This window comes from Rutidosis leptorrhynchoides, chromosome 2, assembly GCF_046630445.1.
Source record: "Rutidosis leptorrhynchoides isolate AG116_Rl617_1_P2 chromosome 2, CSIRO_AGI_Rlap_v1, whole genome shotgun sequence".
Classification (NCBI taxonomy): Eukaryota; Viridiplantae; Streptophyta; class Magnoliopsida; order Asterales; family Asteraceae; genus Rutidosis; species Rutidosis leptorrhynchoides.
This window is the reverse complement of record NC_092334.1, coordinates 584,215,918-584,288,006: the sequence shown is the minus strand read 5'-3', so window position 1 is coordinate 584,288,006 and position 72,089 is coordinate 584,215,918. Positions and strand designations below refer to the sequence as shown.

At 34.0% G+C, this 72,089-nt stretch overlaps 1 protein-coding gene across 3 annotated transcripts; it reads left to right on the top strand.

Annotated features, from left to right (window-relative positions):
• The first annotated feature begins 29,029 nt into the window (after window positions 1-29,029).
• LOC139893268 (cellulose synthase-like protein G2) lies at window positions 29,030-69,967 on the top strand. 3 transcript variants are annotated; one of them, XM_071876420.1, is made up of 8 exons: window positions 29,030-29,654; window positions 52,418-52,507; window positions 67,137-67,256; window positions 67,524-67,736; window positions 67,872-67,974; window positions 68,250-68,428; window positions 68,523-68,881; window positions 69,317-69,967. In XM_071876420.1, exons 1-8 carry the CDS (start codon window positions 29,058-29,060, stop codon window positions 69,378-69,380), a joined length of 1,725 nt encoding a protein of 574 aa, XP_071732521.1. In that variant the 5' UTR covers window positions 29,030-29,057; the 3' UTR covers window positions 69,381-69,967. The 3 variants fall into 3 exon arrangements, with proteins under 3 accessions (XP_071732521.1, XP_071732522.1, XP_071732523.1); XM_071876421.1 differs by lacking the exon at window positions 52,418-52,507; XM_071876422.1 differs by lacking the exon at window positions 67,137-67,256.
• Window positions 69,968-72,089: the final 2,122 nt, after the last annotated feature.

Genomic DNA, 72,089 nt, shown 5'->3' with positions numbered 1-72,089 from the left:
TAGGATCGCAAAACAACCTTTACGAAGATATTTTTCAACTTTAAGGCACGAGACGAGGTTGAGTCCGGTGCAACTCTTATCGCCATAGACAATCAAGGGTTCACCATTCTCGATAGGAATTTGAATTGCTTTAAGATCACAAAGGATGTAAGATTTTGTTTTGGCTAACCAATCCATACCAATTATTACATTGCTGTTCCCTAGTTCTATGGGTATCAAGTCAATTTCAAGCTCTTTACCCAATAAGTTTAACGTACACCCCCGATAAAATTTGTCGGCACTCAATAGTTTCCCGTTGGCCACTTCAATGGTGTAAGTAGTATCTAGTGGGAGTGGTGGTGTGCAAAAAGAATGATTCAAGGTCTTGGATACAAAGCTCTTATCGGCACCCGAATTGAATAAGCAAGAAACATAAGAGTTGTTGAGAAGAAATGTACCCGTGACTAGTTCATTGTCATCTCGGGCCTCCTCAGTGTTAATGTTGAAAGCTCGGCCGCATGCATTGGGGTTAGATTTCTTCTTTGGGCATGCAATACTAAAATGACCCGGTTGGCCACATTCGTAACAAACACCCGATTTTGGTGCATTGGGCCCCTTTTGAGCGACGGGAGCGGTATTTCTACACTCGTTGGCCACATGGCCACTTCTTTGACATTTGTTGCAAAATGGCTTGCCACATTCACCCAAATGATGTTTGTGGCACTTGTTGCAATAAGGTAGATTTCCGGCATAACCTTTCTTGCCGTCGGAAGTGTAAGACTTCTTGGTGAAGTTGTTGTTGTTGTAGTTTCTTGATTGGGAGGCTTCCCACTTTCTTTTGTTGCCACCTGATTTATCCTCGGCCTTTGGTGCCGGCACTTCAATTTCATCCACCGTTTCTATCAATTGGCAGGCCATCTTTAAAGCCTCTTGTAGGTTAGCGGGTTTGGATGACATTACCCCGTGTTTAATGCTCTTAGGGAGGCCATCCATGTAAAGTTCAACTCTTAGGGACTCGGGAGTCACGAGGGCCGGACACATTAGGGCTAGCTCGGCAAACCGTTGATTATAAGCTTTAAGGTCATCTTGACCGCTTTTAAACTTTTTAGCTCATTTTCGAGCCTTCGAGTCTCTTCACGTGGGAAGTATTCGATGATCATCTTTTCTCTTAAGTCGGCCCAAGAGAGTGCGTGGGCTTCATCGGTACCCACCGATTGTACATATGTATTCCACCATGTGAGAGCGATACCGGCGAACATGTGGGTGGAATACTTGACTTTATCTTGGTCTCGGTAACCGGTTATGCTAAAAACGGCTTTCGTTTGCTCAAACCATCGGGTGAGAGCAACCGGTCCCCCGGTTCCATCGAAAGTGTGGGGTTTGCACCCCATGAAATTCTTGTAGGAGCATCCCTCGTTTGAATTACCGGCTCCATGGTTGTTGTTGTTGTGGTTGTTGTTATTGTTGTTGGAGGAGTGACCGGCCATGGCCGCATCTACGGCAGTGGCTATCATTCTTTCAAGAGCTTGTTCGGGAGTTTCGGGAGGAGTATTGCGTTGACCTCGGCGAGCCATTGTTCCTTCAAGACACAAGAATATCGTTGATAAGTATTCTCAATAATACTAATCGTGATATGGAATAAAGATAGAGAGAAAATTTTCCTTGACCCGCCCTCAATTCTTTATGTTATAATGTCGGAACGTCCATATGAGTCACCGTAATATAATCCCGGCAATTATATTACCCTAATTACATTCGACATTACCTCATAAGGTCAAGATGGCATCCTACTTCAAGTCTATATGCCGGTTGTAGTCTAGACTCACTAATGCACCCTATGACTCGGGGTTGACAACAATGAACTCTAAATCCCTACAACCAACGTTCTGATACCACATGTGACGACCCGAAAAAATCGTCATTGACGGTGCCATCAACTTAGGTCCCGTAACGTGGTCAAAATTCTTTAAAACAAAGTTGACGAAAATATGTCGCATTCATTTCAAATGTAAAGATATTTTAAAGTTTACAAAAGTAGTTTAACAACTAGTTACGTTACAACGTTTAAAGTACAAATGAAACCTATGCGACACAATTTAAAGTAAAGTCAAAAGACGCTCCATGTATGCATGTATACTCGACATCCAAGCAAGTATCAAAATAGTGTGCGGGAGCATGTATCACTTAGCATTCAAGGACCTGAGAAAAACATAGAAAATCTGTCAACGAAAACGTTGGTGAAATCATAGGTTTAGTAAGTATATTGTATTGAACCACAAGATTTAGTATAAGGTGATTATCCAAATCGTTTACATTCCAAAAGTTGTTGTTTGTATCACGATCACCCAATTATCAAGGCTTAACTGAATGGTACCTCTGAATCATAGTGTTAGAACCTACACTATACCCGAAAATATATTTCATCCGCTAATGGTAGCGAACCGTCCGAATGAGGGTTCAACAAACCCGTATGGACACACAACATAAGTTCTCGCTTATACCCTACAAGTGTAACTAATGATAATTGGACTTGAGGATTTTTGTTCTAACTCGCACGTAGAATGTTTGTTTTCGTACTTGTGTTCACTTTGTAAAATGAAACGTTTATGTTTTCTCATCCCAAGTATAAGTATAAAAGAGTAAAAGTTGGGACTATGATTTCACCTTGAGTGCACGAGTATGAAGGTACTTCATAATTTAAACGTGTGCAAGAACGAATGCTAGTCTTGACCTAAACAATAGGTTGTATCAATATTGGTAAAGTATGAAGTCGGTCAAAGTTGTTCAATTAGTCCTATAGCTCGTTACGACTCGATTAATATAGCATGTGAGTCAAATTGTCAAGTTTCATGCAAGATATAAGTATAAAAGCATGTTAGAACGATTGCATGCGTATTTGGTTAAGTTTGACTAAAAGTCAAACTTGGTCAAATTCAAAGTCAATGGGGTCGGGTCGGGTATCCGACAATTTTTCCGTGATGAGAAATCATATATAAGCATGTTGTCCAAGTTTCATGTTAATCGGAATTGCAGTTAAGCGGGGGTGAAAACGTGAAATCACAAAGTAAGTTTGATCAGCCCACTTTCAGCCCTTTTTCCCCTGTCTCCGCGATCGCGAGGCTTTATGCCTCTCTGGCTCCGCAATCGCGAGGGTATGATCTCCAGGAGCTGTTGTTGAACTTAACTAGTACACGAGTCAAACTTCAAACAAACATAACTAATGAACCGTAAACATTTAAAACATGTATCTTATATCGTTGGAAAGGTAATTTAACGAGGAATACAACTAAACACATTTCATCAAACTAAAAACATCATTTACAATAACCGAAATCTCGTCGAATGATCATTTAATGCTCACCATTTAATGTTTCAAGCTCATAAATGCAAGTGATGATTCGGGAACTTAACACACACATATAATACGCCGTTTCGTAGGTAATTATGTATACAATACTACTAAACACTTACAAACAATATTGCAAAGCATCTAATGCATTAAAATTCACATTTAAAGCCACCAAACCCTAACCAAAAATCATAAACTCATCAATCATGTTATCGAAGTCTTTCTAAGTCAACCTACATACCAAATTGAAGCTAGTGATGCTAGTAACACATTTAATACATGCTCTTTAACATCTAACAACATTTAATCAACCAAAACTCAAGATCAAACTAATCATTTTTCATGTTCAAGCTAGTTGCACAAAAATGTCAAGAACGAGCAAACAAATCACATATTCATGTTAGACTTGATATATAGACACTAATTAACACACTTTTAAGTTTAAAGATCAAGAACAAGAAATCTAGAATTTTTGAAAAGCTCACCCCAAGTAGTGAAATTGGTACCAAAATGAAGGTCTTGATTAGAAGATCACAAATATGTAGTTTATTTTGATGTTAGCTTGCTAGATTGGAAATGGATGATGAATCTTTGGTGTGTGAGTTGAGAGAAAAAGTGGAAGTATCAAAAAGGTGGAAGATGAAATGAATGGTGGAGGAGAGGGTTTGACAAGTTGACCTAGTCACTAGTTTGACCCTTTGGCAACTTTAGTCTCTCGAGTTTAAAAGCGGGTGCGTAAATTAACCGTGCGATAAATTTTAAAAACGCAAATTAACGGGTGATGTTATAATTTAATAACGGACTTTAAATAAATAAACGGAAAGTAAACGGAAAAAGACGGGTCATTACAGTATGTGTGACGCCCCGTACTAAATCATCATGTACGGACAATCAACAACAGGATCATTACAAGGTCAAACACTATATGCGTTTTCAAAACAAGTTTGCATTCAAGGTAAAAGCTGACGTCATAACCAACGCCAAATGTTTTACAACCAAAGTATGCTTCAATGAACAGAAGCAAATATAATAGTACGTGACCCCAATGGTCGTTACAAATCATAGTTTCAAAAGTATTAAAGTTATGAATGCAGATAAACAGTTCATGCGGTGATAACACTAGAGCAGCGGGTGTCTACAGCAAGACTAGTATACAGCGGAAGCAACCTTAAGCACCTGAGAAAAACATGCTTAAAAACGTCAACACAAAGGTTGGTGAGCTATAGTTTAAGTATAATAGTATGTAAGGTAGGCCACGAGATTTCAGTGCTACAAAGAGCGTTTCAAAACAGTATGATAAAGTATATGTTTAACCGTGGGCACTTGGTAACTAACTTAACGTTTATACCCCCTGAAAGTACACTTGGAAAGTGCGTATATTTACAAAGTATTAAACACTCGTTAAATGCTAGCGCTACTAGCCCGAGTGGGGGTGTCAAACCCTATGGATCCATATCTAAGATTCGTGTTCACCGGTTCAAAAACCAATGACTAAACGTTACCGAGCTAAAGGGAATGTTTATGCCGTTGTATAACCTACACATATATAAAGTTTAAGTACTCGTGCCTAGTATGTAAAACGTAAAATGCGCATGTATTCTCAGTTCCCAAAATAGTTAAAGTAAAAAGGGATGCTATAACTCACAATGATAAAGTAGCGGTAAAGTCGAGTCGGGAAATAAGCAAGTACGTAGGTCCGGAAAGTCCTCAACCTAAGTCAAATAGTACTAAGTCAGTAAATCGTCCGAATAGGTTTAAAAGTATGTAAATAAGGTCTTAAGGGTCATCATCATTCATCATCAAACAAAAGGTGTAAAGTAAATTTCGTTTATGAAAAGAGTTTAAAACAAAGGCTGACTTCGGTCAGTCATCACGGCCTCAATACCGACTGAAATAAGGTGAGACCAGTGGCCATGGCTCCATATATGAGTCCTCTAGCTGTGGTAAAAATTCCAGAAGAAAACTCATCTTCGTTTGACCGTGGCAACGGTCTAAGTGCGAGTAGGTCAGAATTTTCAGCACAACGTTAAAAGGACATAGTGACGATCGGAGGGCCATAAATCCTAAACCATAACTCGGATTAAGATGAGTCCTAAATGAAAAGTTATCCAATCGAATAGAGCTATCTGAAAATCATCTTTACAGTACCCCAGGTCGTACGGGTCAGACACAGAAACAGTAAAATAGTAGGTTCCTGGTGGGTTCTTGGGTTCGATGCTTATCACGGTTCTCATCCTTGATGCATATAGCTTCAAGTGTACAACTCGTTGATGTGTTTGCATCATCTTAACCAATGTTTCACCATCATAACACTTGTGCAAGTCCAAGACATGTAGCACAACTCATTTAAGTGTTGCAAGTGTTTTGATGAACCAAAGTTACATCAAAGTCTTAGATTTAACACATACATGAAATATAAAAGTAATATTAACCAAGTTTTGACTATTATGACACAAGTGTAGGTCTAAGACATGTAGCACAACTCTCTTAAGAGTTGTATGAAGTTTGATGAACCAAAGTTACATCAAAGTCTTAGATCCAACACATACATGAACTTTAAAACTAATATTAAGTTATAACTTGAAAATAAACTTATAAAATCAAGATCTTAAATTGTAGAACATAGTTCTTAGTTAGATCTTGAAGATCCTAGACCCAAAAGTCTAGATCTAACATAAGTGTACCAAGTTATAATTAAAGAAAGCTTACTTACATGTTCTTGAACTTTTAAAGTTAATTTTAGTTCAAGAAAGTATGAGATCAAGACTAACTTGTAATTCTTGACCATTTATGTAGTGACCCGAACTTTTCCATGTTTATATATATTAATTGAGATTGATATTTACATGATTAAATGTTTCCAACATGTTAAGCAATCAAACTTGTTAAGACTTGATTAATTAAAATATGTTTCATATAGACAATTGACCACCCAAGTTGACCGGTGATTCACGAACGTTAAAACTTGTAAAAACTATATGATGACATATATATGGATATATATATATATATATATATAGTTAACATGATACTATGATAAGTAAACATATCATTAAGTATATTAACAATGAACTACATATGTAAAAACAAGACTACTAACTTAATGATTTTTAAACGAGACATATATGTAACGATTATCGTTGTAAAGACATTTAATGTATATATATCATATTAAGAGATATTCATACATGATAATATCATGATAATATAATAATTTAAAATCTCATTTGATATTATAAACATTGGGTTAACAACATTTAACAAGATCGTTAACCTAAAGGTTTCAAAACAACACTTACATATAACGACTAACGATGACTTAACGACTCAGTTAAAATGTATATACATGTAGTGTTTTAATATGTATTTATACACTTTTGAAAGACTTCAATACACTTATCAAAATACTTCTACTTAACAAAAATTCTTACAATTACATCCTCGTTCAGTTTCATCAACAATTCTACTCGTATGCACCCGTATTCGTACTCGTACAATACACAGCTTTTATATGTATGTACTATTGGTATATACACTCCAATGATCAGCTCTTAGCAGCCCATGTGAGTCACCTAACACATGTGAGAACCATCATTTGGCAACTAGCATGAAATATCTCATAAAATTACAAAAATATGAGTAATCATTCATGACTTATTTACATGAAAACAAAATTACATATCCTTTATATCTAATCCATACACCAACGACCAAAAAAACCTACAAACACTTTCATTCTTCAATTTTCTTCATCTAATTGATCTCTCTCAAGTTCTATCTTCAAGTTCTAAGTGTTCTTCATATATTCTACAAGTTCTAGTTACATAAAATCAAGAATACTTTCAAGTTTGCTAGCTCACTTCCAATCTTGTAAGGTGATCATCCAACATCAAGAAATCTTTGTTTCTTATAGTAAGTTATCATTATAATACAAGTTAATAATCATATTCAAACTTTGTTTCAATTTCTATAACTATAACAATCTTATTTCAAGTGATGATCTTACTTGAACTTGTTTTCGTGTCATGATTCTGCTTCAAGAACTTCGAGCCATCCAAGGATCCGTTGAAGCTAGATCCATTTTTTTATTTTCCAGTAGGTTTATCCAAGGAACTTAAGGTAGTAATTATGTTCATAACATCATTCGATTCATACATATAAAGCTATCTTATTCGAAGGTTTAAACTTGTAATCACTAGAACATAGTTTAGTTAATTCTAAACTTGTTCGCAAACAAAAGTTAATCCTTCTAACTTGACTTTTAAAATCAACTAAACACATGTTCTATATCTATATGATATGCTAACTTAATGATTTAAAACCTGGAAACATGAAAAACACCGTAAAACCGGATTTACGCCGTCGTAGTAACACCGCGGGCTGTTTTGGGTTAGTTAATTAAAAACTATGATAAACTTTGATTTAAAATTTTTTATTTTGAGAAAATGATTTTTATTATGAACATGAAACTATATCCAAAAATTATGGTTAAACTCAAAGTGGAAGTATGTTTTCTAAAATGGTCATCTAGACGTCGTTCTTTCGACTGAAATGACTACCTTTACAAAAACGACTTGTAACTTATTTTTTCCGACTATAAACCTATACTTTTTCTGTTTAGATTCATAAAATAGAGTTCAATATGAAACCATAGCAATTTGATTCACTCAAAACGTATTTAAAATGAAGAAGTTATGGGTAAAACAATATTGGATAATTTTTCTCATTTTAGCTACGTGAAAATTGGTAACAAATCTATTCCAACCATAACTTAATCAACTTGTATTGTATATTATGTAATCTTGAGATACCATAGACACGTATACAATGTTTTGACCTATCATGTCGACACATCTATATATATTTCGGAACAACCATAGACACTCTATATGTGAATGTTGGAGTTAGCTATACAGGGTTGAGGTTGATTCCAAAATATATATAGTTTGAGTTGTAATCAATACTGAGATACGTATACACTGGGTCGTGGATTGATTCAAGATAATATTTATCGATTTATTTCTGTACATCTAACTGTGGACAGCTGACTTAATAAACTTAAAACATCAAAATAGATTAAAAGTGTTGTAAATATATTTTGAACATACTTTGATATATATGTATATATTGTTATAGGTTCGTGAATCAACCAGTGGCCAAGTCTTACTTCCCGACGAAGTAAAAATCTGTGAAAGTGAGTTATAGTCCCACTTTTAAAATCTAATATTTTTGGGATGAGAATACATGCAGGTTTTATAAATAATTTACAAAATAGACACAAGTACGTGAAACTACATTCTATGGTTGAATTATCGAAATCGAATATGCCCCTTTTTATTAAGTCTGGTAATCTAAGAATTAGGGAACAGACAACCTAATTGACGCGAATCCTAAAGATAGATCTATTGGGCCTAACAAACCCCATCCAAAGTACCGGATGCTTTAGTACTTCGAAATTTATATCATATCCGAAGGGTGTCCTGGAATGATGGGGATATTCTTATATATGCATCTTGTTAATGTCGATTACCAGGTGTTCACCATATGAATGATTTTTATCTCTATGTATGGGATGTGTATTGAAATATGAAATCTTGTGGTCTATTGTTATGATTTGATATATATAGGTTAAACCTATAACTCACCAACATTTTTGTTGACGTTTTAAGCATGTTTATTCTCAGGTGATTATTAAGAGCTTCCACTGTCGCATACTTAAATAAGGACGAGATTTGGAGTCCATGCTTGTATGATATTGTGTAAAAACTGCATTCAAGAAACTTATTTTGTTGTAACATATTTGTATTGTAAACCATTATGTAATGGTCGTGTGTAAACAGGATATTTCAGATTATCATTATTTGATAATCTACGTAAAGCTTTTTAAACCTTTATTAATGAAATAAAGGTTATGGTTTGTTTTAAAATGAATGCAGTCTTTGAAAAACGTCTCATATAGAGGTCAAAACCTCGCAACGAAATCAATTAATATGGAATGTTTTAAATCAATAAGAACGGGACATTTCAATTTAAACCAACAAACATGAAATTAAAGTACATAATATAAAGAAATAAACTAAGTAAACAAGTAATAAGTTCATGGGTTTCATACTTTAAAGATTCAAGCCTAAGTCTTGATCTTTAAGAAAGTAAACTTTTAAGATTACAAACATGATTCACAAGTATGATTTTTACAACCATGAACTTACAATCTTTAAAACTTTAAAGGTAGAACATAAACTAGTAAGTTTATGTTCTTGAGTGTTCTTGTAAATACAAGATAAAAGAAGAACAAACTAGTAAGTTTGATCCTTGATAACATGTAAGTAAATAACCACAACTAACAACTACAAATAATTAATAACAAAGAACAAAAGATGATGATGATATGTATGTATACATGTCACGGTTTTAATGAAGAAAAAGAGAAGAGAAGCTAAGCTTGTTACTTACAAACTTGAGAGAAAAAGAGAGTAAAAATGAAAGCAAGTAAATGTGTGTGTTTGAAATGAGAGAATGGAAATGAGAAGTAATACAAAAAGTGAAACAAACTCTCCCCTTGTAGCAATGAGAGTGGATGGTTTTTGGGAGAGGAGAGGGGGAGGGATTTGCTCACTAGTCACAAGCATGTAAAGCCTTCAAAAGTTGGTTATTAGATGTTAGTTCATGGGGATAAGGTGGTAACTAGATTCCATACAAGTTAAGCCATCTAGTTTAGTTCTAAATAATACTTACATGTGTTAGTGGGCTAATAAGTCCATTAAAGAAGTAGGGTGGGCTTCTAAAGTCCATTAACACTAATGAAGGCCCAAGTTCAAGTAACTAACAAGTAAATCTAATAAAAGCCCAAGTAATTAACTAGTAACCATAGTTAATTAAAATGACTAATAAATTAATCATGAATGTAAATAATACTCAAAAATATTATTCGTGTAAGTTTCGTGGGTCACAAAGACGTTTCGGGCATTTAAAGTCAAGTACGGGCAATCATGGTAACAAGTAAATGTATTAACATACATTCAATAAATCACAAGTATTAATAATAACAATTATTAATAAATAAATGTTGGAAAAAATCCAGGGTCGTTACATTACCCACCTGTTAAAGAAAATTTCGTCCCGAAATTTAAGCTGGGGTAGATGGAGGAGTTGGGAAAAGGCGAGGATACTTTTGCATCATTTGATCCTCTCGCTCCCAGGTAAACTCAGGTCCTCGTTTGGCATTCCATCGTACTCGGATGATTGGAATCTTGTTGCGTTTCAATGTCTTGACCTCACGGTCCATAATCTTAACTGGTTCTTCCACAAAGTGGAGTTTGTCGTCAATCTTAAGTTCCTCCAGTGGTATGATAAGTTCGGGTGCAGCAAGACACTTCTTCAAGTTTGACACATGGAAGGTAGGATGAACTGAGCTCAATTGTGCTGGTAAATCCAAACGGTAAGCAACGGGTCCAATATGTTCTAAGATTTCAAAAGGACCAATGTATCGTGGGTTTAACTTTCCATGTTTTCCAAAACGGATCACACCTTTCCAAGGTGCAACCTTCAACATTACATAGTCGCCCACGTTGAATTCAAAGTCTTTACGTTTACGGTCTGCATAACTCTTTTGACGATCGGGTCCAGTGATTTGTTTTTCGCCTACTTCAGCCCAACAAATAGGAGATCGGCACTTGCGGCCATACAACGCTTCAAAAGGTGCGGCATTAATGCTTGAGTGATAACTGTTGTTGTACGAGAATTCGGCTAGCGGCAAATGCCTTTCCCAGGCCTTTCCGAAATCAATGACACATGCACGTAACATGTCTTCCAAGGTCTGAATCATGCATTCACTTTGCCCGTCGGTCTGTGGGTGATAAGCAGTACTCATATCGAGACGAATTCCCATGGCTTCTTGCAAAGAACGCCAAAATCTTGAAGCAAAACAGGGATCGAGATCTGAGATGATCGATAAAGGTACACCATGACGAGATACAACCTCCTTGATGTATAATTGAGCAAGTCTCTCCATCGTATTCGTTTTCTTCATTGCTAGAAAGTGTGCAGATTTGGTAAGGCGGTCAACAATAACCCAAATAATATCGTATCCGCCCACCGTTTTTGGTAGCTTGGTGATGAAATCCATTGTTATCCGTTCCCACTTCCATTGTGGGATTTCTGGTTGTTGAAGTAATCCAGAAGGTCTCTGATGTTCGGCCTTAACTTTCGAACAAGTCAAACATTTCCCAACATAAGTTGCAACGTCTTTCTTAAGATTCGGCCACCAATACTGTTCTTTAAGATCGTGGTACATTTTTCCCGCTCTAGGATGAATCGAATATCTCGATTTGTGTGCTTCATCAAGTATAAGGTTCCGTAGATCTCCATAAAGAGGTACCCAAATTCTTCCGGCATAACATCGGAGTCCAGACTCCCTAACCTCGAATTGAGAGACAAGTATGTTCAAATGTTCATGAGATATATTCTCCTCTTTGAGAGCCTCATCTTGGGCTACTCTGATCTGATTGTTGAGATTCGAATGAATGGTGATGTTCAGAGCCCTAACACGAAGAGGTTCCATCCTCTCCTTTTGGCTCAAAGCGTCAGCTACAACATTGGCCTTGCCAGGATGATAACGGAGTTCACAATCGTAGTCGTTCAGCGTCTTAATCCATCGACGCTATCTCATATTCAGTTGCTTTTGATCGAAGATGTGTTGGAGGCTCTTGTGGTCGGTGAAGATAGTGCTCTTAGTTCCATACAAATAGTGTCTCCACAATTTGAGCGCAAAGACAATGGCTCCAAGTTCAAGATCATGAGTAGTGTAGTTCTGCTCGTGAAACTTCAGTTGGCGAGAAGCATAGGCAATAACCTTTGATCTTTGTATCAGTACACAACCAAAACCACTTTTCGAAGCATCGCAATAAAAAACGAAATTGTCACTGCCTTCTGGAAGAGATAAGATAGGTGCGGTGGTTAACTTCTTCTTCAAGGTTTGAAATGCTGATTCGTGTGCGGGTTCTCAAATGAACTTCTTCCCTTTGTGAGTCAGTGCGGTCAAAGGACGCGCAATTAGAGAGAATCCTTCAATAAACCTTCGGTAGTAACCGGCGAGACCTAGGAATTGGCGAATGTGAGTTGGAGTAGTGGGGGTCTCCCACTTGCTGATAGCTTCAATCTTGGCGGGGTCAACTTTGATACCCTGGTTGCTCACAACATGACCCAGAAATTGGACTTCTTTCAACCAAAATTCACACTTAGAGAATTTGGCGTAAAGTTGCTCTTGTCTCAAGAGTTCAAGTACTAGTTGGAGGTGTTGCTCATGCTCTTCTTCGCTCTTAGAGTAGATAAGGATATCATCTATGAAGATGATAACGAACTTATCCAAGTACGGCTTGCAGACACGATTCATGAGGTCCATGAACACGGCAAGTGCGTTGGTTAAACCGAATGGCATCACGAGAAACTCATAATGACCATAACGAGTTTTGAACGCAGTCTTCATCACATCACTTTCCTTCACCCTCAACTGGTGATAACCGGATCGCAAATCGATCTTTGAGTAAACGCTCGATCCTTGTAGTTGGTCAAAAAGATCGTCAATTCTGGGAAAAGGATACCGATTCTTGATTGTCAATTTGGTGAGTTCACGGTAGTCGATACACATACGGAAGGATCCATCCTTCTTCTTCACAAACAACACAGGTGCGCCCCAAGGCGAGAAACTTGGTTGGATAAATCCTCGATCAAGTAGTTCTTGTAGTTGGCTTGGTAATTCTTGCATCTCGGAAGGTGCGAGTCTACAAAGTGCGTGAGCTACAGGTGCTGCTCCTGGCACTAAATCAATCTGAAACTCTACTGCTCTCAGCGGCGATAATCCAGGCAATTCTTCAGGGATGACATCGGAGAATTTGTTCACAATTCGAACATCGTTCACGCTCTTCACCTCAGTCTCTACCGTTTTCACATGCACTAGGACAGCAAGACGTCCCTTCTTCATAATCTTTTGCGCTTTCACGCAACTAATGAGGTTCAGCTTCGAGGTACATCTCTCTCCGTAGATGATCAGTGGCTCACCCTCTCCGTGTGGCATACGAAGAGCTTTATCTCCACAAATAATATCGGCCCTTACTTTCTTCAGCCAATCCATACCAACGATCACGTCAAAACTTCCCAATTTGATGGGTATCAAATCAATTTCGAAATCTGCACCAGCTATGTTGATAATAGCTCCTCGACTAATATGGTCAACTTTCTCAAGTTTTCCATTGGCGACCTCGACAAGCATACTCTCTTTTAACGAGACTAATGACCAATTAATCTTATCGCAAAAATGTCTACATACATAACTTCTATCGGCACCAGTATCAAATAAGATAGAAGCTAATAGATTTTTGATAGTGAATATACCTGTCACCAAGTCGGGATTCTCGCGTGCATCCCTTACATTAACGTTGAAAGCTCTACCTCGCGGTGGTCCGCCATCTTTCCTTTCGTTGGGGCATGCATTTCTGAAATGGCCCGTCTATCCGCATTTGTAGCACTTCCTCGGTCCTGTGGGGTTTGGCTTCACATTCAAAGTAGTGACCTTGCAGTCTTTCCCAATATGCCCAGTCCGTTGGCACTTTTTGCAAACAACATTACAATATCCAGTATGGTGCTTGTAGCACCGCTTGCATTGTGGTAAGGTTCCCTTGTAGTTCGGGTTTGAGTTGGTGTCAGATTGGGGTTTCCACCATTGTTGTTTCCTCTGAAACCCTCATGTCGTTTCGCTGGGTTTTGATCATAGTTCCTTCCCCTGTTGTTTTTGTTGTTGTTGTTATCCCTTTTGCACTTCTCGCTACTACCCGCTTCAGACTTAGCCTTCTTCGGTTCATCGATGATAATTTGGTTCATTAAGGTATGCGCCATGCGCATTGCCTCCGGGACATTAGGTGGCTTGAACGAGGTGACGTTTCCCTTAATGCTCTTAGGAAGTCCCCAAAAGTACCTTTCCATTCATTTGAACTCCGTTGTAACCATAGTAGGACACATCAGGGCTAGTTCTAAAAATCTCCGGTTGTAGCTATCAAGGTCGTTCCCAACGGCCTTTAACTGCATAAATTCCATTTCCATCCTCTGGATTTCAGTCCTAGGGCAATATTCCTCAATCAGGGCCCCTTTGAACTCCTCCCATGGAGTAGCAAATGCCTCATCAATACCTTTCGCTTGAGCTAACATGTTCCACTACGTTAGTGCGCCATCAGATAGCGTGCACGAAGCAAACTTGGTTTTATTCTCCTCTGAACAGTTACTGACTCGGAACACAGATTCAAGTTTTTCAAACCATCTAGTGAGACCAACTGGCCCCTCGGTTCCGCTAAAGTAATGTGGTTTACAGCTTTGGAACTCTTTGTACGTACACCCATTACGAATGGGTTGAATAACTAGTGGCGGTGGCGGTGGAGCTTGGGGTTGCATTTCTGCAATGGCTGCGGCTACCCTTTCGGAAATCATCTCCTCGATTTGGGCGGTGGTAGGTGTTGATCATCCGTTGGCCATGATGTTCTAAACAAAAATTTTGACTCAAGTCAAAATCCAGTATGCAAATAGTAATAATACAGTATATATAACCAACACGGAATCAACACATCACGTGTTTATTAAGTAATGCAATCCAGGTATAAATATCACAGAATCATACAGTAACGTAAATAGAACATCGTGCAAGAATTAAATAACGCAAAGTTCCATTCATTAATAATAATAAGTTGCATACATCTGAATAAGTTCGTACAATACATAAGTGAAACATAAAACTACAACTAGATTACATAATGAAATCTAAATACAAAAGCCCTATGGTGAAGGTGGGTGTAGGATATCCAATACATGGGATATCTGGTCCTCGAGCTCAGTAACTCGGGCTCGGAGGATCCCTACCTCCCTTGTCAATTCCACGACAGTGGGAGATGGTGGGGCAGGCGGTACTGGCGGTGCAGGTGGTGCTGGTGGTGCAGATGGTGCCGGTGGTGCAGATGTAGACGGTCCAGCTCCAGAAATAGTCAGTACGTAATGGGGTGCCTTATGCACGAGTGGGTCGGCAGGGTACGGCACAAGCCGCTTACGGGCAGTAACCCTACGACGCCGTCCAAATGCGTCAGTGAATGCTCGTCCTCCGTTGATCCCCGGAATAATAGTACCGTCGAAGCGATACCGCTTCTTCGGCGGGGTGGAGGGTGGCTGTACAGGTGCGTCAGGGTCCTCCTCATCGGAGTCATCGTCACTCGAGTCGTCTGTGGATGAGTCATCGGATGAAGGATCAGCGGATGATGGGTCGTCCGAATCATGTGGTGGTGACTGCACGGGAGGCCCTCCTTGGGCGGCTATCATCTGTCGGTAACGGGCGGGTCCGATCAGAATGAGACGTCCATCAGGGGCGCGTCGGCACCAATAGCGATACCGGTTACGGAATGGACCTTCCCTGAATTTCGCGGGAATCACAATCTCACCATAGCGGGGCTGTGACACCGAGGGTCCTGGGGCAGATGGAGCTAGAATCTCCGGAGGGTCCTGGGTTCCGTTAGAAGTAACAACTGGGGCAGGCGCATGGCTGCTAGCTCCGGAAGATGAAGCGCCGGGGTCACTAGTAGGCAACGGGATCGGTGTGTCGGCAGCAACAGTATGTGGGGTGGCTGACGAGTCTGAACTGCCCAAAATGATAGCAGGTGGAATATCCGACATCTGAACAAGGAAAATAACTTTTCCATGTCAGTAAGTCATAAAGCAAGCACGTATTAGGCCAACAGTCTAAATCATGTGTAACAGTAAGTAGCATGGCAATAACGACAAGTATCATGCAATTGAAAGCAGATAATAGCATGCAGTAGTGAAATCATATAATAGCATACGGCATATAGCAGTAAAAGTAAGCAGCAGCATGCAGTAAGTTCAGCGGAAACAAGTAAGCTAGCAAGTTGTAGATTAGTCCTATTAGTGAATCCTACTCGGGTCGGTCTTGACTCACTAATGCAACCTAATTCCCTACAACCAATGCTCTAATACCAAATGTGATGCCCCGTACTAAATCATCATGTACGGACCATCAATAACAGGATCATTACAAGGTCAAACACTATATGCGTTTTCAAAACAAGTTTGCATTCAAGGTAAAAGCTGACGTCATAACCAACGCCAAATGTTTTACAACCAAAGTATGCTTCTATGAACAGAAGCAAATATAATAGTACGTGACCCCAATGGTCGTTACAAATCATAGTTTCAAAAGTATTAAAGTTATGAATGCAGATAAACAGTTCATGCGGTGATAACTCTATAGCAGCAGGTGTCTACAGCAAGACTAGTATAGAGCGGAAGCAACCTTAAGCACCTGAGAAAAACATGCTTAAAAACGTCAACACAAAGGTTGGTGAACTATAGTTTAAGTATAACAGTATGTAAGGTAGGCCACGAGATTTCAGTGCTACAAAGAGCGTTTCAAAACAGTATGATAAAGTATATGTTTAACCGTGGGTACTTGGTAACTAACTTAACGTTTATACCCCTTGAAAGTACACTTGGCAAGTGCGTATGTTTACGAAGTATTAAACACCCGTTAAATGCTAGCTCTACTAGCCCGAGTGGGGGTGTCAAACCCTATGGATCCATATCTAAGATTCGCGTTCACCGGTTCAAAAACCAATGACTAAACGTTACCGAGCTAAAGGGAATGTTTATGCCGTTGTATAACCCACACATATATAAAGTTTAAGTACTCATACCTAGTATGTAAAATATAAAATGCGCATGTATTCTCAGTTCCCAAAATAGTTAAAGTAAAAAGGGATGCTATAACTCACAATGATAAAGTAGCGGTAAAGTCGAGTCGGGAAATAAGCAAGTACGTAGGTCCAGAAAGTCCTCAACCTAAGTCAAATAGTACTAAGTCAGTAAATCGTCCGAATAGGTTTAAAAGTATGTAAATAAGGTCTTAAGAGTCATCATCATTCATCATCAAACAAAAGGTGTAAAGTAAATTTCGTTTATGAAAAGAGTTTAAAACAAAGGCTGACTTCGGTCAGTCACCACGGCCTCAATACCTACTGAAATAAGATGAGACCATTAGCCATGGCTCTATATATGAGTCCTCTAGCTGTGGTAAAAATTCCAGAATCAAACTCGTCTTCGTTTGACCGTGGCGACGGTCTAAGTGCGAGTAGGTCAGAATTTTCAGCACAACGTTAAAAGGACATAGTGACGATCGGAGGGCCATAAATCCTAAACCGTAACACGGATTAAGACGAGTCCTAAATGAAAATTTATTTACTCGAATAGAGATATCTGAAAATCATCTTTATAGTAGCCCAGGTCATACGGGTCAGACACAGAAACAGTAAAACATTATGTTCCTGGTGGCTTCTTGGGTTTGATGCTTATCACGGTTCTCATCCTTGATGCATATAGCTTCAAGTGTACAAATCGTTGATGTGTTTGCATCATCTTAACCAATGTTTCACCATCATAACACTTGTGCAAGTCCAAGACATGTAGCACAACTCATTTAAGTGTTGCAAGTGTTTTGATGAACCAAAGTTACATCAAAGTCTTAGATTTAACACATACATGAAATATAAAAGTAATATTAACCAAGTTTTGACTATTATGACACAAGTGTAGGTCTAAGACATGTAGCACAACTCTCTTAAGAGTTGTATGAAGTTTGATGAACCAAAGTTACATCAAAGTCTTAGATCCAACACATACATGAACTTTAAAACTAATATTAAGTTATAACTTGAAAATAAACTTATAAAATCAAGATCTTAAATTGTAGAACATAGTTCTTAGTTAGATCTTGAAGATCCTAGACCCAAAAGTCTAGATCTAACATAAGTGTACCAAGTTATAATTAAAGAAAGCTTACTTACATGTTCTTGAACTTTTAAAGTTAATTTTAGTTCAAGAAAGTATGAGATCAAGACTAACTTGTAATACTTGACCATTTAAACCAACAAACATGAAATTAAAGTATATAATATAAAGAAATAAACTAAGTAAACAAGTAATAAGTTCATGGGTTTCATACTTAAAAGATTCAAGCCTATGTCTTGATCTTTAAGAAAGTAAACTTTTAAGTTTACAAACATGATTCACAAGTATGATTTTTACAACCATGAACTTACAATCTTTAAAACTTTAAAGGTAGAACATAAACTAGTAAGTTTATGTTCTTGAGTGTTCTTGTAAATACAAGATAAAAGAAGAACAAATTAGTAAGTTTGATCCTTGATAACATGTAAGTAAATAACCATAACTAACAACTACAAATAATTAACAACAAAGAACAAAAGATGATGATGATATGTATGTATACATGTCACAGTATTAATGAAGAAAAAGAGAAGAGAAGCTAAGCTTGTTACTTACAAACTTGAGAGAAAAGCAAGTAAATGTGTGTGTTTGAAATGAGAGAATGGAAATGAGAAGTAATACAAAAAGTGAAACAAACTCTCCCTTTGTAGCAATGAGAGTGGACGGTTTTTGGGAGAGGAGAGGGGGAGGGATTTGCTCACTAGTCACAAGCATGTAAAGCCTTCAAAAGTTGGTTATTAGATGTTAGTTCATGGGGATAAGTTGGTAACTAGATTCCATACAAGTTAAGCCATCTAGTTTAGTTCTAAATAATACTTACATGTGTTAGTGGGCTAATAAGTCCATTAAAGAAGTAGGGTGGGCTTCTAAAGTCCATTAACACTAATGAAGGCCCAAGTTCAAGTAACTAACAAGTAAATCCAATAAAAGCCCAAGTAATTAACTAGTAACCATAGTTAATTAAAATGATTAATAAATTAATCATGAATGTAAATAATACTCAAAAATATTATTCGTGTAAGTTTCGTGTGTCACAAAGACGTTTCGGGTATTTAAAGTCAAGTACGGGAAATCATGGTAACAAGTAAATGTAATAACATACATTCAATAAATCACAAGTATTAATAATAACAATTATTAATAAATAAACGTTGGAAAAATCCAGGGTCGTTACAGTATGGTATGTTACAAGCGTTAGAAATCCCGAAATGGAAATGGGGGCACATTACCATGGATTTCATTACAAAGTTACCAAAGACGGAGAGAACCCAATTTGATACCAATTGGGTGATAGTTGATCGTTTGATGAAAAGTGCATTGTTTCTTCTCATTCGAGAGACGATATCATCGGAGACATTGTCAAAGTTTTTATCAAGGAGGTGATATCGAGACATGGGGTTCCTATATCTATTGTTTCGGATCGGGATATTCGTTTTACATCTCGATTTTGGAATAAGTTTCATGAGGATATGGGTACACAATTGAAAATGAGCACGGCGTATCATCCTCAAACGGACGGTCAAACAGAACGTACGAATCAAACTTTGGAGGATATGTTACGGGCGTGTGTCATTGATTTCGGTGGTAGTTGGGATGAGCACTTACCTTTGGTAGAATTCTCGTACAAGAATAGTTATCATACTAGTATCGGGATGCCACCATATGAGATGCTTTATGGGCGAAGGTGTCGAACTCCGATTTGTTGGGGTGAAGTGGGACAAAAGAAAATCGGGAGTACCGATTTGGTTTTAGAGACGAATAGTAAAATCGAGATGATTCGAGCTCGATTAAAGGCGGCGCAAGATAAACAAAAATCTTATGCCGATAAACGTAGGCAACCGATTGAGTTCCAAGAAGGTGACATGGTGATGCTTAAGGTTTCGCCATAGAAGGGTATTATTCGGTTTCGAAAGCGGGGAAAGTTAGCTCCTCGATTTATTGGTCCTTTCAAGATCTTGGATTGTGTTGGTGAGGCTGCTTATAGACTACAGTTACCCGAAGAGCTTGCGGGGATTCATAACACATTCCATGTTTCCCACCTCCGTAAGTGTCTTGCGGATGACTCGACGTGGGTACCGTTGGATGAGATTTCCTTGAACAACAAGTTAGAATATGTCGAGGAACCGATTGCCATTGTTGATGAAAAGGTTAAAATGTTGCGTAACAAAGAGGTTAGGGCTTTTAAAGTCCAATGGAGACATCAAAAGGGTTTCGAGTTTACGTGGGAGTCCGAAGAGTTCGTGTTGGTATTTCTTCCGGCTTGCCATGCGGCATGGATCGCGGGGACACAATCCGATTCAAGTGGAGGAGAGTTGTAACACCCTGAAATTCTATGCATCAGAAAGTGTCAGTAAAGGTACGCATTAGGAACCGCCACTAAAAGTCCACCTTATACTTATGCATTTTCAAAATTTAGAGCAAAATCAGAATCTGTCAACCCGAGTTCTTGAACTTAAAAATAGAAACTTGGTTACCAGTCGAGCCGCGCCGCGGGCCAAAATAGGCGCGCCGCGGCTAGCAGTTGTGCTGGTGTCTGAAGTTTTGAAAAACTTCTGTCTCCGATTTTGCCTTGGAGCTGCGATGCGGGTCATTTCGGTACGCCGCGGCTATTGCCCAGGACAGACCTTTTTTAGCTCGTTTTTAAAAGGTATGTTAAGGGGTATTTTGGTCATTTCACCTTGAGGACGGGTTTGAGGCCATAAAACTGATCAAATCTTATCCATAACTCATTTCACCTATATTTCAAACATTTCCATCTTTAGAGAGAGAGAGAGAGAGAGAGAGAGAGGTGAAACCCTAGAGGGAGAAAGCTTAGAATCAAGGAGGAAGAAGCTAAATCTCTTCATTTGGAGTTCGGATCTTATCAAATCCACTCCCTAGCTACGTTGTGGTGTTGAAGTAAGTTCCAAATCCATGTTTTATTGTTTGATTTGAGTCTTGGCTAGAGTTTGGGGTTAGTGATGTTTATAAAACCCATTTGTTAAGGAATTGAGGTATTATTTGGGTAAGACTTGTGTTTATAGACCCAAAGATAACCAACCTAGGGTTTGAGGTTGTAATTGGAGTTTATGGGTCTTAAATTGTTGGTTGAATCACTAGCACACTTAAGTGTTAGTGAAATGGGTGTCATAGGGTTCATGGGCGACCCAAATACAAGTCTTGACTTTAAAATGGGTCAAATGGGTAAGGGTTGACCTAGTGGGCAAGATGGGTATGAAAATACCCCATATTTGTATTTGTTGGTGTTATTGGACTTTAATCACTAGCTTTTGGTGACAAATGATAGTCTTGACTTTGAATGGGCGGTTTTTGTGCAAATGGGTCATTTAATGCAATAGAGACATTAAATGCACAAGAGTTAAGTGTTGGTGTCTAGTTCAACTAGTTTGTATGTTGATTGTGTATCTAATGTAATAGGTACTTTACTTTGAAGTTTGTGGAGCATATAATCATCACCTAGACGACAAGGTGAGTGGAATAATTATATGCGTATGTATATAGTTTATTTACTTATGGGGTATGGGTTTGAAGTTCGATGTGACGATACCATATCTTTGTGTGTGTTATTATTTGATGAGGATTTAAAGTTCGGTGTTGACGATACCTCATGTATGGATTTAAAGTTCGATGTTGACGATGTCATACCACTATTGTAGTGATTTGATGAGGGGTTAAAGTTCGATGTTGACGATACCTCATATGTGGGTTTTAAGTATGATGTTGACGATACCACATTAAATGGGGCGGATGGGATTTAAATTCGATGTTGACGATACCATTCGCGGGGCTAGCCTTGAATACTAACGGATGTTTTGAACATCGATGTTTTGTGTGCTGCTTATTATTTTGCAAAATATATTGTTTGGGTTATATGCTTTATTTGTGCTAGTTTGAGTATTCGAGATTTAGCGTTATACTTGTGATGGTATGCTAATTAAGTTGCTAGCGTGTATGCGGTAATTGTGTAAGTGATTGCAAGTAGGTAAATTATATATGTATGTGTATAATTATTGCATTCACTAAGTGTTTTGCTTACCCCTCTCGTTGTTTACTTTTTAGGTACAAGTGCGGAGAACGAGAAAGGGATTGCCGGGAATTAGATATTGCCATGATGATTGTGTAGGCATAGCTTTTGGAAGATGGCCTATTGTTTTGGGTAGTTTAGCCCCAAACCATGCTCATGTGTCGTTTGGTTTAAAACTATCATTTTAAGGTCGAACTTGTAACACATTTGATTAGGGAACTTCGTGCCTATTATGTAAACTTTAAACTTGTTGAACGTTTAGATGTTTTGTATGAATCGGTCGACATCATGTAACCATTTAAAGTGGCATTATAATGGTTTACTATTATAAAAAAAAACAAAAAAACAAAAAAAAAACTTTCGGGTATAAGTACGGGTTGGGTCGTTTCAGGAGGAAACCTTGAAACCGATCCAAGGGCACAGCCAAGTAAAATCCCCTCCCCTTTACCCCCCAAACGATATGGGAAAGGTGCCATGAGGGGATACTTCATGGCAGGGATGAAATTGTGTTTTTAATATGTAGCCAATGGGGGGTCGAACTCCTGACCTCCCCTAAAGGAGGCAGGCCACCAACTACTGGACCACATCACAACTTCTTTGATACTCTCTTATGTGTCCTAGAGACTCAAACAGACACACTAATGCAAATCCTAGTTCTCTACAACCATTAGCTCTGAAACCAAATGTAACACCCCGTCAGAACACACTAACGAAATATTAACTCCTAGTCCTACAGTTAACGGTCACGCCCTCTATATGAGATGTTTTTCGAAAAGCAATCGCATTTATTTCAAAAGCATTGTCATTAAGGTAAAATAATTCAAAAGATTTAACATAATGACAATAGTAAACAATCCACAATATTATTTGAAAAGAAATAGTTTTAAATGCGATCATAAATGTTCTTGACATAAACCATGCTGGACTCCACTCCAGTGTATGCCTCAACAAGCACATAGTCATCAAAGTATGCGGAAGCAAATTACCTTTAAGAATCTGAGATAAAACATGAAAATGATCAACAAAATTGTTGAGAGAATCTACATGTTTAATAAATTAGTTTATCTTTTCTTAGACCACGAGATTTCGTTCAAATCAGTAAAATCTATACATGTGTTATGAGCACTTGAATAAAAAGCTTTAGCCCGCGGATAGCTAAATGCGCTACACGACTTCCTTTACCCTATATAGCATACGCTGATCAAGCATACGGTTACGAAGTAATAAGCACCTTTTCGTTGAGTGAGGTTTGTCAGACCTACGGATCCGTTCTTATAGTTCGAGCCTTATAGTTCGGCTGTGGCCCTATGGGGATGGGTCACCGGGCTCTTTTTGCTTACTAGCTCGCGTTCAGTGATCCGTTTCGTGTGCCGTGAACCGTACCGTGTTCCCGGAACGTTAACCGATCGTTAAAACGCAATCCACTGAGTTTAATCTATTAAATAAATAATAAATTAATTAAGTTTTTATTAAAGTGAATAATTATTAAAAATCATTATTTTATCAAAAATCGAACGTTTTGCAGTCTCGTGAGACCTCTGTTGGAGCTTTCAAAACCGTATCGTTTTCGCTGTATTTCAAAACATGAAATAAGCTTTCTGGCTAATATAATCATATATTAAATATATTAGTTTATCATGAACTCAAGTATGCGTTTAATTCGATTAAATACACAAAACGAAAGTAAGCACAGTTAATTAACTTAACGGACAGTTAACAAAGCTTAACGGAAATAGTAGGGTTATTACAGTCTCATACACTTGGGCACAATGACACTATATAAGTAGATTTATTATATCCCCAGAATGATGATCTCTTTAAAGATCAATCAGCTTGTAAGCCTGATGAATCTCAATCGTTACGGGTTGACTTAACAGTTAGAGTTTTACAGGTTGACTTAACAGTTAGAGTTTTGTCACCTCATGGCATATCAACGACATCTGGACTTGATATTGTATCTTCCTAACCTACATCAATTTCTACTGACATCAATGCGATGTTAGGTACTATGGGAAGGCTTGGCTTTACCAAGAGCGAGAAACCCACAATCATTTAGACCGATAGTAATATCGCGTCAGGGGGCGCCCGGTTAGAATCCCATGAGACTATAATCATGGAAACCAATTGCCCGGTGAGGTTAATCCGATGACCTATCCATGGTAACAACTGAAGCATGTGGTGACAGTTTTGCCTTCGTAGTCTGCAACAATCATCTACCTTGGTGGATGATTCATGTACATGTTGTACGTTCAAACGGGTGTTGCGTATACATTAGAGCCTTTTGGGGCTAAAGCCAAAACACAAGAGCTACTTTGGGCCAAATCCAAGAAAGCTGGAAACTCGCACACAGTCATGTGGGACTTTAACCATGACCCTCCTTTCATTTATGCACCTTGCTCTAGATCACAAGAGTAACCGACTTCAACACATTCGAATGTAGTGTCGTTGTCCTGAGCGCGTGGACAAGCATGGATGACATACCCATTTTTAACCGTTCTTATTGGAGGTTCATTTGATGGTTGGCGCTTATCGTGACGTGAGTTGTTATTGATGTGATCGAGTCTCGATATGCCCATGTGTATGAGATTATATTTTGAGTAACAGTTTTCATTGGTACATACTGCAAAGTTGATATATGATGATATTTGATTACTCGTGATATAGTTGGTTTGATTTGGGAGATATTTGGTCAAAAGATATGTTTTTCGGGGACTGAATCAGCTAGAAGTAATACTATGCGCCGTACAAAATCATGGCACACCGTGCAGTATAACAGGAATTGAAGGCAGGAGAGAACCGTATAATTTAGTTTGACGTTTGCGCAAGAGAATCTTGGTGAACCGATCGAGTAATGTGCATGCTTTAGATAATTAATCGGGTCTTAATCACCAACCATCTAACACTGTGGGTAAAAGGTCTAGATGAGCATTCTTGTTTAATTTGACATCAAAAAAATCTTATTTGATTTCATTTGTTTTACTTTTTATAAATTTAAAAACCATAAAAATATTGTCTTTACTTTAGTCACCTTCGTGATTTGCCGACCAATAAACGGTAACCCCAATACTCGTTACTTGTTTGTGTTCTATTTGTTTAAGTAGCTTAATTACATTTAGTTGTAATCTTGATTTGCAACTTAATTAACTGTCCCATGGACAATACTTGGATTTACCAAATAATTATACTACTATATGATTAGTTACACTTATCTAGTTGCAGTTTATTGGCGTGCGGTGGGTGTAGTGACCCGAACTTTTCCATGTTTATATATATATTATGAAATTAATATTTACATGATTAAGTGTTTTCAACATGTTAAGCAATCAAACTTGTTAAGACTTGATTAATTGAAATAGGTTTCATATAGACAATTGACCACCCAAGTTGACCGGTGATTCACGAACGTTAAAAATTGTAAAAACTATATGATGACATATATATGGATATATATATATATATATAGTTAACATGATATTATGATAAGTAAACATATCATTAAGTATATTAACAATGAACTACATATGTAAAAACAAGACTACTAACTTAATGATTTTTTAAACGAGACATATATGTAACGATTATCGTTGTAACGACATTTAATGTATATATATCATATTAAGAGATATTCATACATCATAATATCATGATAATATAATAATTTAAAATCTCATTTGATATTATAAACATTGGGTTAACAACATTTAACAAGATCGTTAACCTAAAGGTTTCAAAACAACACTTACATGTAACGACTAACGATGACTTAACGACTCAGTTAAAATGTATATACATGTAGTGTTTTAATATGTATTTATACACTTTTGAAAGACTTCAAGACACTTATCAAAATACTTCTACTTAACAAAAATGCTTACAATTACATCCTCGTTCAGTTTCATCAACAATTCTACTCGTATGCACCCGTATTCGTACTCGTACAATACACTGCTTTTAGATGTATGTACTATTGGTATATACACTCCAATGATCAGCTCTTACAGCCCATGTGAGTCACCTAACACATGTAGGAACCATAATTTGACAACTAGCATGAAATATCTCATAAAATTACAAAAATATGAGTAATCATTCATGACTTATTTACATGAAAACAAAATTACATATCCTTTATATCTAATCCATACACCAACGACCAAAAACACCTACAAACACTTTCATTCTTCAATTTTCTTCATCTAATTGATCTCTCTCAAGTTCTATCTTCAAGTTCTAAGTGATCTTCATAAATTTCAAAAGTTCTAGTTTCATAAAATCAAGAATACTTCCAAGATTGCAAGTTTACTTCCAAGTTTTCTAAATCCATTCCAAGTAATCATCCAAGATCAAGAAACCTTTGTTACTTACAGTAGGTTATCTTTCTAATACAAGGTAATAATCATATTCAAACTTTAATTCAATTTCTATAACTATAACAATCTTATTTCGAGTGGAAATCTTATTTGAAATTGTTTTCGTGTCATGATTCTGCTTCAAGAACTTTCAAGCCATCCAAGGATCCTTTGAAGCTAGATCTATTTTTCTCATTTCCAGTAGGTTTATCCAAGGAACTTGAGGTAGTAATGATGTTCATAACATCATTCAATTCATACATATAAAGCTATCTTATTCGAAGGTTTAAACTTGTAATCACTAGAACATAGTTTAGTTAATTCTAAACTTGTTCGCAAATAAAAGTTAATCCTTCTAACTTGACTTTTAAAATCAACTAAACACATGTTCTATATCTATATGATATGCCAACTTAATGATTTAAAACCTGGAAACACGAAAAACACCGTAAAACCGGATTTACGCCGTCGTAGTAACACCGCGGGCTGTTTTGGGTTAGTTAATTAAAAACTATGATAAACTTTGATTTAAAAGTTGTTATTCTGGGAAAATGATTTTTATTATGAACATGAAACTATATCCAAAAATCATGGTTAAACTCAAAGTGGAAGTATGTTTTCTAAAATGGTCATCTAGACGTCGTTCTTTCGACTGAAATGACTACCTTTATAAAAATGACTTGTAACTTATTTTTCCGACTATAAACCTATACTTTTTCTGTTTAGATTCATAAAATAGAGTTCAATATGAAACTATAGCAATTTGATTCACTCAAAACGGATTTAAAATGAAAAAGTTATGGGTAAAACAAGATTGGATAATTTTTCTCATTTTAGCTACGTGAAAATTGGTGACAAATCTATTCCAACCATAACTTAATCAACTTGTAATATATATTATGTAATCTTGAGATACCATAGACACGTATACAATGTTTCGACCTATCATGTCGACACATCTATATATATTTCGGAACAACCATAGACACTCTATATGTGAATGTTGGAGTTAGCTATACAGGGTTGAGGTTGATTCCAAAATATATATAGTTTGAGTTGTGATTAATACTGAGATACGTATACACTGGATCGTGGATTGATTCAAGATAATATTTATCGATTTATTTCTATATATCTAACTGTGGACAACTAGTTGTAGGTTACTAACGAGGACAGCTGACTTAATAAACTTAAAACATCAAAATATATTAAAAGTGTTGTAAATATATTTTGAACATACTTTGATATATATGTATATATTGTTATAGGTTCGTGAATCAACCAGTGGCCAAGTCTTACTTCCCGACGAAGTAAAAATCTGTGAAAGTGAGTTATAGTCCCACTTTTAAAATCTAATATTTTTAGGATGAGAATACATGCAGGTTTTATAAATGATTTACAAAATAGACACAAGTACGTGAAACTACATTCTATGGTTGAATTATCGAAATCGAATATGCCCCTTTTTATTAAGTCTGGTAATCTAAGAATTAGGGAACAGACACCCTAATTGACGCGAATCCTAAAGATAGATATATTGGGCCTAACAAACCCCATCCAAAGTACCGGATGCTTTAGTACTTCGAAATTTATATCATATCCGAAGGGTGTCCCGGAATGATGGGGATATTCTTATATATGCATCTTGTTAATGTCGGTTACCAGGTGTTCACCATATGAATGATTTTTATCTCTATGTATGGGATGTGTATTGAAATACGAAATCTTGTGGTCTATTATTATGATTTGATAATATATAGGTTAAACCTATAACTCACCAACATTTTTGTTGACATTTTAAGCATGTTTATTCTCAGGTGATTATTAAGAGCTTCCGCTGTCGCATACTTAAATAAGGACGAGATTTGGAGTCCATGCTTGTATGATATTGTGTAAAAACTGCATTCAAGAAACTTATTTCGTTGTAACATATTTGTATTGTAAACCATTATGTAATGGTCGTGTGTAAACAGGATATTTTAGATTATCATTATTTGATAATCTACGTAAAGCTTTTTAAACCTTTATTTATGAAATAAAGGTTATGGTTTGTTTTAAAAATGAATGCAGTCTTTGAAAAACGTCTCATATAGAGGTCAAAACCTCGCAACGAAATCAATTAATATGGAGCGTTTTTAATCAATAAGAACGGGACATTTCAGTGGGGTGGTGCTGTCACATCTTTGCCGATCAACGCACGTTATATATCGATTAATTTTTATTTTTTTTATAAATCAATTAAATGAGTTAACTGATACGAGCATTATTTTTCTTGTTCAGACTTCTTGAAAAAAAAAAAAAAATACAATGATATTTACTTAGATGTACATAGTAAAACCATGAACGTAACCCGGTTTGCCTTGGACAATAAAATAACATAACATACATATAAAATTCAACCGATATTTCTTGTTTATTTGTGATGGATATTTTATGTGACATATGTGTACAATTATAAAGCAGCATGTAAAAACAGAAGTCCTCAGATAGTCAGATACTTTCACTCCGTAACATATACGTCTCTTAAATGAAATCTACCTCTCATCCTCTTCACCTCACCCATCTTCAACTACAAACCCTAATTATTAACAGACTATACACACTCTTTCACTCAATAGCTCTAACAACCCTCATTTACTACAGACTTTCTTCTATCTTTGCACTATTTCACACAACTCAACCATTCATTCCTCATATCTTAATATTCATAGCAGAATTCGTACTCTCTTTTATATGGCTTATGAGCCAGTCGTTCCTTTGGAGACCTGTCACAAGAACTGTGTTCCCGGACAGGTTGTCAAACGACGACCAACTTCCACCAATTGACGTGTTCATATGTACGGCGGATCCTCAAAAGGAACCGCCACTTGGGGTTATGAACACGGTTGTCTCCACCATGGCTTTGAATTATCCACCTGAAAAACTTTGTGTTTATCTTTCTGATGATGGGGGTTGTTTGGTGACTTTGGAAGCGATGCAAGAGGCTTGGAAATTTGCTAAGTTGTGGGTGCCCTTTTGTAAGAAGTATGATGTGAAGACGATTTGTCCTTCGGCTTATTTCGATGGACGAGAGGTTGATGATGATGAGGTTAATATGGATTGTGATGAGAAAGCTTGGATTAAGGTTTGAATTTGCTAATCTTTCTCTTTCATTTTGTGTCCTCACCATTTACATAAAACATTAAGATTTAGCGTATTATATTAATGTTTTCAGTAATGAATAAAAACTTAATAATTAATCAAGAATACATTAAATAGAGCTGATACTTGAATATATATAAATATATAAGCACATGATATGATATATTAGTTTATGTGGCATTGATTGAGTGCCTTTTATATACTTTAAGTAAAAAGGTAGATTGAATTTTAGATAAAAACTTGATCGGTATTAATTTAAGTGCAAATGGTTTAAAAAGATAACATAAGTTACTAAATTTGACAATCAAGATAACCCCCAAATCGTGTAAGTCCGAAAATGATTCCAATTTAATTTTTGCGCAAGAAAATGATTGCGTGTTTAAAAATTTTAAAATTGAGGTAATATCCAATGAAAAAAAAATCTAAATCGCGAATTACTTCAAATTGAAAGTTGAAACGGAAGCCTAGTGCTTCGATTAGCATTTGTTGTGAAGCAACTTGATCCAAAACATCACGAAAAACAACAAATCGAGATGAACAAGTCATTTGAACAAAACGACTTGTTTATCTCGATTCGTTGTTTTTCGTGATGTTTTTGATCAAGTTGCTTCACAACAAATGCTAATCGAAGCACTGGAATCTGTTCCAACTTTCAATTTGAAGTAATTCGCGATTTTAGATTATTATTTTTTCATTGGATATTACCTCAATTTTAAAATTTTTAAACACGCAATCGCAAAAATTAAATTGAAATCCTTTTCGGACATCTTTTTTTGAGGTTACCTTGATTGTCTTATGTTACCTTTCTGGGCCATTTGCCATTAATTTAATTGTCTCTATAAAAGAATTACTACGTATGTAGTTTAAAAAATATTATATTTACATTAAACTTTTTATTTACTTTATAATTTCACCTTTTACTTTTTAATTATCATTTTAACTTATATACTTACTATAGTTACATTAAATACATTAAAAAAAACTTTAACTTCTTATTGAAAAATATGTAAACGATAAATATAAATCAAAATATTTCATCAACTACAACGTATCAATATTTCGGTCTAGCGTTCCATGTCAGCGTTTCTCTCAAAGTCTCAAAATGGACTTCAGGTTTTCACAGTTTCAAGTTTTTTTTTTTTTTTTCAAACTCTTTTTTTGTGTTGATAATATATACTCCTCAAAACTGAAAATTAGCACCGAAATACTCATTTACTTTTTACCTGCAAAGTTTTCAAAGAACAATGCACTAAACACCGAATTTGATGCCTCGCCAATCCTATATATATTCCAAATAGGACTTAACGATGTCGGCATTCTGGTTTTTAATATACCACCACACTACCGCAGCATTACCGAATATTTTGTTAAAAGATAAAACATTTGAGATTCGAGATATTTTGTTAATTGTGACGCGTTATGTTATCACAAACATATACTCCGTACCAACTTAATTTAATGGGTGAATCAAGTTTTAAGTTTATATTTGAGAGGTGATTGAAGTCAAAATTTTCAATTGCTAATGGACATTAAAAATATTGAGTCATAAGTAAAGCACCTCTAGACTTTGTAATTGCAACGGACAAATCTGAATATTATAAATATTGCGTATGATCTCCTTGTACTTTTTGTAGTTTGGGTTGTTGGCTTGTTTGTCTCGTTATTGGCCCTTTTAGTTTGGGGATGGCTTTTGTCCCGGTTTAACTCGATATTAAATAGCGTACGTAGTTCTACTTACTAGTTTAGTGTTTGTTTTTTACTTTCAAGGCCTCATCGTTGGTTTGTTTGTATCAATTTTAAGTTTCTTTTATCATTCGATGAAGATTCCTAAATTTAATACTACAACATACAAAACCAAACAAACTTTAATAATAGAAAATTAAAACACAATGAAATAAAATATGTTTAATAACCGATAAAAGTTCTGCGGACTTATAATAGAATATTAAAAGTTGACATAATAATATAAACTATATAATTAAATAATATAGTACATTTTATAGATTAAAAGTTGAAAATGGGTATATAACTTATCATGTATTTTTGTAACGTAAATTTTAAGTCGAATAAGACCACTCCCAACGGTGATGGTTTACACCCGCTCTCACTCTATTTATCCTCTATTTATCCGAGGACGCCGATGGCATATATTGCCGCCTTCGGCCGCCCTTCAAAGCATCCACCCATTCCGCCCTGCAAATTTTCATCACCAAGCATAATTCAGGGCGACGTACTGCATCATTTTTTTTTATTATCTTTTTTAACGTATATATTATATCTTCAACCATATATATATATACATACATACATATATATATATATATATATATATATATATATATATATATATATATATATATATATATATATATATAACACAAAACACTTCAAACTTTCCAACTCAAAATCAAAACACACACTTCATAATCACTCAAAAATGTTGACATTTCCTCCCATAATTGTCTCATTCGATGTGTACTACGAAGGTTAATTTTCGAATGCTTTTACAAAGTACGGTTATACGCGTGCTTCGAAAGCTTCGTTCAAAGAAATCGACATTCGCGACGTTGGTTTACAGGACTTGTTTAGAAGAAAAAGTAAAAGTACCGTTTAAATACAATGACGTTCTGTATTTTGAAGATTATTCTCTTTCAGAGATCTCCGCTAAGTACCTACGTACCGACGAACAATGGTACGATATAAAAGATACCGTCCAATGGCGTTCAAATCGAATTTCTCTTTATTTACTTCCGGAAAATGAAGATGAACTTTATGAAAGTTCAGTACCTGCTTACGATACCGAAGGCTGTTTTTTATGGATTCCGATTAGAAAAATATTTTTAATATTTTATTGCCTTTTAGTTTAATTAAGTCGTACTTTAAAAAATATAACTGTACTTTTGTTTGTGTTTTGGGATAAAACTGTTGTTTAAAAAAATATTATATCATTTTAATAATTTAATAATCATAATAAAATACTAAAATGTGAGGAAATGTATCATGGTTGACAATGGTGTGTTATGAAAATATCATGGGAGAAAGTGGTTAGGAAGTGGAGAGAGAAAACTGATGTGTCGCTGAGGTGACTGATGTTAAAGCAGAGGGGTACGAAATAGTTATATTTTTATTGCGAAATACTATTAAATACGATACAATTTTACACAAGTTATTTATTTATTTATAAAGTGGATATACCTAAACCTTGCTACAACACTTATAGGCAGTGTACCTAATCGTACAGTAGTGTAGTTTTTAGTAAGTCCGGTTCGTCCACAGGGAGCTAGTCAAGTTTAACGCTATATTTTTAAACTATAGTTGTATATATATATATATATATATATATATATATATATATATATATATATATATATATATATATATATATATATATATATAAGTAGTATTATTATTATAAAAAGGGGGTTTTACTGTTTAATGACCGGTTTGTCGATTTTAAAACTTTAGTCGCAGTTAAAACCTAATGTAAAATATTAAAAATAAATATAGCTTAATTTAAAGCGTAAAATAAATAACGATAATTAAAGTGCGATAAATTAAAATGGATAAATAAAATGACAATAAATTAAAAGTGCGATAATTAAAAAGTACGATAATTAAAAATGCGATAAGATATAAAGGAATTATGCTTATTTAAACTTCCGTAATCATGATGTTTGACGTGTTGATTTTAATTTATTACCATGGATTAATTGTCCTTTGTCCTGGATTATTTAATATATCCATCTGATTTTTGTCCATAACAGTCCATCAGTCATAAATATAAAGTGCGAGTGTCCTCGTCAAATTATCCTTATACCCGAAGTCAAATATTCCAACTAATTGGGGACTTAAACTGTAACAAAGTTTTAATACTTTGTTAACAATTACGCCAAGTGTCCTTGTACATAATTCACCCATGTTTTAATGATTCCATTGACTATTAAACCATTCCCGTGTCCGGTTAAATGAACGATTATTAGTATTTATAAATATCCCGCCCATCGTGTCCGATTGAGTGTATATGGTTATTTATAGATACGTCAAATTGTAAATCTCTATATTAAATTAACGAACTATCATTCAGTTAAACTAATATAAAGCCCATTAATAGTCCATAGTCCAATTTCCACAAGGGTCGGTCTTTTGTCCAAACCCCAATTATGGTACAAAGCTCAATAACCCCGTCTTTAATATTTAGTCCAACATCATGATTACTTTGATTTAAATAAGCATAATAATAACTTAGCTACTAGACATTAATTTAAAAAGTTTGAACATAACTTACAATGAGTATTTTCTCGTTCAAGCTCGAGTTTAGATATCATTGAATTCCATGAGTTTGAATTCTCAATCTTTAAGGTCAATCTCAAGGATTGAGTAATATCAGTCTTAAAAGCTGATTTTTGATCTTTAAGGAGATTATCCTTTCTGGGGATCTGATTCATTAGTCTTATAAGCTAATTTGCACGGTGCCCCCCATTGTACGAGACAGATCCTCTCATGGTTAGGATAAGTCTGACTACTTGGCGACCCTGTTTGATGCTGAGGTCCGTGGATTTCCAGCTGATTTTTGAGAAAAATTTTCAAGATTTTTCGTAGACTCTACAACTGGTCTGGACGACAACTTCCTGACCTAAATCAAGAAGCGCGTGTCTTTTTCTCGGAAGACTTTACTTCCTTTTAAATCAAGTGGCACATTTCTTTCAAATATATTATAAGAAATCGGGTAAAACTGATAAAATTGTCCAAAACAAAAGTATCTTCAATTATTTGTACACAAATATGTGATATATGTTTTAAATAACTTGGTAAATTTTTCCCACACTTGGCTTTTATTTTCCTTTCTTTGCCTTTTTATTTTTCTCTATTTCATTTTAAATGAATTCAAGCATTTTAGGATGTTTCTCAATTTATGTCATTTCCGATGTAACAATAATTTCAGTGTTAACACCTAGAATTGAGTAGTCAGTATATAAGACTAGGGTTGTTCTTTATTATCAGAGAGCACTAGATTCTAATACAACTACTGCGTTACTAGTATTTTTAATAGTAACCAAGTGTTTAAATTAAAATTTTAAAAATTCGAAAGAATTTAACCCCTTCCCACACTTAAGATCTTGCAATACCCTCATTTGCAAGAAATCAGTAACAATTTAAATTATTAAGGGTGATTAGCGTAAAAAGATCATTAAGATTTTACCAAAGTTTCCAAACATATTGGATATTTTTTTTATATATATATAAAATCTTTAATAATAAAACAATTAATTAAATTTAAAATTTTGTTTTCCTTTTTATTTAGAACGAGGTTGTTTTGGTACGTTTACCTAGTCCGTCCCTTGACAAAATTTTAAAATTTGTCATTTTAAAGCGATTGTTTTAAAAGCAAAGATTTTTAGGTTTTTTTTAAAATGTTTTTGGCATACTTTAATTCAATAAGATTAAAAATAATGATAATAAAATTTCTCGTCCCGCCCTCTGGTAAAGCAATTTCGGTTCAATGACCTAGTCTTCAACTCACGACGAATTTTAAATATCAAATTTTTAACTTAATGAAATAAAGTAAATTTTTGTTTTTAAATTCACACCAAACTTAAATTTAAAATGCATAAAATTAAAAATTTTATACAAATATCATTAATATTTAAATATATTAGTTTTACAAACTTATATTAAAAATATTAATTTTTAAAATATTTACAAACTTAAATATATTGATTTAAAAGATTTAAAATATTAATTTAATATTTATATATTAATTTTAAAAACAAGGTAAAAATTAAAATTAAAAATCTTTTTGGTCTTTTATCCCACTTTAATCAATCAAATATTATCAAAAATATACGCCCCTCTTTTGGGTAAAGTAATTTCGGCTATTTTACCTAATTTTACTCCTGACGAATTTCTGAAATATTTTGGATTGATTGATTAAAGATATTTATACCTTAAGAATAAACGGTAAATTTAGCAGTGATGTAATAAATTTTTGTATGATATCAATAATTTCGGTTTCACATACCTAATTTTATTGAATATCAATTTAATACTTTATAGCGAACGATTCAGCATTTATTATCAAAAGGTTAAAAGCAATAAAATAAAATAAAAACTGTACATACTTACCTATGAGAAAGAATTCTCAGAGACCTTCTTTAGCCGACTCATAGGAAAGTCGTGTGATTTGGTTTTCCATAGCTACATAAGCGTAACCTCGATTTTTCAATAACTTTTCTTCTAAACATATGAACAGTCCTTCTCTGCATAGAGTAACAAATTTGGTATTTGAATATGTTTGATTGTTCGAACAATTACCTTCGTGTGACCATTTTCCGCATTTATGACATCTTTCAAAGTGTCGTGCTCTTCTTTTTGTTGCGGATTTTGATTTTCCTTTACCAAAATGTATCTTATGACGATCTTTCCTGAGTTCTTTCCTCACTTCATCCATTTTGCCTCTTATGAATCATACCAGTTCACTCGAAAAGATGTTATTATTACGTTTAGTAATCATAGCGTGTAGTAGTAGACCATGGTTCAGATCAAAGGAATTCTTCACCTCGTAAAACCTAAAAAAAATAAAAATTCAGAATGGAGGGAAAAGACTATTTCTCTAGGGTCTACTAGGGAAAGACCATTCGGATTCCATTCTCGAGAACTACACGAAAACAGAAAATCTAACTCTAATAGAAATACATATTACCCTTAAAAAGACTTGATTCTCCCCACACTTAGTTAGCTGTGGTGTTGAAATTGTGATTAACTTCATTTTCAACTTCCATTGGACCATGTATGTAATGTTTAACTCTGTGACCATTAACTTTAAATTCAATCCCATTTGAATTTATTAACTCTATTGTTCCGTATGGGAAAACTTTTTTGACTATGAATGGTCCAAACCATCTTGATTTCAATTTTCCAGGAAATAGCTTGAATCGTGAATTGAAAAGAAGGACTCTGTCTCCTTCTTTAAATTCTTTTGAACTTCTGATTCTTTTATCATGCCATTTTTTCGTTCTTTCTTTATAGATTAACGAATTTTCATATGCTTCATGTCTTAATTCTTCTAATTCGTTTAGTTGACTTAATCGTAAACGTCCGGCTTCATGCAAATCAAGATTACATGTCTTTAAAGTCCAAAATACTTTGTGCTCAATTTCTACTGGAATGTAACAACCCAAACCAACCCGCGACCCAACCACGTGAAAAAAAAAAAAAAAATTTGTTGTACAGTGAAGTGGCGCGGCGCGCCAGGATGGCAGCGCGGCGCGCCATTCAGGCCTGTCCGGAAAGTTTCAAATGCGAAAAAGATCGACTAGTTCCCGACATTTTTAGACGACACGCTTTTAACCACACATTTAAATATGTAAAACTATCACGATTCAAACATAAAAATGATGTTTTACAAGCGGGGCCCACATCGGCCGTTTTACGAGTTTAATTCACAATATGAGTTTCGACCATCAAAAGTTAGTACCAAACTACACTACGAGCATGGTGTTTGGGATTAAACTACCCAAGTCTCAGTCAATACTCCAAAAGCTAAATAGCCCAAAAGCATTCTCTAGCAACGACGGGATTTCTAATCCAAGATGATGCCCTTACCCTTGTCCACAACCGAACCTATAAAAAGGTAAACAACGAGAGGGTAAGCAAAGCTTAGTGAATGCAATAATTATACGAATACATATATAATTATACCTACTTGCATACACTTACACAATACCGCAAACATGCTAGCAAACACAATTAGCTTATCGTCAAAATTACAACTATCATTCTCCAATACCACGAGCTAGCATATCAACCGCATATAAATATAACTCGAATAATATAATATGCTTACAACACAAATAACCATGGTTAACCAATCGTACAAGGGAACGGCGCTCGCGAAAACGCCATCGGTGTTCATAACATCCGTTAGGGCACTTAACACCTCGCACCACTAACCCCTAGGGTGGCACCTTAACACCTCGGTACTTCACCCCGATTGGCATCTTAACACCTCGATGCTTCACTCATATTTTACGGAGTGGTGTCTTAACACCTCGACACTACACTCCTAGGTGGCATCTTAACACCTCGATGCTACACCCGAGTGGCATCTTAACACCTCGATGCTACACTCTTCACGTGAAACGTGGTGTCTTAACACCTCGACACTACACATTTCACGCTACAATAAATAGATACATTATATACCTACGCATATAGTTATTCCACTCACCTCAAAGCTTGTGAAAAGATACCCGAGCTTGCGAAACCTCAATGTAACGTACCTAATCACATTATACATATTATTAAACGCAACTCAAGTTGGTCAACCAATTCTTTCACCATTCTAAAGCCATTTTGACCCAAAGTGCAATTTCAACCCATTTTGCACCATTAACCCTAATAATGGGTTAACTTCACCAAAAACCCTAACTCTAGCCAATTATGGTCTTATTACATTCTTAAATCACAAGGTTAACTCAATTTCACACTAGCAAGACCACTTAGGTCATTAAAGACCCAATCGACCCATTTTAAGGTCATTACACCCATTTACATATATATAAGTGTGCTAGTACATTAACTAACCAATTTAGGCTTATAAACATAATTTAATACTTTGAAAACCCTAATTGGTCATCTTTGAATCTACATGACCCAAATTCACCCAAAACCCCCAAATTTACTAGCAAATGGGTTTTGTGTGCAACACTAACCCAACCCTAACCCTTAAACACAATTAAAGTAAGAAATTGGGTTTTATAACTTACCAACACAATCACCACGTAGCTAGCGACTAGATGAACGACTTTAGAACTCGCACCAAGACTCGATTCGACTTCCTTCTTCCTTTAATGGAGTTTTCTCACTCTAGAACCTCCTCTCTCTAAACTTGAATGGAAGATGATAAGGTGGTTGTGAATGGAGTGAATGAGGCTCCCAAACTGATCTAAGGCATTAAATTCGGGTCCCAAAGTAGTTTTATTAAAATGCCCTCAAAATATCTAATTAAAAGAAAAAGGGGAATCTGTCACAGACAGATGGCGCGGCGCGCCATATAGCCGCGCGGCGTGCGACACCCCCAGTTCAGAATTTTTCCCTGCTTTAAATATACACAACAAAACCCCGTCTCAAGTATCGCAAATTCACTTATGTACACTGTAATTATTCGGGTCTTACATGGAAGATGACATGCTTTTCCGTAAACGAGTTTAAAAGGTGTGGTTCCAATTGGAGTTTTGTAGGCTATTCTAAAAGCCCAGAGTGCATCCTCCAATTTCATGGACCATTCCTTTGGATTCAATCCTACGGTTTTCTCTAGAATACGTTTTAATGCTCGGTTGGTATTTTCAACTTGTCCACTTGTTTGTGGATGATAAGCGGTTGAAATTTTATGAGTCACTCCATATCTTTTGAGAACTTTCTCAAGTTGATTGTTACAAAAATGAGTACCCCGATCACTTATTAAAGCTTTCTGTGTTCCGAACCTAGCAAAAAGACATTTTAAGAAGTTGAATACAACTCGTGCATCGTTAGTCGGGAGAGCTTGTGCTTCCGCCCATTTAGATACATAATCAATGGCAACGAGAATGTAGAGATTATTATGAAATTTTGAAAATGGACCCATAAAGTCAATACCCCAAAAGTCAAATACTTCACATACTTGAATGACATTTTGTGGCATTTCATCACGTTGACTTATTTTTCCGGCCCTTTGACAAGCATCACAGGATTTACAAAGAAGGTGTGCGTCTTTGAAAATTGTAGGCCAATAGAACCCAGCATAGTAAACTTTTCTTGCTGTAAGTTGAGGCCCATAATGCCCTCCTGTTGGTCCTGTGTGACAGTGGTTTAAGATTTGACTAGATTCATCCCCGAATACACATCGGCGTATTATTCCATTGGGACAACTTTTAAACAAATGTGGATCTTCCCAAAAATAGTGTTTTATATCACTAAAGAATTTCTTTCATTTTTGGTACGACAACCCTTTTTCAATGAATCCACATACTAAGTAGTTTGCATAGTCTGCAAACCATGGAATTTCATTATAATCTATCTGCAATAGATATTCATCAGGAAAGTTATCTTGTATAGCCGATTCATTTAGAACTTCTAATTCGGGATTTTCAAGACGAGAAAGATGATTAGCGGTGAGATTTTCTGCTCCCTTTTTGTCTCGGATTTCAATATCGAATTCTTGTAAGAGTAAGATCCAACGTATTAATCGTGGTTTGGCATCTTGTTTTGAAAATAGGTATCTAAGAGCAGAATGGTCAGTATAGACAACCGTTTTAGCTAAAACTAAATATGAACGAAATTTGTCAAAAGCAAAAACAATAGCAAGGAGTTCTTTTTCAGTAGTTGTGTAATTCGTTTGTGCTCCTTGTAACGTCTTACTAGCATAATAAATAGGTTGAAATCGTTTTTCAATCATTTGTCCTAAAACGGCTCCCATTGCAAAATCACTTGCATCGCGCATAAGTTCAAACGGTAGATTCCAATTTGGAGTTATCATGATCGGCGCATTAGTGAGTTTTTCTTTAATAATATTAAAAGATTTGATGCATTCATCCGAAAAGATGAATGGAGCATCCTTTTCTAGGAGTTTATTCATAGGAGTGGCAATTTTAGAAATTTTTTTTATGAAACGTCGGTAAAAACCGGCATGCCCTAGAAAACTCCTAACTCCTCTAACATTGGTGGGATGTGGAAGTTTAGCAATTACATCTACTTTAGCTCTATCCACTTCAATTCCTTCCTTTGAAATTTTATGATCAAGAACGATGCCTTCTTTAACCATGAAATGGCATTTCTCCCAATTAAGAACTAGATTTGATTGTTCGCATCTAATAAGCATTCGTTCAAGATTAACTAGACATGATTCAAATGTATCACCGAAGACTGAAAAGTCATCCATGAAAACTGCCATGCATTCTTCTATCATGTCGTGAAAAATCGCCATCATGCACCTTTGAAAGGTTGCAGGGGCGTTGCAAAGTCCAAATGGCATGTGTTTGTAAGCAAAAGTACCATAAGGGCACGTGAACGTGGTTTTCTCTTGGTCCTCGGGTGCTACTGGAATTTGAAAATATCTGGAAAAACCGTCAAGAAAACAATAGTAATTGTTCCCAGCTAACCTTTCTAACATTTGATCAATGAAAGGTAAGGGAAAGTGATCTTTTCTGGTGGCGTCATTTAATTTTCTATAATCAATACAGACACGCCATCATGTTACAGTCCTAGTAGGAATAAGCTCATTTTTTTCATTTGTGATGACAGTCATGCCACCCTTCTTAGGTACGCATTGAACTGGGCTTACCCATGGACTATCAGAGATTGGATAAATTAAACTTGCATCTAGCAGTTTAATAATTTCTTTCTTAACAACAACTTGCATATTAGGATTTAGTCTTCGTTGGTGTTGCACATACGTTTTATGACCTTCTTCCATAAGGATTTTATGTGTGCAATACGAAGGACTTATGCCTTTAATATCATGAATCTTCCATGCAATAGCTGGTTTATGAGCTTTTAGCACAGCAATGAGTTGAGATTTTTCATTTTCAGTAAGAGAAGATGAAATTATTACAGGTAATTCAGATTCACCATGTAAATAAACGTATTCCAAATGGTTTAGAAGTGGCTTTAATTCTAATGTCGGTGGTTCTTCTATCGATGATTTGTATCGATATATGTCTTCCTCTTTTAGCATTTGAATTTCTTCTGTTGTTGGTTCGTATCCATTAGCCATAAGTGCAGCTAACATTTCAGCTTCATCAATTGGTTCAGTTCCTTCTCCTAAAGAACATTCTCCTGTTCCTTGTAATTCTGGAAATTCTTCTAACAATTCTGCATGTGAATCTATAGTTTGAATATAATAACATGTATCATCTGTAGATTGCGGTTGTTGCATGGCTCTATCAACAGAAAAGGTAACACTCTCGTCCTCTATACTTAGGGTCAGTTTCTTACCAAATACGTCTATTATTGCTTTAGCCGTGTTTAAGAATGGTCTTCCTAATATAAGAGGAACTCGAGAATCTTCTTCCATGTCCAGAATAACAAAATCTACTGGAAATACTAAAGTACCAACTTTAACTAGCATGTTCTCCATTATCCCTCTAGGATATTTTACTGATCGATCTGCTAGTTGTATGCTTATTCGTGTTGGTTTCAATTCTCCAAGGTCTAGTTTAACGTATAATGAATACGACATTAAATTTATACTAGCACCTAAGTCTGCCAATGCTTCTATTGAACTAAGACTACCCAGAAAACATGGAATTGTGAAACTTCCTGGATCTGAAAGTTTTTCTGGTATCTTATTCAACAACACTGCAGAACAATTAGCATTCATAGTAACAGCCGAGAGTTCTTCCATTTTCTTTCTATTTGTGATTAGATCTTTCAAGCATTTAGCATATCTAGGCATTCCTGAAATCACATCAATGAAAGGAAGATTTATATTTATTTGTTTAAACATATCCAAGAATTTGGATTGCTCGGCTTCAAGTCTTTCTTTTCTCATTTTACTTGGGTAAGGAAGTGGTGGTTGGTATGGTTTAACATAAGGCTTAGCCTTAACTGTGTTATCTTCATTAACCTTTTCAACTACCGGTTCTGTTTCCTTATCTTGCTCAGATTGTGGTTCTTGTGGAGTAGGAATAGCGTTATCAGAAATTACAGGTATTTCAGGTGGTTTAAGTGTAATACCACTTCTTGTGGTAATGGATTTAGCTGTTTCATTTCGGAGGTTAGCATTTGTATCGCTAGGTAGACTTCCCGGTTTTCTTTCACCTATCAACCTTGCTAGGTTGCTTACTTCTTGTTACAGATTTTGGAATGAAGCTTGTTAATTTTTAAATGCTTGAGCATTTTGTTCATTGGTTTGTTTCTGTGATGTGAAAAACTGCGTTTGAGATTCAACTAGCTTCGACATCATGTCTTCTAAATTTGGCTTTTTATCATCGGTTTGTGGTGATTTATTTTGAAAAATAGGTCTTTGCTGATTGTAAGTATTATTGGATACTTGTTGATTGCTAGGACCTTGTTGATTGTTGTATGGAACATTTCGATTATAATTCTGGTTTTGATTGTAGTTTGGTCTTGGTGGTTGTTAATTATTCTGATAATTATTTCCAGGCCTTTGATTTATATATGAAACATTCTCTCTTTGTTCCATTGTTTGTTCAATACTGAGACAATCTTTTGTCAAATGTGGTCCTCCACACTGCCCACAACTAATTCGTATAGCGTGAATATCTTTAGTCATCTTTTCCATTCGTCTTTCGACAGCATCTATCTTTGCGAAAATGGAATCAAAGTTATGGCTAGAATCGGCTCTAGCCGCTTTAGATGATCTAACGATATCTTTTTCTAGGTGCCACTCAAGTGAGTGGGAAGCAGTGTTATCAATAATTTTGTAAGCTTCAGTTGCGGTTTTCTTCATAATGGAACCACCAGCTGCTATATCGATGTCTTTTCGTGTAGTGATGTCGTATCCTTGGTAGAATATTTGTACTATTTGATAAGTGTCTAAACCATGTTGCGGACATCCTCTTAACAACTTTCCAAATCTTGTACACGCCTCATATAGAGTTTCATTTGGCTTTTGCGTGAACGTAACAATTTCTCCTTGAAGTCTTACGGCTTTAGATGCCGGAAAGAATTGTTTAAGAAATTTTTTAACTAAAACGTCCCATGTATCAATCGCCCCTTCAAGTAACGATTCTAACCAATCTTTGGCTTCTCCCTTTAAAGTCCAGGGAAATAACATGAGATAGATCTGTTCATCCTCAACTTCTCTGATTTTAAATAGAGTACAAATCCTATTAAAGGTACGAAGATGTTCGTTTGGATCTTCCTTCGACGCACCACTAAATTGGCATTGATTAGTTACCATGTGTAGGATTTGTCCTTTGATTTCATAATCCGGTGCATTAATGTCTGGTTGAGTAATTGTGTGACCTTGACCAGTGCGTTTAGCCCTCATTCAGTCTTCCATACTTAGAGGTTCCAGATTTTTCATGATTAAATTTGTTGAATCTGAATCACTAGAGGATTCTGATTTAATGGTTTCTTCCTCGACAATCTCTGGATGAGTGATTTGTGGTTCAGGAGGAATGATTAGTGGTTCAGGATATCTGAATTGTCCCTGAATATCCTCCGGATTCTCAATTGTGAGGTCGGATTCAAAAAATGGATTATCGGAACTTTGAATTGGAGTACTTGGTCGACTAGATGACGATTCTAAAGAAATATCAACGGCGACAATATTAGCTAGATGTATTGATCGAGTTACATGTGGTTAATATATGAAAGGTGGTGAACGTTTTGCTCGGTGCATTCACAGAATATCCTTTTAGTTATAAAAATAAAAATTATATAAGTTATAAAATTAATAGACTTTTCTGATTTTGCCCACGTTTCGAATAGCCAATAGATGCAGCAGGTAGCCAGGACCCTTTAAATCGGAAGCTCACAACTCGCCACTAACAAATCCAACTATTATTACGAACCAGAAAATTTTGGATGTCTATCAATTTAACCACATAAAATAATTTTTCGTCGAAGTTTTTGAGAAGAAATAGAAAATTCTATGTCCTAAAAACTAGAGTGTCGAGAAATAAGAAAGAAAAAGAGCGCATCGAAAAACGTCGAAAAATAAAAGGTCGAAAAATAAAAAGTTGAAAAATAAGTGTCGATAAATAATAAAATGCAATGTCGAAACTTAAAAGTCTAAAAACTAAATATTAAAAGTTGCATCTAAAGGTATTAAAGCTTAAAAGTAATTCTATATCCAAAACGGCAATAACTTAAAAAGTACTAAAATCTTAAAACGGCGTCGCAAAATTCTAAAGCACCTAAATCTTAGTCTAAAGAAAAAAGCACTTAAGGGATTTTACGGCAAAGCCTAAATGAAACAACCCGTCCTTATCTACCTGGATGAAGTCTTCATCATTTGGTCTCATTGCGAGGTACTGACCTAAATATGCCATGTACGACTCCAAGTAATATCTTTAAAATGAGCAAATGCACAGCGGAAGATTTCTTTCATACCTGAGAATAAACATGCTTAAAAGTGTCAACCAAAAGGTTGGTGAGGTCATAGGTTTATCATAACAATCATTTCAATATATTAATAGACCACAAGATTTCCGTTTATAAATATATGTACACTCGCAAGTGTATAAAAGTATTCTATAAGTTGTAGGCACCTGGTAACAAGCCTTAACGTTCATGTTTTACCCTCTGAAGTACACCAGACCAGGTGTGTTTAAAATAACCTCGAAGTACTAAAGCATCCCATAGTCAGGATGGGGTTTGTCAGGCCCAATAGATCTATCTTTAGGATTCGCGCCTACCGTACATAGACAAGTAGTTTAATGTTACCAAGCTAAGGGTATATTTCTGGTTTAAACCCACGTAGAATTAGTTTTAGTACTTGTGCCTATTTCGTAAAACATTTATAAAAACAGCGCATGTATTCTCAGTCCCAAAAATATATATAAAAGGGAGCAAATGAAACTCACCATACTGTATTTTGTAGTAAAAATACATATGACGTCATTTACCCAATGTAAGTTTGGCCTCGGATTCACGAACCTATATCATGTATATTTATTAACACATTATAATATAAATCAATTAAGTTTATATATTTTGTTATGTATCAAGATTAATGTTCTTATATAAAATTTTATTAATACTTACAATACATTATAATACTTACTTGATATTTAGTTATTGTTATATTAATAATTAATAATATTAGTTAAAACAAAATTTATGTAATATTTGTATACCTTATGTAAAAATATATTTTTATATATATACATATGTTGTTTTGTAAAATAGATAATTATGGTATTACTATATCAAGGATAATAATAATAATAATGATAGTAATAATAGAAATTTTAACAAAAATAATATTTTTACTAATAATGATAAAGTAAAAATAATAGTTTACCAAAAATAATTACTTTTTAATAATAATAATAATAACAATAATATTAATAATAATAATAACAACAACAACAACAACAACAACAATAATAATAATAATAATAATAATAATAATAATAATAATAATAATAATAATAATAATAATAATAACTACCTCTTCAAGAGAAAACTCCAAAATATAAAAATGCTCTTGCCTAGGCTCGAACCCACGACCTCTAGATTAATTCCCCATATGCTTAACCATCTGTCTACCTATGATGTTTCGGAATACTCGATTCCTTATAACTTCTTATTCTCTGCATATTTCTTCTTCATGTTAATAGAAAAAAACAAAAATATGTGGCAGCCATGAATCGAACCAAAGACCTCCCGGTTGTGCCAAAACTCCCCACACCACTCTACTATGATCTATTTCTCTGATTTACTTTCCATTCGAATTTATGTAACTCATTTCTAATTACGTTTCTTTCTCCTCATCATCTAATTGATTCTCGGCCCAACTGAATTCTCAAGTCCAATAACAGAAACGGCCCAAGCAAATTTAAAAGTAATCGACCCAAAAGTTGATTCATAGGATTCGGTTTCTTTTTCTTTATTGTGTTTCTAATACTCTAACCGATTAAAACAAATGAACAATAATATCATCATCATTTTTTTTTCTTTATTTATATTCGAACAGATGTTTTAGTAATAAGATTTTCGTGCAACCCAGGTTGGGACAACAACCATTTTCGAATAATACACAACAGATGGGTTTGGTTTATTAAGAAAATGTAACAGATATTGGAGTAATCTTGCTCGTGGGTTTTGAATTAAGATATAAAAGAAAATTCAACAGAAACATCGAGCAGTAGCTCGATGAAGGTGATGATTTTGTGTTCGTTGTGACTAGGAGACATAAAAAAAAACAGAAAAACAACTAAGCGTATAGCAGTAGTCTTATGGGGATGTTTGTAAAGAAACAAAAACGTTTTTAGTGCAGCAGCAGTTTAACGAAGTACAATATGGCTGAATATATTCACGATGGTTGAACGGTGGTGATGGGTTCTAAGGCGGTTTATGGTTGAGAAAGAGAGGAGAGAGAGAGAGAGAATGGTGTAGGTTGTGGTGACGGTTTAGGGTGATTAAGGGTGGTTATCGGGTTAAATTATTTAACGAAGATGGTTGTGTTTTGAAACGAACCAGAAACAGAAATAGTAATACGCACAAAAACTAGTTCGATGATGGTGGTTGGTTGTTGTACGTAATCAACGAAGGTGAATTTGTTTGTGGGTTTGTTGGTGATCGAGCAGGGAGGTAGTAACCCGGCAAGATTAGTCTACGATGGGTAGAAAACATACACCGCAGTAGGTTTTTGGCTTGAGACTATCAATTGTACAAAAGAATTGGAGTAGAGAAAGAAAAGAAGAAAGAAAATATATATATCAATGATATGGTCATGCATCATGGGTATATGTATATATATTACTACTAGTTAGAATGTAAAGAGAAAAACAAATACAGTGAAACTTTATGCATAATTGATTTCACAATATGCATGATAAGATCGAATAATTGAATCCAGCTGTCTCTTTTTGTAAGTCCTCTACCGACAGTTTTTCCCCGTTTGGCTATATCGTGTCCATTGCTAAACAGTTAACGTATAAAAGTGTTCCTAAAAATTCCAAATTTTTAGACTAAATATATTTAGTTATTTCACTCATTAATTGTTTGAAACCTGATCAAAAAGGTTCACTAATTATTTATTTTCTGTTTCAATTAACGTGTACGGAGTACTAAAACATAAACTAAAAGGGGTAAAAATATTTTTATCGAGCCCATAATCTCTTTAATCAATATGCGGACCAAGTTTTATTTAAGTCCTCATAGATACATATTAGGTTTATATTAAAATCAACGAAACATCAACCGGGTGTTCCAAACGTTTACAGTTTAGACTCGAAATCATTTTTATTTAATGTATACTTTAAATATATAAGAACATTCATAAATAACAAATTTTACTTCGTAAGTAAATATATTAGTTAAATATATTAAACATTTAAATTTAATATGTTAATATATATATACAAGTAATATTCATATATATATATACATATAATAATAGTTTTTATTACAACGTATTTTATTTTAATTATTTAGTTATAATAATAATTCGTATAATAGTTATTATTGTTTTAAGTTATATATACACATATACATACATTTATATATACACACATTTCCAAATAATGGTTCGTGAATCATCGGGATTAGTCAAAAGATAAATGAATATACATAATAAATAAATAAATTTTGAGACTCATCCTAATAGACTTTGCATATCGTGTCAAAATATTAAATCGTATCGAGAGTTTGATTCAAAATTGGTCGAAATTTTCCGGGTCGTGACACTAAAAATCTAGAGCTACTATGGCAAAATACTAAGTTTAAAACTAGTTACGAACGATAAATATATAAATTACGATTAAATGATTAAAAATATACAAAATATAAAAATAGGCTTAAAGTTATAAAAATACAATTTTACAAAAATATTATTTTTATATTATTATTTTATAAAAGTATTAATTTATATATTAATAAAACTAATTAAAACTTAATATTATAAATTAAATAATAAAACTAAAACTAATATTAAAAACTAATTAAATAATTAAACCCTAATTAGGGTTGATTAATAATAATAATTAATAATACTCTGTAATTAATGATGTACGATGTTGAAACCTGGTGTGTCAGAATAGGCTCCGCGAGTGCGGATTTTTCTGCCCAGGAGCTCCGCGAGTGCGGAGTATGCAGGCTCAGAAGAGATGCAGGCCAGAAATCGCAGGTTCAGTTTTAATTTAATTTTTTTTACGCTTTACTTTTTTTTTAAATTTATATAAAATATTTATATAAAATAAATTAAGAACTTATATTTTAAAAACTAAAATAGAAATAAAAATACTTTATAATTTTATATATTTTAAACAAACTCTTAAAAATATATATATTTTGTTTTTCTTTTTATATTTTTGTATTTTTAAAAAAATATTTTTACAAAATGAGAAATATTATATTTTTACAAAAATATCTTAAAAACTAATATATATATATATATATATATATATATATATATATATATATAGCGTTTCGCTTCGGCGTTTAAGAGAGTCCCCGGCAGCGGCGCCAAAAATACTTGATGTTAAAGCAGAGGGGTACGAAATAGTTATATTTTTATTGCGAAATACTATTAAATACTTTACAATTTTACACAAGTTATTTATTTATTTATAAAGTGGATATATCTAAACCTTGCTACAACACTTATAGGCAGTGTACCTAATCGTACAGTAGTGTAGTTTTTAGTAAGTCCGGTTCGTCCACAGGGAGCTAGCCAAGTTTAACGCTATATTTTTAAACTATAGTTGTATATATATATATATATATATATATATATATATATATATATATATATATATATATATATATATATAAGTAGTATTATTATTATAAAAAGGGGGTTTTACAGTTTAATGACCGGTTTGTCGATTTTAAAACTTTAGTCGCAGTTAAAACCTAATGTAAAATATTAAAAATAAATATAGCTTAATTTAAAGCGTAAAATAAATAACGATAATTAAAATGCGATAAATAAAATGACAATAAATTAAAAGTGCGATAATTAAAAAGTACGATAATTAAAAATGCGATAAGATATAAAATAAAGGAATTATGCTTATTTAAACTTCCGTAATCATGATGTTTGACGTGTTGATTTTAATTTATTACCATGGGTTAATTGTCCTTTGTCCTGGATTATTTGATATGTCCATCTGGTTTTTGTCCATAACAGTCCATCAGTCATAAATATAAAGTGCGAGTGTCCTCGTCAAATTATCCTTATACCCGAAGTCAAATATTCCAACTAATTGGGGACTTAAACTGTAACAAGGTTTTAATACTTTGTTAACAATTACGCCAAGTGTCCTTGTACATAATTTATCCATGTTTTAATGAGTCCATTGACTATTAAACCATTCCCGTGTCCGGTTAAATGAACGATTATTAGTATTTATAAATATCCCGCCCATCGTGTCCGATCGAGTGTATATGGTTATTTATAGATACGTCAAATTGTAAATCTCTATATTAAATTAACGAACTATCATTCATTTAAACTAATATAAAGCCCATTAATAGTCCATAGTCTAATTTCCACAAGTGTCGGTCTTTTGTTCAAACCCCAATTATGTTACAAAGCCTAATAACCCCGTCTTTAATATTTAGTCCAACATCATGATTACTTTGATTTAAATAAGCATAATAATAACTTAGCTACTAGACATTAATTTAAAAAGGTTGAACATAACTTACAATGAGTATTAATAGCGTAGCGTTACACGGACAGAATTTTGACTTACAAACTTAAAACATTCGCCACTATAACCTTATTATTATTAAACTTAAATTAAAATTAAAATTAAAATTATAAAATATAAATATAAATATATCGTAGATAGATAGATAGAAAAGGAGGTAATGAATCGATCAGAATGCGCGGCCTTTTATAGGCCCACGTTTCACTGTTGAGCTCCGCGAGTGCGGAAGTTTTCTTCATCAAAGCTCCGCGAGTGCGGAGGTCTGGAATCCAGCTCATAGATTAAATCCAAAACGTGGGCTGCGTATAATTATAATATATAATAATATATATAATTAATTATATATTATATTATATTCTTGTGCATAGTTGACTTGTAATTTTTGGTCCATTGCGTCGCGCGCTGAAAGTTGGTTCATGTCTCGGTTCCGGATTTTCGAACGCTTTTTAGTACGATTTAATATTATGTACTTTGTGTTTCACGGCTTGTACTATTGTAATTTTTAGACGTTTCTCATCAATAATTTGAACCACTTGGATTGTACTTTGTACTTTTTAGCTTTTTGGTCATTTGCGTCTTCAATAAGTTGAATATGTCTTTTGTCTTCACCTTTTATTATTTAAACGAATATAACTTGTAAATAGAACAATTGCAACTAAAAGCTTGTCTTTCTTGAGGGATAATGCTATGAAATATATGTTCGTTTTTAGCATTATCAGTGACAGTAAGAAAGTATGTTATGGTTGTGAGTGGTCTAACACGTGCAACCTTACTGCACATGTGGCTCCGCCTGTCACATGTAATATCACGAACTGTCACTTCAGGTCACATAGACTATAGATAATGATCACGATGTAGACATAGAGTGAATAAGAAGTTTTTATGGTTATGCCGCTGACATGGTAATGATAAGTGAAAAGGTTTGTAAGAGCAAATATGATGAATTTTTATTATTTTTGCCAAAGTGACTTGTCAATATTGGCACCATTAATAGTGAATTGCCAAAGCTTGGCTAATCTTAATTCGTCATGTATTTCGTCAATTTTAAGTATTTATTATCACAAATGCAATTGTTTTCGACACTTGTACATTTTTTTTTTAAGATTTGTAATGATTTAATTAATTTATTTATTTATAGTAGTTGAGGAATGGTGTGATGGCTGAGAGTGACATGTGATGAATTAGTGATGAGAAGTAAATAATTGAAAAATGGTGATGTGACGCTGATGTAACATATGTTAGTATAAAGAAGAGTGTCATGGTTGAGAATGATGAGCATTACCCGTAGCCACCCGTTAGTTATACGCAAAATGCCATAGGCACGGATTCATTATAAGTATTAGTTATAGGAGTCTTACCATGGATTTAACGAATGGTTATTGGAAAAAATACCCCTTTCACCAAATGTACAAACCTTTAATGCATATTTTACAACTTTTTTTGTGTTGATTAAATAAATATAAAAAGAAATTAATTAATGATGTGGCAAGTAAGAGGAAGATGTTTTAGCCATGATAGGTAGTGCTTAGTTATAAGATTTTATGGGTTAGTTATGGGATTTGAGTGCTGATGTGACAAGTTAAGAGGACGAATTATTTAGTCACGATAGGGAGTGGTTAAGGAAGGTTGTTGGAGAATGTTGTTGATTGTGGATGATGATGTGTCATTTAATTTTTTTATTTTTTATTAAAATAAAGGACTTAAATTTTATTTTAGATGTATCTTAAATAAAAGACATAATATTTAATCATTAAAATAAATAGAATAAAACAAGATCTTGTAAAATAAATTTATTTATTTATGTTGTATATTACAATTATTGTTTGAGAGAGTAAATTACAATTACAATAACATATATATTGAATTTGTAAATCACCATATACTTAGAGATAAAGTATTTTTTTTTTATAGAAATTCAAATAAGATTTGGTTTTCTTCCTTCGGTTTCACTCTAACCGTTTGTTTTCCTTTACAAATTATCAATAAAATTTCGATGCTTCTGTTATCCTTTTCAATTTATCACCCATCTAAATCATCACCCAACCAATTAAAAAGCCCCACATCACCAGCAAAAGACCCCCTCCTTGACGTTCCACATTAACATACGCCCCATCTAAATCCTACTCACAAACGCCCCATTACAGGCGTTTGTGATGCGATCAAAGCGTGGTTCAGGCTACAAACACTGCATTTTCCACGATCTTGCGAGATTGATTAGGATTTTCGTATGGTCTTCTACCACATACTATATATATATATATATATATATATATATATATATATATATATATATATATATATATATATATATATATATATATGTCTCTTTTGTTGTATATTCTTATTAATATATTTGTCTCTTTTGTTGTATTCCTATGAAGACGAATAAAGTTATTCATGAATGTTAATGGTGTAGGAAAATTGCGAATTATTTGCTCACAAAGTGACAATGATTTCAGAAAGCGAAAGTTGCAAGCCAAATAAAAATCATTCTGCCTTTATTGAGGTAATATCTCATCTTATTCAATTACTTTGACAAAGGAATTTTATTTTATTTTAATTTTTAATATATATATATATATATATATATATATATATATATATATATATATATATATATATATATATATATATATATATATATATATATAGGGGTAGGATCAATGGGGAAGTAACCAATCGGGGGGAAGCGGAGGGAGCAAAAAAAAAATAAAAATTTCGTTTTTTTTGGAGTTTTTTTTTTCCGGCATCAAGATCACACGAAAATATAAACATTTAGAAAAGACACTTCGTGATGAATGTTATTATTTAGGCGGAAAAACGATCGACAAAAATAACATTCAAGATAATATTGTTCGTGAACAATGTGAACGTTTTTTTTCATGTTCTATGAAGTAAAATTTCGCCCGATTTAGAGTTTAGGGTTTAGGGTTTAGAGTTTTGGGTTTGATGTTTTGGGTTTATTCCATAAACCCAAAACACCAAACCCTAAACCCTAAACTCTAAACCGTTCGTGTTAAAAACTCAATCTAAATCCTAAATCTAAACCCTAAATCTAAACCCTAAACCCTAAATTTTTAAACATTAATATCTAAACCCTATAAACCTTAATATCTAAACCCTAATATCTAAAACCTCAACATACGCTTGAAAAACACGATAATTGTTATATATTACTTCTTCGAGCGTTTTTTCGCCAAAATATAAACATTTATCACAAAGTGTCTTTATTAAATGTTCATATTTTCATCCAATCTATAATGTTCGTGAACAAAGTTTTTTCAAAAAATGGAAAAAAAAATAAGATTTTGCTTCCTCCCGCTTCCCCCCGAATGGTTACTTCCCTCTTGATCCTACCAATATATATATATATATATATATATATATATATATATATATATATATATATATATATATATATATATATATATATATATATATATATATAGTGGTAGGATCAAGAGGGAAGTAACCATTCGGGGAGAAGAGAAGCGGGGGGAAACAAAATCTTATTTTTTTTTCGTTTTTTGAAAAAACTTTGTTCACGAACATTATAGATTGGATGAAAATAAGAACATTTAGAAAAGACACTTCGTGATAAATGTTATTATTTTGGTGGGAAAACGCTCGAAAAAGTAATATATAACAATTATCGTATTTTTCGAGCGTATGTTGAGGTTTTAGACATTAGGGTTTAGATATTAGGGTTTAGATATTAGGGTTTATAGGGTTTAGATATTAGGGTTTAGAAATTTAGGGTTTAGGGTTTAGGGTTTAGAAATTTAGGATTTATTAATAACTTAATTAATTATTTTTATTTTATATACATTAGATACATAATTAGTATTTATTATAAAAATATTAATATAGAAGTGTTATATGTATTAAATATATATATTTATGTTTGTATTTCATTTGTTTATCAAAATAGTAGTTCTATTATACTAAGTTAATATTAGTAAAAATAATGTTATTAACATTAATAATATACATATGTTAATAATAACCTTATTAGTGATAATAACAATGATATTAATAATAATACTTGTAAAAATATTAATGTTACTGTTTATGATAGTTATTAATGATTTACTAATAATAATAATAATAATAATAATAATAATTAATATTAACAACATTATCAATAATAATAATAATAATAATAATAATAATAACAATAATAATAACAATAATAATAATAATAATAATAATAATAATAATAATAATAATAATAATAATAATAAAGTTACAACCTTTGAAGAGAAGATCAATAAAAAGAACACCCACGCCAGGACTCGAACCCTTGACCTCCCGCTAACACCACAACACCACAAACCATCCTTCTATCCTTACATTTCTAATTAAAATTGCATACCATATATATTTAACTAACTTCTTTCGGCCCAAGTAGAAAGGCAACCCAACAACAACATTAATATAACTCGGCCCATCTAGCAACTACTGGCCCAACATGTTATAATTTTCGGCCCAACAGTAAGCGAACACGGCCCAATTGTAGAGCCCCAAACATATTCTGTTGTTAATAATAAAAAAAATGCAATGGCCGGGGATTGAACCCGCGACCTCTAGATCTAAACAAACACCCCTAACCATGCAAGCTAACATGCATTTCTCTTTTTATCCGCTAACTGTATCGATTTAACCAGGTTTGTTTCGACCCAACTGAACACCCTTAAATTCTCGGCCCACTCCTTTGATCTAAAACAATCATAACCGTAACAGTTGAGCAACTTTATCATCTCTTTTCCTCAAGTGGGGTTTAAAATAATTGTAGTGGGATAGTTTGTGAGGGGATGTCGGCCAATATAATAAAGTATGCTCCTTTTACATATTTGATAAAGCACTACCATAAACTGTATTTTATTTATTTTGTTGTTGGGTTACTTGCTTGGTTCGACCAGAAGAGAGACAAGAGGTGAGCACCGAACAAAAGACATAATTGCAGCAAACTGTGATTTACAAAATGGGTTTCGATATGTATTTGTTTACAAGGTGGTGATAGGGTGAAGGTGGTGGTTGAAGGGTTGCAACGATGATTGTGGTTGAGAACATAAACATACCTATAGCAACGGTAGTAGTTTATAGTGAAGCGTACAGCATGTTTTCTTCTTAGGTGCAGGTGATCGTTTCCTGGTTGTTTTCGAAGATTAGCAGGTTTGATGGAGGTGCAGCGGTGGTGTTTATGGTGAAGATACACAACAGAACCAAAAAAGAAGAATCAAGTAAGTGGTGGGTTTGGTTTTTAAAGATGAAGTTTAAATGGGTGTGGTTGTTTATGGGTTGATTGAGTTAGGTGAATCAGTCCATATTACTCGAACCCGAAGGTTGTTTGATGATTGGAAAAAAAATATAGAAGTGGTAGTCATCGATCTTCCTTTATTACCACCTCAACATCATAAGCTGAATATTTTCTTTCTCATCATCGTTATCATATTTATAACAGTATAATCTTTATCTTGTTGGTAGCAGTCGAATATATAGAATGCAAGTGGTTGATTGGAGTTGTGATATGAATGATTGTGAGGATACATGTAACATTCGATTTATTTATGGCTAAATGGTGTCGACAGGGATAATTTAGCAGAATAAGAGACAAGCAATAAAAACAAAATATATAAAGTAGACTAAGACACACAACAGATTCGTATCAATTATCTGACATAAATTTTTTTTTGTTTATTGAATAGATCGACAGATTAGAACCAGGAGAAGAAAATTTGAAAAAATAAAGTAGATAAGGACTCCTACAGATTTTGCACAATTTTGACATATTACTAAATATTAATAATAATTATTAGTAAGTATATTAATAATAATATTAATAATAATAAATATTAATAATAATAATAATAATAATAATAATAGAACTAATAATAATACTAATAATAATATTATTGATGTTTTAAAGATACTAATAATAATAGTATTAATAATAATAATATATTAATAATAGTAATATCAAAATAATACCTAATAAATATAATAATAATGATAAGAGTAATAATAATAAGTCATTATAATAAATTTTAGTGAAACTGACAGTAATAATATTATTAATGATAATTATAATAATAATACTAGTTATATTATTATTGATAATAATATTAGTAATAATGATAATATTATAACAAATATATTTTTAACTTGTATTAATATTTCATATATATATATATATATATATATATATATATATATATATATATATATATATATATATATATATATATATATATATTATTTATCAATAATTGTTCGTGAATCGTCGAGAGCAGTCGAAGGTCAATTCAATATATGAAACAGTTTCAAAAATTTTGAGACTCAACATTATAGACTTTGCTTATCGTGTCGTATTAATATAAAGATTAAGTTTAAATTTGGACAGAAATTCCCGGATCATCACAGTACCTACCTGTTAAAGAAATTTCGTCCCGAAATTTGAGTAAGGTCGTCATGGCTAACAATAGATATGTTTTCCTGACGAATATGAGCTGATAAATAAAATTTTATCATTACAGAATAATACAGATAAAATAATTCGATTATTCGAAGAGCACGAATGAAACTATCATGAGAGAGGTCCCAACGGGCATCGTCCACCTTCGCCCAAAAACTTGCCCAAATTTTTAGCCGTTAGTAAAAAAAAATTCCAACGGCTATCCCAACGGTCACTTTTACACTATAAAGACACCAACCATATACTTCATTTTATACACTCAAACATATATTTCTTTTATATTTCCACCTTTCTCAAAATCAAAATCAAACACTCCCAAACTGCAAAATGTTAACACTTCCCCCAATGATTGTTTCATTCGATGTTCATTACGGAGGTGATTTCCGTAATCAAATGAAGGAATATAAGTGGGGCGACAGTATTTCGTTTGAAGATATCGACATTCGTGATGTTGGTTTACAAGACTTTCTATCCTTTCTGAAGGAAAAAGTTCCGTGTGAATTCACGTATGTGTTCTTTTATAAAGACGATTATGATGCGGATTGTAGGGCAAGTTTTCTGTGTACCGATGATCAATGGTACTTTATAAAAGATACCATTGAAGATCGCGGTAAACACATTTCTTTGTATGCGGTACTTGAAGATGAAGAGACGTTGGGTTATCGTTACCTCGATGAATCAGCTGAAGCAGCAGTTGAGGCATCAGGAGAAATACCGATGTCTCCAGAGTACCTCACGGATGGTGAAATGACTGGTGAACGCTACTTTGCAGATGACAATTGATGATGACGAGTAGTTTGATTGTAATCTTTTAATTTTTAATTGTCGTGATGTTTTTTAATTATTGTAATTTCAGTGTTGTTGTCGAGTTTTATATCTTCCTTTATGTTTCGGAGCTCTTCATCTTTTTAATCTCCTCTCGATCTCTAGTAAAACGAGTAATGGTCTAGAATTTGTAAGTATGGAGTTTCGAATGAATTTAATGTTATAATCAAGAAAGAACGTAATAGCACGATTTGATTCGTCAAATTACCAGAATCATTGAGAATAGAGCTATCAAGAATATACTTTCTTGATATGTTCAGAAGTTAATTAGAATGAAAGAGTTATGTAACATGACACATGATGGTGGTATGATCTACTGTGAACCATCATGTCCCATTAGAACTCAGCATGACTTACTGTAATATAATCACGTTGATCAAGTGTCATTATATTATACTAACTCATGCATCAGTTCCCAACATTACTTCAATAGCTTTCATATGTTAAGCTCGAAAGTTTACAGAATATAGAAACTAACAGTTTCTATATGATGTAACACTGATAGTGCGAAGAGATTAATGATTTCAGATAAGAATAGTTATAAAAATATCTTCAGAATATGGAGGATATTTATAATGAAAGATACGATAATATCTCAGAATATCTAAGATCAGAGGGTGATAGAAACTATTGTCTGCAAAGGTTTAGAGTAATGAGCAAGATATTCACTAAAGACCTTAGCAGACATTGAATTATTTGGATTCTTTGAAGTCAAACTTATTCTTTGTGATTTGTCCACGACTTTCTTCATAGTTTCGCATAATCTGCTTTTCGGTACTAAATTTTCTCTTGAATGTTTCCAATATAATGATACACAGGAAGCACGAAGAGGTGTATAATTTCAGACGAGAATATTTATGAAAATATCCGCAGAACTATCGAAGATATTGATGATGATATTTTGGAATTTCTAAGTTCAATGGTTGATGGAGAAAGATTTTACGCAAGTTTTTAACATGAGTACATAGCAAGATATTCGTTGAAGATTTCATCGGATCCAGAGTTACCTGGATTCTTTGAATATACGGTATGGTCCTTGTATTTGTCTTTGGTCTCCTTCGTGGTTAGCTCAATTCGTTTTCCAGTTCCAACTTTTTTGAGCTTTTCCAACATACTATTCTTTATCATCAAACTTTCGATGATTATGGTCGTTTACGGTTGTCTATGGTTTCTGCTGCTTCATTCAGCTTTTTCAACATTCAGAGTATTGATTTGTGACTGAGTGCTTTTCAGAATTTTAGAAGGAGAGATCATAATTCTAAGAGATAAATGTCATACATATAACTGTTGATGTAGATATGCTGTGAGTTTTCAAAGTACTGATTGCTGATTCCAGATAATTGGTATGACAGTTCTCGTTACAAGATGTGGATGAGTATATGATAGGGTTTCAATGAATAAATATAATGATTTGTCAGAGAGATTTAAGCCAACAAATAACGAGGTTGCTGGTACGTCTGCTGGTAATATGGTGGAATATAAAAGAATTCTCCGGTATCAAAAGGGTAATTGTATATATCAGGATTATAGTAAGGCTACTTCGAATGAAAAGTCGAAGTTGACTTGCTGGAGCTGTGACAAAATTGGCTACTTTAAAAGGGATCTCAAAGTTATTTTTGCTAATAAATGTCAAAGGATCTGACGCGGCTACGTGTTAAACTTTTACTCAGTTGCCGAGAGTTTCTCAGGTGCATAACTATATGCATAAATCTTTCCTTCCGTTAATGAAGTGCGGTTGATTCATCCTATCGATTGAAGTGTTTTCAAGAATCATGAAAGGTTTGAACGCATATTGGAATCGTCAAGATACAAATGAGGTTTAAGATGAAATCAAGTGGCAAACTTGAAGAATTGTTTAGTTTCATATGTTATAATCAATATTTTAATTCATTTTTAATTGTCCAATATTATTAGTCCACAGTCGATAGTCCACGGTTGACAGTCCAATAATTCATATATAATTTAATATATAATACTCGTATTAATTAATACGTATCGTGACCTGTATACATGTCTCAGACTCGATCACAACTCAAATTATATATATTATTATAGAATCAACCTCAACCTTGTATAGAGAACTCGTTCATTACTGCATATAGAGTGTCTATGGTTATTCCAAATAATATATATAAATGCGTCGATATGATATGTCAAAACCTTGTATACATGTCCCGATAGTTAAAGTGCGTAAAAATAAATAACAGAAATTTAAATGACGATTAATAAAGTGCGTAAAGTAAATAACAGAAGTTAAATGACGATAAATAAAATTGCGAGAATATAAATTGCGATAAATAAACTGCGATAAATAAATTGTGATAATTAAATGGTAATACAGAATTAACAGTTAGCTAGGAACAGTTAGCTAAGATTTTGTTAGCGTGGATTCTTAATAGAATTTCATATTGTTAATTAATCTGTTTCTAATCAATTTTTATTGTGTCCATTATTCCTTCGTTATGCCACTTGATGGATTCTGATAGATCAAAATCCAAATATGTAATTGGATGAATATGGTTATTCTGTGGTGAACGGATTTGTATATCGGTGGATGTAAGTAGGATAGTATATGACTTGTTGAAACAGATTAGAAAGACGTACAATGTAACTTATTAATGAGAAATTTAAATAGTCCTCGGGTATTACCTACCCGTTAAAATATTTTCACCATTAACAGTTTGTACAAGAGAATTTTTAATTACAATCTTTATGAAAACATATATACATATATATTTTCTTCAGATGTATTCATGGATTTAATGAGTTAATATGATATTAAACTCTTTTGCTTTTCGGTTGGAACTAGAATAAATAATCTCTAAAACTTTATAGATTACATATTCGCCATGTCGAACGAAGATAAATGAGGTAAAACGATACGTAGAACGAAGATCATACTCAAAGTACATATGATGATATTGAAGCATGGATTGTTGATGGTACTGGTGCTGTTATTGATTGTACTGTTGGTGCCGGTGATGTTGCTGAAGCTGGTACATTTTGCACCATATTCTACGAATTGATTATTCGAGCGCGAAGTTCGTTGACTTATTACTCCAGGATGATTGTCGGTCGGAACGAGCGGATGAATAAGGTTCAAAATTGTGGATAGAATATGATCTTGTCGAGTTACCCTGGAAATGGGACTGAAAATGGTATCTCGAACAGGTTCGCCGATAAACGCTTCAGGTTCATTGTCAAGAGGTGAATTCAGTTGGTGGAAGGGATTGCCTTCTGCGCGTTTCCATTAATTAAGTCAACTACGAACCCATCAGATGAATTGATAATGGCTGATTGGTTGATTCATGTGGGTGACGCTGTTTTTGTAGCTTAGGTGAACATCTATGTCTGAATAGCTGTCGGAATAACTATCGGGATAGCTATCGGAATCTGAGGGACTCGAACTGGTTGCAGGATTCATCTCGTACGATCAGATGAAGGTTTTTCGATAAAAAAATAGATTATAGGATGTAGATTGGTACCCTGCAATACATAATTTACATATGCATATATAATACTAAAATCCCATAAGTTACGAAGGAATCTATGGAAGTTGTCAGGCAAAATTACAGTAACAGATACGCTAAGATATGAAGTAGCAGATACGCTAAAATATGAATTTTGTCTATACACTATTCATGCAGTCAATGCAGTAAAACGTGTCTAGACTAAGAATGATAAGTAAGTGATTTTCTAAGAATGATAAGCAGGTAATTTTTGACACAAAATGATAAGCAAAACTTTTGATATGCAGACACGGTCGAAGTCCAGACTCAATAATGCATCCTAACGACTTATCAGTTAGACACACTAATGCAGACATGGTTCGCTAAGACCACCGCTCTGATACCAACTGTAGAGACCCGTCCTAATCCATCCAGACGAAGTCCATATCGATTATAAACGATTCAAAACAGTTGATTACATCGCGAGGTACTTGACCTCTATATGATACATTTTACAAACATTGCATTCGTTTTTGAAAAGACAATCTTTCATTACATCGAAAGTTGACGACAGGCATATCATTTCATAATATATCCAACTATAATTGACTTAATAATAGTCTTAATGAACTCATCGACTCGAATGCAACGTCTTTTGAAATATGCCATGAATGACTCCAAGTAATATTTCTAGAATGAGCAAATGCACAGCGGAAGATTTCTTTCGTACCTGAGAATAAACATGCTTTAAAGTGTCAACCAAAAGGTTGGTGAGTTCATTAGTTTAACATAAATAATCATTTCCATCATTTTAATAGACCACAAGATTTTCATTTCCAGTTCTCGTAAATAAACGTCCCATGCATAGAGACAAAATATCATTCATATGGATTGAACACCTGGTAACCGACATTCACAATATGTATATAAGAATATCCCCATCGTTCCGGGATTCTCCTTCGGACATGATATAAATTTCGAAGTACTAAAGCATCCGGTACTTTGGATGGAGCTTGTTGGGCCCGATAGATCTATCTTTAGAGTTCGCGTCAATTAGGGTGTCTGTTCCCTAATTCTTAGATTACCAGACTAAATAAAAAGGGGCATATTCGATTTTGATCATTCAACTATATAATGTAGTTTCGATTACTTGTGTCTATTTCATAAAACATTTATAAAAGCAGCGCATGTATTCTCAGTCCCAAAAATATATATTGCAAAAGCATTTAAAAAGGGATTAATGAAACTCACCTAATGTATTTTGTAGTAAAAATACATATTACGACATTAAACAATGCAGGGTTGGCCTCGGATTCACGAACCTATATCAGTTGTATATTTATTAACACGTATAATTGTAATCGAATAAATTTACATATTATTATAATTGTTATTTTTGTAATTTATATGATTTATTAATAACTTAATTAACTATTTTTATTTTATATACATTAGATACATAATTAGTATTTATTATAAAAATATTAATATAGAAGTGTTATATGTATTAAATATATATATTTATGTTTGTATTTCATTTGTTTATCAAAATAGTAGTTCTATTATACTAAGTTAATATTAGTAAAAATAATGTTATTAACATTAATAATATACATATGTTAATAATAACCTTATTAGTGATAATAACAATGATATTAATAATAATACTTGTAAGAATATTAATGTTACTGTTTATGATAGTTATTAATGATTTACTAATAATAATAATAATAATAATTAATATTAACAACATTATCAATAATAATAATAATAATAATAATAATAATAATAATAATAATAATAATAATAATAATAATAATAATAATAACAATAATAATAATAATAATAATAATAATAATAATAAAGTTACAACCTTTGAAGAGAAGATCAATAAAAAGAACACCCACGCCAGGACTCGAACCCTTGACCTCCCGCTAACACCACAACACCACAAACCATCCTTCTATCCTTACATTTCTAATTAAAACTGCATACCATATATATTTAACTAACTTCTTTCGGCCCAAGTAGAAAGGCAACCCAACAACAACATTAATATAACTCGGCCCATCTAGCAACTACTGGCCCAACATGTTATAATTTTTGGCCCAACAGTAAGCAAACACGGCCCAATTGTAGAGCCCCAAACATATTCTGTTGTTAATAATAAAAAAAATGCAATGGCCGGGGATTGAACCCGCGACCTCTAGATCTAAACAAACACCCCTAACCATGCAAGCTAACATGCATTTCTCTTTTTATCCGCTAACTGTATCGATTTAACCAGGTTTGTTTCGACCCAACTGAACACCCTTAAATTCTCGGCCCACTCCTTTGATCTAAAACAATCATAACCGTAACAGTTGAGCAACTTTATCATCTCTTTTCCTCAAGTGGGGTTTAAAATAATTGTAGTGGGATAGTTTGTGAGGGGATGTCGGCCAATAGAATAACGTATGCTCCTTTTACATATTTGATAAAGCACTACCATAAACTGTATTTTATTTATTTTGTTGTTGGGTTACTTGCTTGGTTCGACCAGAAGAGAGACAAGAGGTGAGCACCGAACAAAAGACATAATTGCAGCAAACTGTGATTTACAAAATGGGTTTCGATATGTATTTGTTTACAAGGTGGTGATAGGGTGAAGGTGGTGGTTGAAGGGTTGCAACGATGATTGTGGTTGAGAACATAAACATACCTATAGCAACGGTAGTAGTTTATAGTGAAGCGTACAGCAGGTTTTCTTCTTAGGTGCAGGTGATCGTTTCCTGGTTGTTTTCGAAGATTAGCAGGTTTGATGGAGGTGCAGCGGTGGTGTTTATGGTGAAGATACACAACAGAACCAAAAAAGAAGAATCAAGTAAGTGGTGGGTTTGGTTTTTAAAGATGAAGTTTAAATGGGTGTGGTTGTTTATGGGTTGATTGAGTTAGGTGAATCAGTCCATATTACTCGAACCCGAAGATTGTTTGATGATCGAAAAAAAAATATAGAAGTGGTAGTCATCGATCTTCCTTTATTACCACCTCAACATCATAAGCTGAATATTTTCTTTCTCATCATCGTTATCATATTTATAACAGTATAATCTTTATCTTGTTGGTAGCAGTCGAATATATAGAATGCAAGTGGTTGATTGGAGTTGTGATATGAATGATTGTGAGGATACATGTAACATTCGATTTATTTATGGCTAAATGGTGTCGACAGGGATAATTTAGCAGAATAAAAGACAAGCAATAAAAACAAAATATATAAAGTAGACTAAGACACACAACAGATTCGTATCAATTATCTGACATAAATTTTGTTTTGTTTATTGAATAGATCGACAGATTAGAACCAGGAGAAGAAAATTTGAAAAAATAAAGTAGATAAGGACTCCTACAGATTTTGCACAATTTTGACATATTACTAAATATTAATAATAATTATTAGTAAGTATATTAATAATAATATTAATAATATTAATAATAATAAATATTAATAATAATAATAATAATAGAACTAATAATAATACTAATAATAATATTATTGATGTTTTAAAGATACTAATAATAATAGTATTAATAATAATAATATATTAATAATAGTAATATCAAAATAATACCTAATAAATATAATAATAATGATAAGAGTAATAATAATAAGTCATTATAATAAATTTTAGTGAAACTGACAGTAATAATATTATTAATGATAATTATAATAATAATACTAGTTATATTATTATTGATAATAATATTAGTAATAATGATAATATTATAACAAATATATTTTTAACTTGTATTAATATTTCATATATATATATATATATATATATATATATATATATATATATATATATATATATATATATATATATATATATATTATTTATCAATAATTGTTCGTGAATCGTCGAGAGCAGTCGAAAGTCAATTCAATATATGAAACAGTTTCAAAAATTTTGAGACTCAACATTACAGACTTTGCTTATCGTGTCGTATTAATATAAAGATTAAGTTTAAATTTGGTCGGAAATTCCCGGGTCATCACAACTCTTTCTTCCAATTTGCTACCTACTGATGTAATCCGAATGGATGTAGGTAATGGTCGTATAGTGAGTTTTTGGCACGATTTGTGGCTTGGACATTCTTGTTTGGCTTCTCGTTATAACCGTTTATATCACTTGGATGTTTATAAGCATGATACGGTTGCAGAAAAATGGTTTGATGCGGATTGGAATTGGATTTGGTCTAGGGGTGACATTGGACCTCGTAACATTCAATCTCTTAGTTCTCTTCGGGAAGAGTTGATAGATTTTCAAATATCGGATCGCGATGATAAATGGGTCTTTACTTTGCAAACAGAAGGAATTTTTTCGGTTAAAGGAGCCAGAGAACATATAGATCGTAACTTGTTGTCTTCATCGAGTAGCGTGACAACTTGGTTTAAATATCTCCCAAGGAAAGTGAACGTCTTCCTTTGGCGCTTCAATTTGGATGCACTTCCTCTCCGTTGGAATTTATCCACGAGAGGTATAGAGATTTCATCTATTGTTTGCCCGGTTTGTTATAATGGTATTGAAACCATCTCTCATTTATTTTTCGAGTGTTCTATGGTGTTGGATGTTTGGCATAATGTTCGCACCTGGATGGGTCAAAATCTACCCAGTTGTTCTTCGTGGGTTGAGTTGGCGAGCTGGATCGAGACATTACAAGTTTCTCGAACACATAAAGATCGGATCGTTGGGATCGTGGTTACAATGTTATGGGTTATTTGGAGATTCAGGAACGGAGTTGTGTTTAATGAAACTGTTTTTACTCGTTATAGCCTTTTAGATATTATTAGGTTATTTTGTTTTCGTTGGTTAAAACATAGAGGCCATTTAGTTTCGGATTGGAACTCATGGCTCAATTCTCCTTTGTAATCTTCTTTTGTTCTCTCTTAGCGTCTTGCTAGAGAGCGTGTTTATATATATATACTTTCTTTGGCCGTTAAAAAAAATGAATTTTTTTTTCAAAAGATGAATAAATACAAAGATGATATTCGTAAATTAATGCAAACTACATGTATCATTTTTTGGAATTTACTCTAACTAAAAAATGGAGTAGGCTTCGAGTTTTGGATGTTTTCTTCTACTATCTAATTTATATATATATATATATATATATATATATATATATATATATATATATATATATATATATATATATATATATATATATAAGTTATGATGTGGTCCAGCGGTTGGTGGTCTGCCTCCTTTAGGGGAGGTCAGGAGTTCGACCCCCGTTGGCTATATATTAAAAACACAATTTCATCCCTGCCATGAAGCATCCATTCATGACACCTTTCCCATATCGTTTGGGGGGTAAAGGGGAGGGGGTTTTACTTGGCCGTGCCCTTGGATCGGTTTCAAGATTTCCTCCCGGGCAGCGATGGGGGCGGGGTTATTATCGCTGCATCGGCATAGTCTAAATGGGAGATGATCGCAATGGGTATATATATATATATATATATATATATATATATATATATATATATATATATATATATATATATTAATCGTACGGTTTTTGTAAATTACACATACTTCACCAAAATTTATTATGTTTTTTTTTTTTGAACGGACATTCATCATTTGCACGTAACACACACGTTCGGGCGGAAACCCGAACCCGATCGACGGTACCCGGGGAACACATTCATTCGAGCAGTGGTCCGGGTAGAGATCTGTGAACGAATCCGGTAAAACCTCCTTATAGGGTCAATATATACCACCATTATTGGTGTTCAATTGGTTTAAAGAAAATCATGTCATCCCTAAAGATCGAACTCATGACCTCTCCCTATTCCATGACACAAAGTACATGGGGGGAACCGTTGGGCTATGCCCGCAAATTGTGTGCTTTCAATCAACCACTTTGGAATTTACGTGCGTGTGAATAGTGAATTGATGCAGAATTACAGCCCAATTGTTCAAGGAAACAAGTTGGGCTGCTGGAGTACTTTGGAGAAACATTGTTTGGGCCAATTGTTGGGCTTCGATATTGAGCTGGAAACAGGAGTTTTAAATCACGTGGCTGCTGCAGTTGTTAGAGTCATAGCTGGACTCTAGCTTAGTTAGTTATTTGAATTTTAGATTTAGTTCTTATCCTTATTTGTTAGTGTGTTTAAACAAGGCATTAGTTGGGCATCTGTGATTAGTTTTATTTGTCATTATCATATCGTGAATTAAAGCAGCGGCTTTTTTTTTTATCAGTCTCCAACTATTTTGCTTTTCTAATTTTGTTTGGCCACGATCAGGACATCATGAATTCTTAATAATATCCATCCACAACTATTTACAGTATGAATTGAAATAATTATATTCACATTCTTGATAAATCATCTTGTGTAGGTGATGGTTGATGAAAGCATGCATGATCAAATTAGACATATGCCTCTTCTTGTGTATGTTTCTCGTGAAAAAAGGCCATCTCATCCTCATCATTTTAAGGCTGGAGCCCTTAATGCCCTTGTATAGTATCCTTCTCTCCCTAGACGCATCACTAATGTATCCTTCTTTTTTGCAAAAATGTTGATAACCCCGACTGACCCACAGTCAGCTGTTTTATTGTGAGGTATACCTGACCCACTCAGCGATTGTGGTTGGGTGCCAGAGCTTGAACCGGCCTCGCGGCCTTTTTGGTGGCAATGATGGCCCCCCACCTATTATTAGCTCAACTACCGACCGTTGGCCATTATCTCATTCTCATGATACTAATGTCGACTAATGTTTATGCAGCTAAGAGTGTCGAGTGTGATAAGCAATTCACCATATATACTAGGTTTGGATTGCGACATGTATTGCAACGATAAAAACTCAGCACGGCAAGCAATGTGTTTCCATTTAGACCCAAATTTATCTTCCTCTTTGGCTTTCGTCCAATTTCCACAAAAGTTTCACAACATAAGTAAACACGATATATACGAAAGTGAGTTAAGGTGTACCTTCAAGGTAAAAAGATCTTATCTCTTAGTTATCCTTAATTCATACTGCCATAGTATTTGATACGGAGTAGTACATAGTAGCATATTTAGTTCTAATTTGTACTAATTGAATATGTGTACTAATACTAATGACAATGAATAGACCTTGTGGCAAGGGATGGATGGGATCAAGGGACCTTGTTTATCTGGAACCTGTTATTATTTAAAGAGAGAAGCACTGTATCAGTCTCCTTCATCGCTACAAGGTTCGTATCAATGAAAACAACTCTTTGGTGTAGAGGTAGTAAAGGTGATAAAAAATTTAGTGGTGATCATAAATAACAGGGTTAAAAAGGGTCTACTAGCTCTGTTAACAAAATGAAACATACTTAAAAGCTAAATTTAGTTTGAAACTAATAAGCTCTGCTAAGATGTCTCTGCACATGGACTTTAAGCTTAAACTTATGACTTTGTAAAGATAAATTAATCACTTTTTTGTCATTGTTGATTTGTAATACTACTCAATTTATCTATTTTTCAGAACTTAAGTTAGAAGAACTTAGAGATTCATTTGGTTCGTCCAATGAGTTCATCAAATCACTTCATATGAAAAGCACTCCAAAATTGGGATGTGTGAAAGACTTGTCTGATGAATTACTACAAGAAACAAAGCTTCTGGCTTCTTGTGAATATGAGAATGAAACAAAATGGGGGAAGGAGGCAAGTATTTTATGTTGATTTCAATTGTTAATTCAATCTAAATCTATTATCATAAATCGTAATATAGCCTTTAATTTGATGCCATGTTGCGCAGGTAGGTTTTAGATACTTCTCTGTAGTTGGAGACTTTTTCACAAGCTTCAACATGCATTGTGTAGGATGGGTATCCATTTTATATATGCCATCACGACCATCATTTTTAGGATCTGGAACAACAAGTTTAAACGATGTTATGATTCAAGGTACAAGATGGACTGCAGGGTTGATTGAAGTTGCGATATCAAGATTCTCTCCCGTTATCTATGGATCATCAAGAATGTCTATTCTTCAGAGATTTTGTTATGTATGGCTGGCTATGTTTCCTCTAGCTTTCATATCCTTATGGATTCTAGCCACCATTCCTCAACTCTCACTGCTCAATGGCGTCACAATTTATCCTAAGGTCAGACTAAGGTCAGAACGAGTGATCAATCAACACTTTTAATACTCGTATCTAGTTTGATTTCACAAGAAATGAAGTTATCTTAAAAAGGTTTTAAGAAGTATAAACTTATTACAAAATGTTTTGATACTTTTGATATGAAATTTGCTAATAACAACCTTTAACGTTCTCGTTAACACGCATAAAACATTTGTACAATCAGCTAACTACCACGATAAAGTTAATAATCAACTGTTATATACAAGTGTTTTACGTGTGTTAACGATAACCAAAGGCCGTAAGCAAATTATTTTTTTTTTTTTGGGTTAAAAATAGCGATTACTATAGAAGTAACAGAACTTTCATCGAATGATGAAAGAACCTAAACCGATACAGACCAACACGAAGAAAGATGGCTCGAGAGTAAACACATACTGATAATAAGTCTATGTGACTAATATGTGCAGACTGAAGACCCCTACTCACTTGTCTTTATATACGTGTTTGTATTATCGAGCTTACAACACATAAGAGAGATCCATTCAACAGGAGCTTCGCTCGAAACTTGGAAACACGAGCAAAGGGTATGGATGATGAAGGGAATCACGACTCATATTTATGGAAGTATTCACGCGATTATGGAAAAACTTGGTGTAAAAGAAGCAAATTTTTTACCAACAAATAAAGTGATTGATGATGATCAAGAAAATTTATACAAAATGGGCATATACAATTTCCAAACTTCAAGCATGTTTCTTGTTCCTCTTTGTTCATTGGTCATCCTCAATATAGTAGCATTTGTGGCCGGAATAATAAAAATTGCGGTTCATAGAGAACATGTTGACGAGATCCTAATACAAGTTCTTCTCTCGTTTTACATAACTTTGATGGGTTATCCGGTGCTCGAAGGTATGCTGCTGAGGAAGGACAAGGGAAGGATTGCGTCGAGTGTGAGTAGCTACTCGATTATATTTTCTGTAGTTATTATGTTTTTTGGAAAAGTTCTTGTTATGTATTAAGTAGTTGATCTTAAACAAACCTCTTAATTTTACTGTATCAGATAAAAAATTTACTATCGATACTGTTGTATATTGTATTTTGTTGTACTCATTTCGTTTCAAAATAAGAGTTTTTTTCTAAATAAATAATCAACTTTACATTTTTACCCTTACTTTCACCTACTAGTAAAAGGAAAAACAGGCGACGATCTGTCGATATGTAGATTCGAGATCGCGAGATTCATGGTTGTGAATAGGGATGTCAATGGATCGGATATGGATCGGGTGAAGCCATATCCATATCCATATCCATTTAGTTTTTTGTGCATCCATATCCATATCCATTTAATTTTAGTTCAACCATCCATATCCATATCCAATGGATTAAGCGGGTTATTGGATATCCATTGGATATTAAGAAATGCGAATAAAAAATTTCTACTATGTAACGAAAACAAAAACATATTATAACAAAAATAAAAATAACATGACCTAAACTAAAATTTTTCCACCAGAGTGTGTAATCTTTGTAGAAGATTGAACATAAGTTGTTAAATATATTATCAAACATAGATTACTATAAATTAAATGTGTAATTTGTATGTTTATCAACTTGGATATACATGTCTAATGTGATTACTCATAGTGAATTCAATATATCGTTGAAAGCAAAAGGTATGTTAATGGTAAATACATTTGTAATGGTTATTCTATATGCATATATTTATAATTTATAATTATGTATTTGTATATGCATTTCGGATGTAAATGGATATATCCATGGATGAAAATTTTCATCCGTATCCATATCCATGTCCATTTAGGTTCATCCATATCCGTATCCATATCTATTTAGGATCATCCATATCCGCTTTAAACGGATCGGATCGGATGGATATCCATCGGATCGGATTTTCATTGCCATCCTAGTTGTGAAAGAATAAGTAAATATGTGTTGTATAGAAAAAGTGATTTAAAAAATTTTAAAAGTAAAATCGGCTATAAGTTCCCACCAATTGGAAGTACGTGTCACCAAATGCTCCATTCTTGCCCATTTGAAACGCAACAAACGCCCCTGATCAAGTGTCAATTTTGCCAAACGTTAGACTTGTACTAACGCCGCGTCAGTCAACAAATGGTGGCAGGAAATGACGGCATTTGACGCCGTTAACCCAGCGTCAAAAAATTGACGCTGACCTCCGTTAGTTACTTTTTTGACGGTACAAACTTGGTGCGTGAAATTACGTTGAGCCAATCACAGATTTTTACCATTTTATATTTATATTTAATTTATTTTTTCCCACCCAATTTCTAATCAGATTTTACCATCTCATCCTTCAAATATTTGACACAAAAACTTGACATTTTGGGTTAACGTAGGTCAAGTATAGTCACAGTTAAAAACCCAATTTTTCACCAAAAAATGCACAATCTGACTCTGACATCACAGTCAGGGTTGGAAACAGTCTTAAAGACGTCAAAAATTTTGAACTCGGATTCTGACGCCCCCAAAATGCCTCATAATGTGCGGTTTTAGAAAGAAAAAAAAAATCAAACTTTACTTAAAATTGTGCATTATATATCTATATATGGCTACAACACCATATAAATTGGGACAGAGAAAGTAAATAACAATAACATCCATAATGATAAAAGTTTTAATTTGTGAGGTTCATAGTATGGAATGAAGGCCCCATAGCCCATATTAACAGTGACAAACCCAAATCCGATAAATGTAAGATCTAAGTAGTTTTAGGACATGATGAGCCTCATATCCGAAAGTGTTTAACAACATGTCCCTAAAATGTTGAAATTGTAGTTATGCCCCTGATCACGCATCACGCACCATGCATAATGCGTGTAACTTGGTGTGTAATGCGTGTTCACCGAGGTTTTCAGTGTCACATGCTATTTCCGGCATAATACACAATAGATGTGATTAGTTGGGAGGGGTGTTAATAATGTCTCTCAAGTTTATTTGAATAATTCATGTTTTAAGCTGTTAAGCATATTTGAATTATTCATGTTTTGTGTGTTTATCATATTTGTATAGCGTTTCTAACCCTTTTTATTTTTGAATTTATTTTATGTTATTTTTATTTTTTTAAGTTGAGGGGATCAATGTTGATAGATGGAAGTTGAAGGATATTTTTGGAACAGCGATTTTATATATGATAAAAGGTCAACTGGCAAGAAGCTAGATGATCAAGAGAAACGATTACAAAAGAAACTTACATAGGAT

Bases quoted from the DNA above. Each gene is read 5' to 3' on its own strand.
- LOC139893268 (XM_071876420.1), top strand. From the start codon at position 29,058: ATGAAATCTACCTCTCATCCTCTTCACCTCACCCATCTTCAACTACAA. The intron at 29,655-52,417 runs GTTTGAATTTGC...TTAATGGTGTAG, and splicing joins ATGAGAAAGCTTGGATTAAG to GAAAATTGCGAATTATTTGC. The intron at 67,737-67,871 runs GTAAAAAGATCT...GACAATGAATAG, and splicing joins AGTTAAGGTGTACCTTCAAG to ACCTTGTGGCAAGGGATGGA.